Genomic DNA, 70986 nt, shown 5'->3' on the forward strand with positions numbered 1-70986 from the left:
AGAAAAATTCGTCTCTAAGGCGCGTGGTTCTCACCTCATCTTCTGCAGCTGTAAGGGTGAGACCAGATGGGGAGTTCACCTTCAATGTACCACTGGATGAGTCATCTTGGAGCTTGATCGAACTCTGGGTGACTCTTCAGGTCTAGGTAACAATACTCTCCCTCTGTCCTTGTTAAGGTTTTTGCGTTGGTACAGATTGTTTGCTAACTGTAGTGTGTAGTCTAACCAATACAGATTTATTCGGCGAATTCAGCATAAATTTGAATGCATCCCTTCTCATACATATTAATACCTAGCTGCAAAGCAAAGCAATGCCGAATTTTATTGATCTGTGCTATTACATTTCTTAAGCTCAATGTTTTCTTTTTCCATGTGCATTATATATAATCTGTCCAAACCGTTTAACTGAAAAATTATGCATCTGCACCTATTTCACTAGATTTGGTACCCTATGTCGAAAATTTTAGCTAAGAAAGCAGGATGGGATTTCTGCAAAGAAAATGGGATTGATATGGTTACTGTCCTACCCACCTTCGTGATCGGGCCTTGTTTGCCACCTGAGTTGTGTTCTACTGCATCAGATGTTCTTGGCCTGCTTAGAGGTACTACTACTACTCCTACTACAGATTTATATTCATGATTTTTTGCGCTAGTTCTTCGTTTACTTAACTTCGATTTTAAGCACATTGCATGGGTATTTGTTTGAACAATCAAGCAGGGGAAACAGAGAAATTTAAGTGGCATGGAAGGATGGGATACGTTCACATTGATGATGTTGCACTCTGTCACATCTTAGTTTATGAGCATGAAAGTGCTCATGGCAGATATGTTTGTAGCTCAACAGTTATGGACAACACTGAGTTGAGTTCCTTATTATCTACAAGATATCCTTCCTTGCCTATCCCCACAAGGTTTGATATTTTTACAAGCTACAATCAATTAAGCATAATTGATCAGTTCCTGCTATGGGCCGATCCATTTTTTATGCTCCTAATTCCCTAAAAAAAAAAAAAAAAACGAAAAAAGCTGCATACGCTATGCACCTCAGTTATATCAATGACTTTTAATCAAATTTTACATGAGAATTTTTAGGTTTGAGCAACTAGGGAGGCCACATTATTATGAGTTGAACACCTCAAAGATGGAGAGTCTAGGGTTCAAGTTCAAGAGTATCCAAGAGATGTTTGATGATTGCATTGCCTCTTTGGTGGAGCAAGGCCATCTTCCTACATTGTAGTTAATTTATGCTCTGTGATTCTTTTGCCATATTGGCAAAGGCTGAATAAATTAATTAGGAACTTAACTAAATGTACCACCTAATCAACGGTTTAGATTCACACTATAACTACGTAGAATGTTTGGGCAAAAAATACTTCCTTTTTTTTTTTTTTTTTTTTGGCGATACAAGTGATACTAAAAAAAAAAAAAAAAAGGGATTTAAACTCAAAACATTTGTGCGATACAAGCGAAACTAAGGAATACCACTCTGTCTGGTGTGTACAGATGTTTGTTAATACAGGGTCATTTTCAACCTTCAAAATAGTGCAAGCTAGGAAAAAGGCCACAAAAGGCCCAATAAAAGTTAAAGCCCAAAGAAGAATAAGAAGCCCAAGGCTCAACAAAAGTAAGGAGGGGGACCCCTCACTAGCATAGTCCGATTGACCAACATAAAGTACTTTCCGACCCCCAGGACATGTGGGATGACCGACAACTTTATGGTACAAATCTTTAGGAGCAGACCTACTTAAGCACCACTCAAAGCACATGTTAAAAGTCTACGACGAGACGTAAAGGTGGTTAGGTTGCTGCTTGGAGTGACATGGTTGACTAATCAAGACCGAGTAGGTTGCTCAACACACATTAATCTTGAAAGGCATGCAATTCCGACTGAGCAAGTGTCTTTTCACTGCTAAATATCGGCTGATGGTCAAAAAGGTTCTTAGCACGCTAGCTAATGTAGGTGTCACATTAAATGCTAGAAAAATAAGACTAGGTGTGCCCAAGGCTTTATGAGTTCATGGAGGGCCTATATAAAGGGGTCGGAATCTCTTGTAAGGGGGTCAAACAACTTAAGGGAGATAGAATTCTAGTATTTAGCCGAGTGCTATTTGTAAACTTTGAAATCAATATAATCTGAGCAACACATTGGATGTAGTCCTGTTTTGGGGTGAACCACTTAAATCCTGAGTCCATTTCATTTTAGATTCAATTCCAAGCCTACCAAGGGCTAATTATTCTACTTTTTGAGCTTTAACAGAGTGTCAAATGGACATCACGATTTCAAGTTGGAGTATGTGTGTTTGAGTCGTACTTGAGTTGGCCCACTTAGTAAACAGGTTGGGTTGACCTGTTGGGCATAATCTCGACCTAGCACTTGTTATAAGCTAGAGCCACTTTTAAATGAATTGGGCTGATGATGCCTTAATTTAATGAGTTGATGTTGGCCTATTCGTTTGACACCTTTAAATGTATATGTTCTTACACCACAATTCTGAGCATGATTGAATACATAAATATTCAACAACATAACATGCTTGAATGTTTGACATGAGAAATCAATCTCTATCTACATATTTACTAATCATGAACTCGCAATTAACTAATAAGAAGCTTCGGTACTACCCCGGTACCGAACCGTGCCCAGGCCCATAAACTCAATTACTACTGAGAGCGAGAGGGAGGGGAAATATTTCCTTGAGATTGTTTGTTGCAGGAGTTGGAATGGACCCTCCCACCCCAACCCTAGCGGGTGGTGGATGAGGCCCCTTACAGCCACCACAAAAACCATGGTAGCTCTCCCGACCGACATTACGACACGAGTCCACGTGATCCTTGGGTGCTCATACGGCTGCAAATGCTGCCACGTGTCTCGTCGCTGCCCCACGTGACATGGACCTTCCGTTCCCGGCACACTACACTACATTACATGAAGTTTTGCTGTTGTTGTTTCATCTTCGCGACGAAGCAGATTGGAAAACTTGTGGAAAGTTGGCTAAAAAAACATCAAACGTGATCGGCTCGATGATAATTTGACGTATCTATCGCGTTATGTTATTAATTAATTTATTATAATATATGGATAGTAATTTCATATTTTTATAAACAAACACGTATTTTATAGCATGGTTAAATTTATAATGCAACGTAAAAGTAGTTGTGGTCACATTAAAAATATCTCGATAAATCAAACGAAACCTTCTTCTAAATCCTGCATTCACCAATAGCCACAACATGAGTTGCTAGACTTATAGATTTCAAACAACCGAGATATCAACAATGTCAAACATGAACTCATATCAGAATCTAATTTTTATTTGGTATATACAATCATTTGAATTTCGTTGTTAATTTATAAATTTTTTAATTTAATAAAACTTGAGGAACATAAGAAGTTCACTCTAAAAAGTAATCATGCACTAATTTTTAGTATGGACACGAAGGAGTACACTAAATTAATCTAAATTGCAAATGTAAAGGAAAAAACACATTGCTCTAATCAACTTAATAAGAAACTTTATTTTTGTAATTTCTTTGACACTTGATTGGATGTGAATTCAATGTATTAATTCCTAAGCTATATATCCCTAGTCATTAGTCAATTCCTTGACAAACAATAAGTCTAGACAACACCAATTTGGATGGAAATTTGTAATCAAACTAATTAATATAGCTGCAATGACTTATTAGTTCCAAGTCACATTGAGCCGAGTTTGTGGGTAAGGATTGATATGACAGAAAAATAAATGAAATGAGAGATATTATTTCATGTAATCGACCATACTGTTATCTTTATATTTCTCATCATCAGAGCCGACTTTGAGGGGTGTAAATGGTGCCATTGCACAGGGCCCCCAAATTGGAAAGGCCTTGGATTTTTCAATTTTGCATGCATATACGTAAATATAGTAGTATGTGTCTTAGCGCAAGTGGTATTATTGCTTATTTACATCAGTCTACGGGATGGGTTCGAAACTTGTGTTCATCTTTTTTTTCAGATTATTTTTATTAAATGCATAAGCTTCCACAAAATAATATAAAAATTTCACACAATAACATGAAAATTCGAACACTGACCCTCTAGGAAAAACAATAAGCCACCTATCCACTTGTTGATTTGTTAAATTTGTTTGTGCTATTAGAATTTACAAAAGCTCAATTGAAAACTAACGTTTTTTTTTTTAACAAAAAAATTAACTTAGTACTTTGTAGGACCTCCAATTTTCGCGCATGGTCCCTGAAGTCTCAAGGCCGGCCTTGCTCATCATGTGATCCGCTCACGTTATAATACATTAAGAAAAGAGAGATATCCCATTACATCCAATATTTTTTTTCCTAAAACGGTTTTATATCCCCATGTTGTATCTCACTCTTAATATGAGATATAAATCATGTGAAGAGTTGAGATGTGCGCGTACAAAAATGTTATTCTCTTATGAAAAACAATATACTCGCTTTCTTTTTCCCTACGCTCATTTTCTTTTCTAGTAGTTAGATTTAATAAATTCAAAAAAGAAATTAAGAGACAAAACAAAGAAATAAGTGCAGAAAAAGAAAACGTCAGTGCTAAAATGATTTACTTTTTCTCCAATCCGAGTCAACGTGTGGACTCGAATACGTGTATTTGTGGGCGCGTGGAAGCTTGCAAGCCCGAATTTTATACCGTGGTCCTTGGCTAGTTGGCGTAGCAAGCATTCTACGATGCCACACATTTTGTTCACGAGCAAGCAAGACCACAAACAAATTTATAAAAATGATGGCGAAATGTGTATATCCTCGGAGTACTATCTACACATTCTTTTTTATCTTTTACACGTCTGTTTCAGTGTTCGGTTGTATGATCAAATAATTAAAAAATATCAAAAAATATAAATTAACAGAAAGCTTGTAAAAAGTAAAAAAAAAAAAAAAATGTATGGATAACACTTTCCTATCCTCAACTATATATATATAATATCTCAAAATTGGTCTTTTCTGGCCCCATATTTCTTCACCTCTCATCTAGCCTGTTCCCATCTGCATTTATCATTGAGGTCTCCGCGCATTTATAGTCTTTTACCCCACAAGGAAGGCAAATCAAATGTGACAAATCAACTTACATGTAGAAAAATGATTGGATAAATGGGAAAAAAAACCTATGGTCTCTACACAGTCGTACACATATCCAAAACTGTTCATATTGTGACAAAGTATTGTTAATCCACATGTTACGATATAACTGATATTTTATGGAAAAATTATATTATTAATAAACAAGGAAGTGATTTCTGAACGCCTTTGTTATTCTCATACACAATCATGTTTATTTTTGACATTTAAAAAAAAAAATAATGAAGGATCATAAATTTCAAAGATTAGAAACAAACAAAGGTGCATTAACGGAGAAAAATGGTTTCCCATAAAACATAAATGTGTTATGACACGACTAAATTGGTAATACTAAATAGAGCTGTGAATATTAATGATTAAATAATATGAATGAAATAATAATATCACGTGACAGTGTAAGTGTTACACAATAAAAAAACAAAAGATGTAATGAAAAGCAGCTTTCCAAGATCTCACCATATGCATGTCTGATACGGTTTGGGAAATTTGGGGGTCAGGTCATACTTATTGAGCGATAGCCTCGGGACAAGAGCTTTATCTTCCTCTGTCTCTTTTCCTATCTTTGCGGCAATGCACCAGCCCCATATCTAGAAAAAAAAACCTACCACAAGTACGAACCTTTTTAGTTTTTACACTATATCTGATACCGTACGGTAGAGACGATCGCAGAGGAACAGATCATGTAATTCATCAGGACTGGTGGTTCTTATGAAATCTGCCATTTTTGTTGATTTGTTGGAACTGGGCATGGCTGCCTTCATTGCTGTCAAAGCTCAGTGAAAACTTTATATTCTGAGACATCGAACTCGATTTTCGAGCAGGTCCTTCCATGCAAAGTTTCCTTTTTCAGTTAATTTCTTTGCCTGCTAATCTCTAGTACTTTGAATTATGGTAATTGATGAATGATGAGTGATGTTCGATTGTTTTCCAATTCATTCTTCCCTTGAAAAATAGCAAATTCTTGATGAACTTTGGTTGCGGATTACTTTGCTAAAGTTTGAACAGTTTGACGCTGTTTGTGAGAAACGAGTACATAGATTACGTTCTTAACTTGAGCAACTTATGTAATTTAACATTCTATTTGTTAACAATTTTTTTGTTGGTTTGTAAATTTTGTAAATTGTGAGTTAAGTGATATATGTTAATGATTACATTTACAAATTTGGGGTGGACCATTCTCCAACAATTTTTGAAATTTTAAATTAAATGATGACAGGCGGTGGATTTTCTGTTTCCAATGGAGGTCTTGAATCTGAAAGATGTTGGAGCAAACCCTAGCAACAAGCAAGCTGCTGATGTTGTGGAAAGCGGATCAGGAAGCACTTCTGCTCCAGCTGGTAGAAGGGATTCCATCAACAAGTGGATGGCATTCGGAACTGACCAGGCTTCGGCTGATCCTAAAAGCACTTCTGCCACTGATTCAAATGGAGGGTATGCTTCCAATTCCGGCAACAACCAGATTATCACAGAGAAGGAAACAATAGCAGCAAGAACAGCTGAGTGGGGTGTGGTTGTGAAATCATCAGCCATTGGAGAAGGAAGCTTCACGGGCATATCCGGAAGAAAAACTTCATCGGGGAGATTTGATTCATCTGCAAGGAGTTCTGAGGACTCAAATTATGGGGGTGAGATGGGAAATATTCCAAGGGTTTCTAATGAGTTGAAGGCAGCTTTGTCTACACTTCAGCAGACTTTTGTTGTTTCTGATGCCACAAAACCTGATTGCCCAATTATGTATGCTAGTAGTGGCTTCTTTGGGATGACCGGGTATTCTTCGAAGGATGTCATTGGCCGGAACTGGTAAGTTGCTAATTTTAGCACATTTTGATTTGCCCAGATGTGTTGGATAATTAAACGCTCACACAATCTAACATGTTATATTGTTAAATTGTTAATTTAAACTACTTTGATAATTATGTGGTAATATAGTCTGATATGCATGTCCGAGTATCAATTTGGGCCATTTCTTGAATATATTATTTTCGTTTCAATGTACGGTAATTTGACAACATAATATATTGGAATGAGTTACTCTATAATTAGTGGTGGTGATGATAAAAGTCCTCCTATGATTTTTTTTTTTTTTTTGGTGGTGCTACCCACACACCACTTTACCTTCCACACATCATTTGTTAGTTTGTATTTTTTGATCATGTGTAATTCATTCAATCAATGGCTGATATTGAGAGCGGTGTGAGGATAGAACCAACATTTATTTTCGGGTGACTGTCATTTATTTCTTGCACCCCGGCCATCGTTTTGGGCTAAACCAAACAGGTGCTATAAATACACAGTGAGTTGAAATTAGGACATAATTACCGCGCAACCGCACTCCTTTCAGTTCATCCCCTTCTGTAATTTTAGGGTTTCGTTCAGTTTCGGTCAAAATTTCTCGTCCGAGTTTCAATTAGCCACGATGTGTGGCTCCACCTTCGCCAAGAAGAAGAGATCGAAAAGAAAGGAAACCAATTGGCGCCCTAAAATTGTGATGTTTTGGGTGCAGCCGATTTCTTCAGGGACCGGAAACGGACCGGAACGAAGTGGCGAAAATCCGAGACGCAGTCAAGACCGGGAAAAGCTACTGCGGTAGGCTCTTCAACTACAAGAAAGATGGAACTCCCTTCTGGAATCTTCTCACGATTACCCCAATCAAAGATGAGCAGGGAAACACCATCAAATTTATTGGGTCAGTCCCCAAACTTCTGAATTTTATGATTTGTTTTGTAATTTGAATGCTACATATTGATTTTAATGCAAGTTAGTTAGTTAGTTAGTTTGTTTGTTTTGTTTTTTTTTTTTTTTTTCTTTCGAAGAATTTTGAGCATTCTGGTAAACAGTTTACTTATTGATTTTGCAGAATGCAGGTTGAGGTCAGCAAGTACACAGAAGGGGTGAATGACAAGGCACTGAGGCCGAATGGATTGCCAAAGTCGCTAATCCGCTATGATTGTAAGCAAAATTGGTCAATTTTCTGAGTTTTATATGGTTGTCTTAATTCATTTCTAATGGAATTATGTTGTTTATGGATCAGCTCGCCAGAAGGAGAAGGCGTTAGGCTCCCTTACGGAAGTTGTCCAAACAGTAAGACATCCACGTTCTCACATCCAGGATGTGAGTCATGACACTGCCAGCATTCATGAGGAGCAGGACAGCCTCAACCCTGATTATGTTCTGCCTAAATCTGCTGCAACTGCAAGTCTGAGTACACCTGGTAGACAAACTCCTCAATCGGATGTGAAAGGCGATAAATTTCGCAACATGAGCTCTCCTATTGATGCAGGCAAAATATCTCGGAAGTCAGGACGCACTTCCTCTATTGGGTGAGTACATTCTATTTTCAAATCCAAATTGTAATTGTTCACCAGTGTTTAATGCTATATTCCCCCGTATTTCAATATTTAAAAGTTACATTTAAAGTTAGTTTGACCACCATTTGATCAGGTGTTTGATGTTATCATGCAGATTTAAAACACGGTCTCTAAGCTCTGCAAGCAGGCATGAAAAAGAACCTATTATTGAACCGGAGGTTTTGATGACCACAGATATAGAGCCCTCTGACAATTGGGACAGTACTGAAAGAGAAAGGGATATACGCCAAGGAATTGACTTGGCAACCACATTGGAACGCATTGAAAAGAACTTTGTGATTAGTGATCCTAGAATTCCAGATTGCCCCATTGTAAGAATAATTATTTTTAATAAGCAACTTTCTTCCAGTCTCACTCTCATTCAAATATATTCCTATTTTCATTTTCCACCTCTCTACATTGATGTTGCACTACCACATGAATGCACTTTGCCGAGGATCCCACATTATACAACCTCATGTAACCACTTAGAGCCATAACTAATGATTTTTACTCACATAGAGTAAGTTCAGTTGTTGATTTGTTGTTTTCTAGCGCCACCTTTTTCGGAATTTGATCTACAATTTTCTTGTAGTTTCTCTATCCAACTTAAAATGCATCTTGCAAGCCAAACTCAATTTCAAGCATATAAGAGAGCATTTGAGGTGTGTAGTTCTTTTATTAAGATATCTAGCTGCAGACTGCGGATCACTGCATATGATAGGTGATAGTATAGTTACTTCATTTTACTTGCTTGCTTTCCTGTACTGGTAATGCGTGCCGGAACAAGATTGCTCACTGTCATTAATACTACTATTCCCAAGGAAGATTCAGTTCACATTTTCCTTTATTATGCACTTAAGAAGCATCATGATTTTCACTGAAAAATTACTCGAATTAAAGTGTATGGTTTATGCATGGTGCATGTTATATTTGAAAATGAGTTTAATAGTCCTTTGACTCTTTTCTGTGCAGATATTTGCATCTGATAGCTTCTTAGAACTGACAGAATATACCCGTGAAGAAATTTTGGGAAGAAATTGTCGGTAGGAAGTGTACTCTATTTATGCATTTTTCTTAACAAGGTCATTTACTTCCTGCTGTTTAACTTAAGCATGTTATATTGTATTCTTGTTATCCGTTTATAATTATCAATTAGGTAACTTAGAGTCTTAGTCCAATTTCCTCTATCTAACATGAATCGTATGAAATTAGAATTAAGACTTATTTTTCATTGTTGCTTTCTATTCCTCCTATCTAGTATATTGTTCTTGTGTATGAGAAACTATATTAGAGATGGCAATAGGAATTTAATCTTCTTTCTCTGTTTCATAGTTTTCTCCAGGGACCTGAAACAGATCAAGCAACTGTCGCAAAGATAAGAGATGCCATTAGAGAACAAAGGGAAATTACTGTACAGTTGATCAACTATACAAAGAGTGGTAAGCAGCTTTGGAATTTCTGATGCTGTACATATCTATAATGCCAGTTAATTGAATTGCTGGTTCATGCCGGCTGGAAGACAAGAATATAAATGACATTTGATTGCCAAGTGCCATGTGGTGTATAAATTCTTTTTCTGTTTAACTTGCTCCGTTTGTTTTGGAGGTTTTGCGTTACATCTTCGTTTCCTAATGGTTATCATTTCTTTAATTGCAGGAAAAAAGTTTTGGAATTTATTTCATTTGCAGCCCATGCGTGACCAGAAGGTAACTTTGTGATTCTTATTGTAGGTTCAAACTTGTTTCTGATCAAATTCTCCTTCATACCTTATTTTGGCCTTTATGTTGAGTTGATTTTAATTTTTATAGGGTGAACTTCAATATTTCATTGGTGTCCAACTGGATGGGAGTGGTCATGTGGAACCTCTGCGAAATCGCCTGTCAGAGAGCACAGAGCTAGAAGGTTCTAAATTGGTAATTATTTTCCTATTATTTGGATACTGTCAATAGAACTTAATTATTTATGTACTGTTGTAGTCATGATGCTGATGCCTTCCTAATGTGACAGTTCTAAATAGTCAGAAGAATATCTTTTCAAAGCAATGCCAATTATTTTGGAAGTTGGCTAGAAATTGAATATATATTCCAATAGCCTGATCATTCAGCATATGGCCCAATTAATTGAGGGAGATAAAAAAGGAGAAGTAGATTGCTAGGTAACAAACTTGTTTTCACCTTTCAACATACACTGCATTTTAGAAAGAAAATACTTACGGTTTTGGGCATTTGATATCATGGACAAGATGAGCAATAAATAGATGCTTTTAAAACTGATGAACCTTTTGTCCTATGCTCTCACATCATCAGATTTTCAATCCATGTTTGGCATACTCTTGTCACTGGTCTCATCAATATATATTCAATACCTTTTTCATGTACTACTGCTGATGTTTAAGTGTTTTTCTCTATATTATCAGGTCAAAGCTACAGCACACAATGTTGATGAGGCTGTCCGAGAACTTCCTGATGCCAACTTGGTAAGGTACTCTTTTTGTGCTGAGTTAAAATGTCCAATGAGTTGATTGGTTGTATTTTCTAAATTAAATAAACATTTAAATATATTCTATTGAGATATTTCAGATTCAGATTTGGTTAATAATTGGTATTGAAAATTAATGTAAAATATCTGTGATTTTAATAATTTTACACTTCATTTCATTTTTGGTTGCTACATCTTTTATGCAATCATGGGATCTAATATCTTTACGGCTATAATTTGGAACTATAGCTGATGCAACTTTTATATTATACAATTATTTAGAAACCAGAAGATTTATGGGCAATTCATTCTCAGCCTGTCTTCCCAAGGCCTCACAAAAGGGAAAATCCTTCTTGGACAGCAATACGAGAGGTATCAATCCATTTTTCAAATAATATTTTTGTGTTAAACTTCATGTACTCTAGGTTAAGAATTTTATTAGTCTACTTAAACTGGCTATCCGGATTCATATTTATAACTTCCTTTCTCTTGTAGCTGAGGTAGATAGAAATACAGGCAATTTAAAATTAATTGTCAAGTGATATTACTTGGAGTGTTTTGACTAACTTCGCTATTACTAATATTCAGCGTTCAGATGTTTTAGCTTTCTTATTTACCATTGAGTTGCATTGTGGTGGTGTTGACATCTATTTTAGTTTGTGTAGTCTCTAGGCCACTACAAGTTACAGTTACTTCTTGATTGTGTTAAGAATCAAGATATAGTGTTTATGAGCTTCACAAGTTTTTGTATAAGCTGTCTCCATCACTAATGCCTTTTTAATAATCTTATTCATTTTCTATAGATTACTGCTCGTGGTGAAAAAATTGGTCTACATCATTTTAAGCCCATAAAACCATTGGGATGCGGTGATACTGGAAGGTACTGCAATTTTTCACCTTTGATGATGTATGTAATTGAGTGGTGTTCAGCTACGGTTATTGTTGTCATTTCTTTGTCTAAAATTGTATTTATATTCAGGTTATTAGGCAATTGTTTATACAATGCATACAAAAAATATTCATTATCTGGCTTCTGGATCTCTAATTTTCAGTTACGTTACTATGGTATTTTTGCAGTGTACATTTGGTGGAACTACAAGGTACAGGTGAACTGTATGCTATGAAGGCAATGGAGAAGTCAATAATGTTGAACCGTAACAAGGTATGAACACATAAGTGAACAGCTGCATTCTTCAGCAGTGAATAAGCATACATCTCAGCGGTGTCCAGAAAAGGAGCTTTGCAATTTTGTGCGTGAATGTGTCACTTGCGCGCCTTTGCATGTCTGGCTCTTGATTGCACATGTGTGGTTTTTGCACGCATACACATATGGATGCCCATTTTCGTTTGTGCATAACCAGAATAACATCTTTATATATCTCTGAGGGTCACATATTGCTATTTTATATTACAGGTTCACCGAGCATGCATTGAGAGGGAGATAATTTCGCTACTCGACCATCCTTTTCTTCCCACACTGTACACCTCATTTGAGGTAATTCTGCATGTGAATATTTTGGATACATCCATGCATGCATATGTATGTGCACTAAGAAGCATAGACATATCTGATTGGGAGTCAGTTCAATCCTCTACATTATCTAAATCAAATATATCTTCTTGTTAGTGAATACTATCTTAACCCTGAAAAGCTAAACCTATGTTGCGGCAACATTAGAGGACAGACAGACACTGTTCCTTCTAATGATTGTACATGTTTTACAAAGGAATTATTCTTGTAGAATTCAAATAAATGAAAGAGGAAATTGGATTTCTCTTTTTAGTTGGAGGGCCAACTTATACAGTTCATTGAACTTACAAGGCCAAGTTTAATAACATATCAGTATTTCTTCAAGGGGATTTTCACACATACAACATGATTTTTCTACTATTTTCGAATTGGTGTCTGTTATACAAGAAATCCAGCCATAACCTGTCATATGCTTGGCAAGCATGACAAGTAAAAATAGATATCTGGACTCCGTGTCTCAAATTCTACAATCGTTTATGGACTGCATTTGACTTTTAACTACATTGGTGTTGGTTCAAGTATACTGATTTTTTTTTTCATCTCCTCAGACTTCCACACACGTTTGTTTGATATCAGACTTTTGCAGTGGTGGAGAGTTATTTGCTTTACTTGACAAGCAGCCGATGAAATTATTTAAGGAGGAATCTGCGAGGTACTTTTACTTTTGTACTCTTAACATCTCTTGGTACCAAATTAAAGCTACTACTTTACCCACTATTGATTGGATTTAATGATAGGAAAACATTAATCTGATTTTGCTACTTTAAACTCTTGCTTGTGTGGGATTCAACTACAGTTCAGTAATTTCTAGGGAGAGATGCTGTGCTTTGTGTTGATTGACATTCAACACGAATCCAAATGCGGTTGTGTATGCTTTCTATTTTGCTAATGATGAAAGTTAATGATAACTATTGGATTTGTTTGTGGTATAACTAAGGATCGAAGGTTAAGCTGCAGAAGATAATGATCCATGTTTTCTAGGAGATGCATTGAACTATTTGGTTGATGGAAGAGATTTATTATAATTTCAATTTCCTCTTATGAACTGGTACCAGTCATGGAACAAAATTTTCAGCAGGCTAAAACCCTACTTAGGTTTAAAATGTGACGAAACCATATGCACCCCAATTCTGTTAAGGTAGATTTCAAAAGATGGGTGGAGACAGGGCTACCTTTGGGCATAACCGTGTCCACTACTGCTGGTAGTTAACACTTTTATTCATTGTTGTGGACGGTGGACCTATGGTCATGTGAAGCAGAAATTGATGTTTGGTACATATGAATTGCAGACTTTTTACTATTAGGTTGATTGCAGACTTTCTACAGTCAATTTTTTAACCATCTATAAAGTAGATGTATTCTCAAAAGATTATTGTTTTAACTTTCATTATATGCCAGGTTCTATGCGGCAGAGGTGGTTATTGCATTGGAATATCTTCACTGTCTAGGTATTTTGATTAAATGATATGAACATTTTCTGTGCTCCACTTCTCTATTCAATATTCTTTCTAATTGTTTTCTAGTCTAATAAAAAATGTGAAGAAAACCTCGTGAAGTTATTGGTGTTCTTCGCAAATCCTGTGGTTAACATTTACTGTTTAGTTAATTTTCCTGACACAAACTATAATCAGATGTAACGTGAGTTATTCCCTGAGTATAAGGATTAGCATTTGAAGCACGGGAATCCAACCCAGGGTTGATTGATTATAACATATCGGTGTCATTTATGATGGAGGACATCTCAGTCCTCTGGCTTTTTTGCTGACTATGCCTGTGGCTTCTTACAGGAATAGTATATCGCGACCTTAAGCCTGAAAATATTTTACTCCATAAGGATGGGCATATTGTCTTAGCAGATTTTGATTTGTCATTTATGACATCATGTAAACCCCTGGTACAAAATCACAATCCTCACTTCTCTCTTTACAGACGTACTCTTCTTATTTGTTATTATATAATTTTTTCCATTGCACAGATTATAAGGCATCAATCGCCTAACAAGAGAAGAAGATCGAGGAGTCAACCACCACCAACATTTGTTGCAGAACCAGTCACACAATCAAATTCATTTGTTGGAACTGAAGAGTACATTGCTCCTGTACGGTGATCCCTTTCCATTATGGTTTTAGGTCATCCTACTTTCAATATTTTTATTAGCGTATTAGATAGAGGGGCATGCCTTGTTTTCGTATGGTTCCATAATATTGGTTAACACCTCAGAAAACATTTTCATGCATAGTCACTACATGGAACTCAGGATCAAAACACATCATGATCTTTTCATCAACGGTAAAATGTTTGCATGTGCTTCAAACCATGCTAACTGGCGCTGACATTTTGAATGTCATGTTCTGAAATACTTGTATTACTACAAATCTGGTCAGCTATATTGTTACAGACTACAGAGCCTATATATTTTCAAAGTTCCTAAGGTGCTTGATTTCAGGAAATTATTACTGGTGCAGGCCACAGCAGTGCTATTGATTGGTGGGCTCTTGGTAAGCATTAAATTTGACCGAAATTCTTACTAATGCTTATGAAGGAATCAATTTTTCAAGTACCACTACTTTGAAAATTAATTTGGTATTCAAAAGTGTGCATATAATAAAAATTTCCAATCATGTTATCATGGAGTTATTCCCGCCCTACTGGGTAGCTCCTACTTTCTTTGTAGAGCTGCAGTACATTTTATCACCAATGCTTTTGTTTATGATTGGAATTCAGGTATTTTGTTGTATGAGATGCTGTATGGCCGTACACCTTTCAGGGGTAAAAATAGGCAGAGGACATTCACCAACATCCTGCACAAAGATCTCACGTTTCCAGGCAGTATTCCGGTATATCTAAGATTGAACTGGGCATCTATTCTGTCATTTTGGACCTTGCGATCTAAAGATGGATGAAGTTTTAATATTGCGTTTGTATAGTCATTATTTGAAGCTTTGAGCTAATTATGCACCCGCTAACATTACTTGATGTTCCAGGTAAGCCTTGCAGCACGGCAGTTGATAAATGCATTGTTGCAGAGAGACCCAGACGCACGTTTAGGATCCAATACTGGTGCAAATGAAATCAAGCAACATCCTTTCTTCCGTGGAATTAATTGGCCTTTGATTCGTTGCATGGTAGGGATACATCCATCATTGTTTGATGATAAATTGAAAACACCGGTTTCTAAATACCAATAGTGATCTAGAGAGCCCATCCAGGATTTGAATTCTTAGTAATCTGATGAAGGCATTAAGTTCTAGTTTTCCTGTCAATTACGTCTTGAAATTGTGTGTTCTCTGAACGCAGAGCCCTCCGCCATTAGAAGCACCTCTTCAACCTATTGAAAAAGATCCAAAGGCCAAGGATATAACGTGGGAAGATGATGGAGTCCTTGTAAATTTAGCGGATTTGGATATTTTCTAAAGGTCAGTTTAATATCTCTTACATAGATTACGTTTTTCTTTACTTGCTGCTGATTTAGTATAATTTTTTGTTAAGCCGTCACCGCAGACCTCGCATTAAAGACATCGGATGTATGGTATCTGGTTGTTATTACACTCTCATATGTTTACTTTGAACTTTGCAGGACAAGGTCTTTTTCCCCAGTCTTCCTGTACAGCAAACCTCTCCTTCGGAGCATGAAATTCAAATCTTTCAGGCGGAAAGAAACGGATAAGAGAGTTCGTGTCTGGGATGGGTGCAGTAGAGTTGTATAAGAAACCAACAGAGAAGTAGAACTTACAACAAGCGAGCATATTTAACCGCGAATAAATGTTGTTAATTAGTTCAAAATTAATACAACTTAGATACGATGTTAATATGAATGCATGCCATAAACCCTGAAGTTCATGTTTAATTGTATATTGGACTCCATTTACATTTAAGTTTTCAACCCAAGGAAACATGTGAAACGTTGGCCGTCGTACTTCAGCCACTAGCATATCACAGTGACCCTGTCAATGCATACTATTGTCTGAGGGAGACCATAAACACAAGTATTGTGAAATTTTAGGGCCTTTGGTAAACGTTTCGTTTTTAGTTTGTCGACAAGCGATGCAAAAGAAATGTATATATTTTTCCTCTATCTCTAGTAAAAAACAATTGGGATGGATTTTGAGAAGAACGTAAGAATGTTCATCTCTACAAAGCACAAAAAATGCCTCAAACAGAAGCTATGAATAAACCATCCACACAGGACATATAATCAACGACAATTCGGAGAACATTTCATTGTACAATCCTTAAACTGCATACGTACCCAAAAACGCACATCAGTTATTACAAAAAGTTTCAAAATAACGATAACAATTTTAATACAGAAACACTTCAATGTGTATTGATACAACGGGTGACCATATGCTTGTTCCTCATTACTTGGTTGCCTGCGCGATTATATTACTTATCGAACTAGCTTGCTCTTTTGCAGTCTCCACCAAAGAATCCTAGAACCAAGAAATATGATGCAATTAGCGAGGATGGAAACATTTGACAACAAATGGCACCGATCTAAGAATAACCTATACCTGTGCAGCTATCAATCGTGCAACTGTTTTCTTGCTCGATTCTTGAAGTTCACCAGCAATCAAAATTTCATCCAGTATATAGTAGGCCTACCATGTTGAACAGTAGCAAATGATCAAGCCAGATATCAACATAAATCAGAAAAATGTCATATGAGGACTCTGCAAATTTTAGCATTGGTATGGCAAACATGTGGACAAAAACAGTAATAACCAATTTCTTTGTAATGCAATTCCGAAAAACAGAAAAGGCAACTCTTAGACAAGCACTAATCACATACCTTGTGGAAGTTAAATATCAAATCCAGTTCACAGACCTGTAAGTATAAACATATTATTAGTACACGGTACAACAACATCCTTGATCAAAATGAAATGAAGAATATAATGCAATCACTCACACTGCCAAAGTATCGGTCGAGAATCTCAACATAATGATGAATCATTTCAAGGACCTCTAATTCGTTATCTTCTTGATCAATACACATGCAGAAATACAGACTGGCATATCTGCAAAACACGTTCACAGAAATTCAGTAGCGGAAGTCTAAGACAGGCCACTCACTAATAATTCTACCCCTAGAAGAGCAAAAACAAAATCACATCTCTCTGCATCACCTTTTATAAACAACTTTGTATCCTCTCCAATCCACAAAATTACAGAGCTTGGGACCTCGTGCAAGAATTACTCCACTGAGCTCACGGAGAACCTTATCAGAATGCAAGATCATACACACATGGTGACAAACAATGTGAGAATCGAAAGCCATTCTCATAACAAGAATAAAAAGGTGTTCATGTTGCTATTCTTCTTGGAATTATAAATTCTAGCGACGATTAAACAACCCGAAATACTAGATGAGATTTACTGACAATACCTTACTTCTTTCCTTTTGGGTATAAGGAGAATACCATTTTGTCAACCTCACTTTTCCTTGTCTGCTTATTAGAAGCACAAATTGAATCTAACAACATAAACCATTATCAGATCAGTAACTAAACTAAAAACCCAAATAAAATTTAATCAATTTAACCCCAGTAATGCTGCAAAATCACAAATTTCTTACTGAAATACAAATTCCAACAAATTTTGCATCGTTTTGAGTAATGGCATGGCAAAGATGGATCACATAGTAATTTTATACAACTATAAAAACCCATAATTTTTTCATCACAAAACAAATCGAAACACGAAAAGAATCCAGATTAGTAATGATCGATTGCTAATTGGACCCAGATCTGAAAATTCTAATTTCTTGCAACCCAATCTAGGAAATTGAAATTTGAGGACGAGAAAAGGGAAAACAACTAATCGGTACATTGCGAGATTTGAAAGATGAGTTAGAATTACCATGGCTGCGTTCTCTGCGGCGATCGATTGCTTGCCCTGCTTCAAAGCTTGAAGATTTCACCAAAACCCAGCTCCAAGCTTCTACTAATCTCTCTCGCTCGTCTCAGGAAAAAGCGAGGCAAAAGTCCAGGTTGGGCTGAAAACCAATTTCTGAGGCCCAAAATGCCCATACTAAATTCTCTTGCAATTTTCCTATACTAAAAAAAAAAAAAAAAAAAAACCCCATAATATTTCAAATTGTAAATTTTGTCTTGTATAAATGTGTAACGGAAAAAATATATGTGGAAATCATTTTTCTATTGAAACCGTTTAGCCATTTGATTTCTATTGTAAAATTTTACTGCTTATCGATAATACTGTGACTGGTACCAAGTTGATAACTAAGGGTGCGTTTGTTGCACCGGACTGTCTTGGACTAGATTAACTTTAGGACTAAACTGGACTGGCTTAGACTAGACTAAGCTGGACTAGCTTAGTGAAACGTTTGGTGCAGTGTGGGACTAAGAAGCAGGATAATAACAAAATTTTATACAAATACAAAAAAATTGAACCCCAACGTCAACGTTTTTTGCAAAATCCAAATCCTAACATCCAAATTGTAGAAAAATCATAAGTAGATGATCACCACTCCAGAAAAATCAAATCTTTCACTGTATATGCATGACCAAAAAATCAATTTGAAAACCTCAAATTACATTTTACAACCCAGAATTGAATCTTTCTAATGAATCAAGAGAACCCAAATACCCCACAGAACAGAAAATTCAACCCAGCAGAAATAGAATGTAGTCAGCAGCAAATAAACCACAATCAAATATTTCCAGATCGAGAAGATATCCATTGCTGCATTACGTTACATGAACTTTGAGCATCTGGTCGTCTCATGAATATGGAATGGAAGCAAACCCATCTGAGTCTGCAACCTCGACGGCAACCACGGCCTTTGAGCAACGATTTGATATACAGTAACATATAATTCATTCAAACCCATATATAGAATACAACAAATTAAAATTGCTATCCCAATTCTCAAACATACACACACACACACACACACACACACACACACACACACACACATATATATATATATATATATATATATTATAATCTCAAGCAACACCATCAACAATCCCAAATCAATATTCACAACTTAGAATCAAGAGAAACGAACTAATAGAATTTCAGGTGATTCTTCCAAATTTTTCTCACCTTTTTATTTTCATCAAAGAATTGAAGATTCCTTTGCAAATTTGCATGTTTGAATTGAATTTGGGGATTTGAGTACTCGGTAAATTTGAATATGTCAAGCTCTTTTGCTTTGTCTAACGGCGAGGGCCCAGGCGAGCTCAGAGGAATCGGACGACAGCAAAAGCAGGACCTTCCTCCGAGGTTTGCAGCACAGAAGTCATTGTTGGAGCTCTATGCAGCTGCAATTTGGTTAAGTCGCCGAGAATATCGCCGTAGTTCTCTCGGATTCGAAACAAGGGAATGGTCTTGGTGTGGTGCTGTGATCTCGTTGGAGAGAGGACACAACGCAGACGAAGCAAGGTCTTTGCAGAGGGAGGACGCCAAGCGGCGCAAAGGAGACGAAGCAGGTCTTAGCAGTCCCATGGTTTTTGGGGGGCTTCGCTAAGACGACCTAGCGAGGGAGATAGTCCACACGAGTCCGGGCTAGTCTCACTTAAGTTAGTCCCCAAGCATACCAAACATGGAACAATAATCCTATCTAGTCCAGTCCCACTTAAGAAGGTGAAACAAACACACCCTAAATGTTTCAACTACAACGATTTTTCATAGAGATGGCCTTTCAATGATGACCAATTGAAAATACGAGAACCAAATTGACTAGAGGGTAAAACATGGGGACCATTTCAATATACCAATGGCTACATGAATGTACAAAGAAACTTAGTAAACTCATGTATATTTGTCAAAATGGACTACACATAACATTACTAATAACACAAGCGTTCATAAGAAAGTTATTGCAATGCCAATTAAGCAAATTTTTCTTCTTTCAACTAATGGAAAGCATACCAAACAAATCTTAAAATTACTTTTCCTTTGCTTACATTTTGTCGCGCAGTTAAGATAAATGTTTTTAAGTAGAGCATTTATAATTACTTGAGTCACAAGTCATGTTGTTAAAAACGTATTCTGTTGTTAGTTTCTTTTCTATTGGAACTTTCTTTTAAACCCCCAGCACCAGCTGAAGATTAAAGCAATATATCCCTTAAAAATGTTAGATAGTTTTCATCTGCATCTAATCATAGAAATATTAAACCTAACAGTATTCTTTCAATTGAAGAAAATAATAATAGTTTTATAAATTTAATTAATCCAATAATTTCAATGGATTATTTGGTTGCTGAAAGATTCTTCGATTTTTCAAAATTTAATTGAACAAATTAAGATATATGCCTCGTGTTCTCGTGGACCTCAACAATACATATAGCGTCAGATGCCTATGCATTTTCCAAACTAATTTTTATTGCCAATATTACATTTAGAAAAAAAATAATAATCAAACAAGCAACAATAAGTATATGAATTGAATTATTGAAAGTTCGAGCAATGTGCTCAAACTTTTTATTTAAGTATCCTTGCAGTTAGTTGTAGACTTGTGCTTAGTTAAGTTAGTTGAGCAGTGTGCTCAAAATTTAAATCTTTATTTATGTAGTTTAGATTAAATAAAATTATCATTTAAATAAAAACAACTCATCGGACTAAGTCAAAGTGGTAGGGAAGGAGGGCAAGGGGTTTTCCAGGTGTAATGGTTCTCACCCCTATAAGGAATGGTCGACTCCTCACACCTGACCATTGTCGATGAGCTAATCTTGCTAAATCCTTCTTTATGTTTTAAAACAACAAAAAGGTATTAGTAGTTTATCCAAGTGGTAGGAAAGATGAATCGACGAGTTAAAATTATGATAAATTTAGGGTTCATTTCCCTCTACAAACAGAAACTGCATTTGCTTGATTAATGGTTGATGTTGCTTACTGGTTTTTCATTTCTTCTGCACTGTCTTATAAATGATTAATATCTATATGTATTTTTACATGAAATTAGAAATGTATTCATATAATTAACAGCCAATTACATGATTGCCTCCCTTTACATCCCCAGATCCTCTCTCTTCAAACAAAGAACTACAAATTACTTAATTAATCAAAATCAAATAACTAATAATACCAAGAAAAACCACCATTAATGTAGGAGGAAGAGATATTAACTTCCTCATCCAGTTTTGCATGACAAGTTTTGACCTTGAAGAACAGTGACCTGCAAACTGGGCAGGTAAAGTGACTGCTCTCAATCCACCTCTCAATGCAATCCACGTGGAAAACGTGTCCACATTTTCCCAATTGGCTCACCAAATCCTCGTCCTCAAAATCCACCAAGCAAACTGAACATGTCTTCTCCAAAACTTGTCCGCACCTTTTGGTACCATGAGCCTGCAAGTCCTGGAACCTAGCCACTGGAAGACTCGTACACTCCTCCTCTTCCTGCTGCTGGAAATGAGTGAAAAATATCACGCCAAAAAATAATCTGCCCAGAAACTTCTTCATCTGGTGAAATGGGATCCAGAAACATGTGTAGAAAAATATTACTGCCATGCCCAAATGGGACTGAGAAGCCATTAGACATATCATTTCCGGCAATCTTCGAGCTCGTATCGGAAACAAAAACAAGATCTTCAAGCAAAATTCTGAAAACCCAAGTGCCAGAATTTGATATTTTGTGTTTGTGTGAGTGCAATGAGGCTGCTAAATGTGTGAGTTACATGGAAGAACCCCATATGTAGCTGTTTATATAGGAGGAAAGTTTTTGAGTGTTATTTTTCGTTGTCTTATAAAAATAAAATTTAAATGTAGTATTATTTTCTTGGTTCTGACTTTTTAATTGTGTTATTTTATTTTGATATAAACGTGTTTGATATTTATATTAGGAAATTTCATTTTAATCCTTGTCAAATATGACTTTTAGATTAAAACCATAAGTAAGATCAAAATCTAATTTTAGTCCCTTAATAAATTAATCATCTTATTTATTAATTATATTTTTGATGTTTTAATTATTTCTCTTTTCTTCATAATTTTAATGTTTTAACTTTATTTCATTATAATTATAATTTTCATTTCATTCATCGTAATATATTTTATTGTAAACATTTAGATAAATTAATTTTTATTACTTTGTCTTCTTCATTTAGGTACATTAAATTCATTATAATACATTTTGGTGCATACATTTAGGTACACATATTCCAGTACATACATTTTGATACAAACATTTAGGTACATTAATTCAATATAATACATTTCGGTACATTAGTTTAATATAACACATTTGGGTACAAACATTTCGGTACACACATTTAGGTACCTTAGTTTAATATAATATATTTCGGTGCATATATTTTGGTACGAACATTTAAATACATTAATTCAATATAATACATTTCGGTACAAATATTGAGTTTTTCAAGTTTGAAGAATGTTAAATAAAATTAATAAATTAAAAAACAAACTTTTGTTTGGTCAAAAAATATATTAAAATGTGTATATTAATAAATTTAAATATTTAATGGGAGACATTGAATAAAATACACATTAATTATTTTGAATTAAAAACATATTAGAGGACTATAATCAATATGTAATTTAACATCATGTTTATTTTAAATTTCAATCACTCTTCAAGGATTAAGGTTATAAAACCCTTTTTTATATGGTATGGCAAGTCAGTGACTTTGAAGTCGGCGGAGGAGGGGCGGTGCCGACCCCACATCGTTATAGTCTTTAATTAAACATAATTTTACTACTTAAACAAGTACAACTTGTATCTAATTATATTCAATAGTAATTAGTATATACTTAAAAATTGGATCAAAAAATAAGTAATGGTTTTGTTTTGATTTATGGGAAAGTTGTTTGAAGCGCGAATAATGGTTTTCTTGTGATTTAATTAATGTCCGGTTAAGGATGCAAATGCAGGTTCAATTCAATTGTTCTCTCCGGATTTTTTTTTGAGGGAGATCAATCAATCACAACAGTTTATTGTATATGGTGCGATCAATTCGTTAGATATTGTTTATATTTAATTTTAAATAAAAATTTTAAAATAATTTTTAACCGCATGATGTACGATGAACGGACACGATTAATTAATCCTTTGACTCCCCATAAATAGATTCGGATGGGATCCTATTCCATTGTTAATGGCATTGATTACTATTTGTCTAGCCTTCAGACCACTGCATAGACTTGTTAGAGTAATGTTAGGAAGTCTAAATTTGTAGACAAAATATTGTAAACTAAATGACATGAAAATTGATGACTAGATTATTACGTAAACATTGATAAATGTGCTCATTCTTATTGGTGACACATCATTTAGTTTGTAAATTTTTTCTACAAATTTAGTCTCCCTAGTATTACCCAACTTCTTAATATATGTTTTTAGATTCATCATTTACTTATCAAACAACACATCTGCATAAATTCCAACTCATGAGTTTTAATAAGATGATCACCACTCTATTTATTACTGTTAGATGAGTTTAAATTTCGAGATTTGTGTATTGAATATATACAAATTTCAAAATTTAAACTAATCAAATGGTGATAGATAGGGTAATGAACATTACCACTTGAGGATGGTGAGCAAAAATTCAGCCTATTGGATAGAACTAATGTGGGGTCAGGTAAAACCAAATACAGAGTCTTATGCTTTGTGAGAGTTGTATTACAAATGATATGATGAGACACCCTTATCTAATTTTTTTCCGAATATTAGAAAATTAATCAGAAACGGAATTTCAAGTATTTATAATGTTAGGGAGACTAACTTTTTAAACCAAATTCGCAAACTATATGATATGTCACAAATTGGAAATAAGCACGTTAATGAACACTTAAATAATAATCTAAGTATCAACAATCACGTCATATAATTTATAAAATTTGTTTTTTCTAACGTTACTCCTAAAGAATTTGCTGATGCACGAAGTCCTATACCTGGTATTCAAAATCGAGGCTAGTCCCTCTGTTTTAAAACCTAACAAAAGTACACACAAAACCAAAACGAAAGCTCAAATGACTCCGTAATCAGCTCCTTAACTCAGGTTGAACTTGTTTCGATGTTAGACTAGGTTAGTCAATGATTATCTGCACATGATCAAGTAGGAAGTCCTTCACAAACAATATTAAGAAAAAAGCTCATTAGTTGTAATCTTGAAAAGTATACACATAAAACAACTTAACAACTTACAAAGCAGATGTTTCTAATTTTAATTTAGTTGCATTAACCCCAAGTTGTAGCATCCCTATATCTATATCTATTGTTTTCACATGCACAAAGCAACAATCGTGGGGCCTATTAAACACCATCACCATAAAACAAAATTAAAACAACATACTCTCACTCGAGAGACTACAAACTTGCACATCAAACTTGTTGATACGAAATGAAATGCTATCACATAAGTTGAAATATGGGGTTAAACGAAACATGCTACATGTAACCCCACCCTTGATGGGACAGTTCCCTCTGGTCTTTATCCTTAGGAATGACCACATACTACCACTACCTTAAAATCTAGCATACGATATGAATAAATAAAAGCCGACCAAATCACAAAGATCTTATAGATAACAGGGATTTTTTTTTTCTTTTTTTTTTTTGTGGTTGCCGCCCCCGCAGGGGGGATGGGATTGGTGCTTGCCATTTAAATTAGAGAGTTTTAATAAAAAAACTCGCAGTATTATTCATTTTAACGAAAAATTATATTTTTACACTAAAAAGTGAAACCTGATATTATTCACTTTACCCTTTATTTTGTCCTTATCGTTAAAACTCAGAATTTTCAAGTTTTTTTCATTAGTTTTCCTTTTAAATTAATTAGGAGCTAATCCAAAAAGTGGGTTTCAAGAGGAGATGTATGATGCATCTCTTCTTCACACTTTGCAACTCTTGGAGGAATAAACAATAACCGACCAAGGGAGAACGCCAAGTCGCCAACCCCCAATTCGCCTTCGGTTTTTGCCATACGCGGTTGCATGTTTTGAGGTTGTCCAATTGGCGCATACACACACTACTGCTCCTTCCCTCCACAAAGGCTTTGCGTTGTTGGGTTGGCCACAAAATTTAATACCACCAAGAGTATAATTGAAGCAACATATAATGTGAACAATGATCTTTATATTCTACAAGCTTGGGAGCCTTTGGGGACCCAAACAACAAGACAAACTTATCTATAGCACGGTCTATTACTTATGGTCATGCTAACTTTCTCACATGACAGTACATAATTTGTAAGACGCTACGCTGACATTTTTGATACATTAAAAGTAATTTTTCTAAAGAATATTGCTTTAGCTAACATGCATGTACAATAACCAACTTACCAAAAATAGATACCAACATTTAGTTTGATATACGGCAACAAATAGATACCAACATACTATATCACTTGGAAATTATACAGAACTTGCAATGTTTACAAACCATATTATCACGGTTCACTATCGAGCTTACTGACATAAGTTTTAACTGGCTCCAAAGGAAATTGTACCTTGCACTCAGAGAAAGGGGCGATCTCAAGCCCACAAGGCTCCTGACTTTGCGACGATCACCGGGGGTGGGTGTCATCGTACGAAGCCTTACCCTTACTTTACAAAGAGGCTATTTTCACAACTTGAACCCGTGACTTTTCAGTCACAAAGGAACAATCTTTGTTTTGACAGATTGAAAAAAAATACCACACAAGTAAATCAGAGTCAATAGAACCTCGTATGTCCATCTACGATCGAGCTTCCACAAATTTAAAAAAAAAAATAAAAAAGTCGACCACCCTGTACCGTTGCAACTCTAACACAGACTAGAAAACTGCACCAATTTATTAGGATCACTTATCAAAAGCTGTAGCCTCTACAGAGGGGAACTATCCTCTAGACACCTATGCAGAACCGTGTCAATCTTCACAATGCTTCAATTAATAACGTAGCAAATTCAACGAGTCAGTTTTATGTTTCACCTATTCAGAATATGGAGATCACAGCCATTCATAAAGGTAAGTCAACTAGGAGCGCTACTAATTCCACGATCACGACCTTAGTCACACCCTTAGCTTCACTACCTCCATGGAAGCTAATCTTCAAGTCATCGATTTACATAATTCCTAACTCTTAACGTAGAAATGTGTTACTGCTATTGTTGCTCTGCTACTGATATTAATACTAACTCATTCCTACCAATTATAACCCCTCAAGCCACTGATAAACTTTACTACTGCTGTCGCAATCTTTGTCTTCTCCTCTAGGCATTACCCACATGTACTACCTCTATCACAATCTGTGAACACACAACTAACACTAGCACCGGCATCTCCCGACTCCAGCCCTATTGTTCCGTCGGAAAGAAGAACCCCATAATATCCTACTCCGCGCTGAAAGAAGTAGTGTTTAACTAATGGGAAGTGCCATGATAATTACCATGGCAAATGTAAACTGTAAGAAAATACAACAAAATAAAAAAACATTTATGCTAACAGAATCTAGAAAACCATATAAAGCCCAAGGAATCGTGATCATTATCGACAGAGTGAATTTCCAAGGGTCTCATGCCGCCCCTCATGCAATGGGGCAACACACTTATGTAAAAATTTAGCCCAATTAGCAGGCTTATACAAAAACTATTATTTTTTAAATACAAAAAAATACTATTATTTTATTGCTTATTGTCAGGGCTATTCAAGTGCAACGGTGGAGATGCAAAAAGCAGTTACTGTTCACTAGGTGGATTGAATAGTGAATAATCTGGGGGAAGGGCTCCCACGTTAGAGTTGCTCTAACGGCTTTCGTGTCTGGTTATCCACCCATTCTGATCAAGAGCATCCACAACTCTTTAGAGCCGAGAATCAGGTACTTGGTAGAGGTAATGGGAAGACAAATTGATGAAGTCGCTGATTATCCTGACTTCTTCCGCCATGGTTTGAAGAAAAGAGTGGAGCGGCGACACAAGCTTTTGAAACAGACAACAAGTGATTGTAGCTTGAGTGAAATGCTGGACCATAATCAAAACAAGTTCGTAACGAAGTTTGGTTTGGTTTGGTTTGAAGAACAGGCTCAAGGTACTTAGAGTTTCATTTTTCTATCCTTTGATATTCGTTTTCTTGTATTATAGCTTAGTTTGGCATTGCATTTTCAATATATTAGGTGAATTGAACTTAAATACGGTTCAATATATAGTTTTTCTTCTATCAAGTGCCATCTGTTAGAACTTAATATGTTGTTTCATTTCTTCGTTTAGGAACCGAAAGCTACAAAATTAGGCCATGGTTTTATTTCTGCACGATTGATGAAACCGGTCCTCAGTTAACAACTTTTTTTGCAGCTTTGGCTGAAAATTACCTAATCTCACGGGTATAGCACTATTGATGAGATTAATTGAGAGAGTTTAGGTTCTGAAGGAACAATTGATGCTGTAATTTTATTGATTTCAGGTAGAATCTTTAAAAAATTGTTAGCACAATTAGAAGGCCCGTTAAACAGAATATCATGAGGTATTCTGAACAACGGACTTATGTAAAAATCTAGCCCAATTAGCAGGCTTGTTAAAGAGAATCTTTAAAAAATTCTTAGCACAATTAGCAGGCTCGTTAAACAGAATATCACGAGGTATTCTAAACAACGGACTTATTTAAAAGTCCTCCAATCTTAATGCTATGGCTGGTTAACCCCGCCTTCCTAGGACTTAAAAACTAGTCAGGGGATGAGCTGAAGCCATTGCAATGCTGTTACATTCAATGTTCTTCCGTGATTGAGGAAGACACTGTAATGCTAGAAAGAATGATGTTAGAAAGTGTACACGCGGTCTCAGTGCTGCTGTAGGCAGTAGCCATGGAAGACCACGTGAAAGCGGGCTTGAATGGAGGTACACTAGGGGCCGGCATGGTTCCAGATATGATCTGGCAAACCGCCTGTGTTTGAGGCCTCTCACTGGCAATCGGATGTGAACATGCCAACCCGAGAAGTAGAAGCTTAATTGCTTCATCAAACACATAATCGTTTTTGAGCAGCTCATCTACTGCTTCTTCAATACGCCCTTCTCGATGCAACATCCACACCCAATCGACCAGCGAATACTGCTGGTGTTCATGAAGAATCTTAATCCCAGGACTTCTACCACATACAATTTCAAGCACCACTGCCCCAAAGCCGAACACATCAGATTCTGGAGTAGCCTTCCCTGTGTGGAAGCACTCTGGAGCAACATAGCCCATGGTGCCCGGGACTCCAGCTAGTTCTAGTTCAGCATATGAGTTCCTCTCTTGATCCAAGGCTCGGGCAAGGCCAAAGTCTCCCAGGCGGGCATTGAAGTCTGAGTCAAGCATGATGTTGCTGGCTTTGAGGTCACGGTGCACCACTTTTTGGTCGTACTCATTTTGCAGGTAATGCAATGCTGATGCCACACCAGCTAGGATCTTGCATCGGTGTTTCCAATTCAGTGTATTCTGGCTGGAAGCTTCGTAGAGGTGTTTATCGACGCTGCCATTTGGCATGAAATCGTAGACTAAAAGAAGTTTCCCTTTCTCATAGCACCATCCTGTACGGTAATACTTTTATTAGAACATTGTTTTCATTCATATTGATTGAGCTGCATATGCAACAAAAAATTTAGGAAAGGCAGTTAAACTTGAAAATTACATACCTACTAATCGGACAAGATGTTTGTGGCGAAGGCGGTGAATTATGGTGAGCTCAGCCATGAAATCGTCTTTGCCCTTGATGTTGTCCCGAGAGAATTTCTTGACAGCAATTTCTACAGAGGTGTTGGTATTTGCTTGATCTTTATCATGCAGAGATCCTCTGTAAACAATGCCGAATCCGCCTTGCCCCAGTCTCATGCTCTCGTGGAAATTATTGGTAGCCTCCTTGAGCTCCTTGTACTTGAACTCCCTAGGCATCCCTGGCAACCTCTTCAGTTTCCCGAGAACATTGGACTCCTCCATCCTGGTTCTTTTCCTTTTGTTTGAATATCCGACTCCCAGCCAAACTGCAGAGACTAGTAGCAAACTCGTTACTGGGACACCAAACCCTACAGCAATCTTCAACCAAGTCAAATCTTTTGTAGGGTGAAATTCCTCCACCTTCAGATCCCATTTCAAAACGCAGTTTAGCTGAACTGCTGAGGTGCCCGTGGAACCAGCAAATCCGAAGTAGGACTCCTTTTTGAGATACTCCCTCAAGTTTATTGTCTCCCTTAGAAGTGGTGTCAGAGGCTTGGCTGCTGGGTTTGTCAGAGACTCATTAGCCATGTAGACTTCGAGGACTTTGGAACTACCATTGTAATCCACCCAAACGTTGTAGTAGGTGGGTGTCTCCGGCGATATCTCAATGCCCAAAGGCTTGAGAGAAACAGTCTTGTTTGATTTTACAGAGTTGATGTTGAGTCCAATGTGGTTGTCATCAGGATCGAAATCTTGCTTCTCCGTGTCGAATTCAACAGCAACGAAGTGGTTTGTGGCTTTACCATCGGTGCTGGAATTCGTGAGGCCTAGCCACTGCCCTTGACTTTGTTCAGGTACCTGAATATCCGAAGCTATAAGAAAAGCTAACCCCTCACCAGCGTCCCACTCTTTCTTGCGGTAGATGTTGATGAGGAAAGTTGAGTTGAAGGAGGCAACAACATCATCGTCGTTGTAGATGTCAGAAAGCCATAGTCTGTAAGGTCTCTTGTACATAATCCGACCAGACTTGTTTTCTTTGGGGTCTTGCGGGTTCTCGCTGTCTGGGGTTAACTGAAGCGCCCCCTTATCAATGGAAGAATGCTGGGTAAAGTGGAAGGCAGTTGAGTCAGTTTTTTCATCAAATTTAAGAAACGGGAAATCTTTCAGCTTGGCTCCTTCTGCTGCTGCGGCGCCTATGGCAGCATAATGCAGCTTTATGGCAAAAGAGGCAACTAGGAAGGTGATTAACATTCTTTTCGAACACCTCATTTTCTCGTCGATTTTGATTTACAAATCGGGCGCGGTAACAGGAAGATTGAACTAACGAAAGCCGAGAGGAAACGGATGCACATTAAATGCTTTTTTCTTTGCTTTCTACTTCCGTACATCGTAGCATGTATGTACTTATATACATACATTTGTTGACCCAGGAATCTGATAGGAAATTACCAAAATTAAAGAAAAGGGAATTTCAATTTTCCATCTAAACTGGAGTTTAACCTTATCTTCATCGTACAATGTTTCTATTTGTGTGGGTCGTATTTATCAATGTTCTTCCTTCTTTTTTTTTTTTTCTTTTTTTTTTTTGTTTTACAAGGAATTAAATGGAATGGGTTTGGATTTGGTGGCTGAACATAAACGGGTTAGAACGGAGACTTTTCAAAGTCAAAATTCTAGAAATTATTATGTCTTACAAAAGTCAATCTTTTCTGCAAGAACTATCAATCAATCAAATCCCTAAAAGCCCAAAACTTTTTTGGTCTTCTTTTGTATTTGCGGGAAACTTCTCAGCACCATGAGTACCGTTTCATCTCAAAATAGAACCAGAAGAAGTCACTGCAGAAGGCGTCAAGGATTTTCACAAGGAAACTAACGAGGTTTAAAATTCTGAAGTAAGGAAATATTTGGTATTCAACATGGGCCGAACGAGCGAGTTTTTCTAGATTTAACAATGTTAAACAACCAAGATCAAATGTCTAGTTTAAAGCAAGGTTCTAAAAGATCCCAGGCGCTAGTCGGACGGCGAGCTAGGACCTAGCACCTAGACGTGGACTAGACGGATTTAAATAAATCCATTGTATTTCGTGTAAATAAGTGTATGTTTATATTTAAAATATATATAATTTTATCATAAACTAGAAAATAGAATGACATATACCTGAAAGCCCAAAACGTTTTTGGTCTTCTTTTGTATTTGTAGGAAACTTTTGGAGAACATGAGTACCGTTTCCTCTCGAATTAGAACCAAAAGAAGTCACTGCATAAGGCGTCAAGGAATTTCACAAGGAAACTAATAAGGTTTAAAATTCTGAAGCAATGAAAAATTTGGCATTCAACATGGTCCAAACGAGCGAGTTTTTCTAGATTTAACAATGTTAAACAACCAAGATCAGACGTGTAGTTTAAAGCAAGGTTCTAAAAGACGTTAGGTGCTAGTCGGGCGGTGAGCTGGGACCTAGCGCCTAGGCTCGACTAGACGGATTTAAGTAAATTTATTGTATTTCGTGTAAATAAGTGTCTGTTTATACTTAAAATATATATAATTTTATCATAAACTAGAAAATATAATGACATATACCTAAAAGCCCAAAACATTTTTGGTCTTCTTTTGTATCTGTAGGAAACTTTTGAGCAACATGAGTACTGTTTCCTCTCGAATTAGAACCAGAAGAAGTCACTGTAGAAGACATCAAGGAATTTCACAATGAAACTAACGAGGTTTAAAATTCTGAAGTAAAGAAAAATTTGGCATTCAACATGGTCCGAATGAGCGCGTTTTTCTAGATTTAACAATGTTAAACAACCAAGATCAGACGTGTAGTTTAAAGCAAGGTTCTAAAAGATGTTAGACGCTAGTCAGGCGGCGAGCTGAGATCTAGTGCCTAGGCGCGGACTAGACGGATTTAAGTAAATTTATTGTATTTCGTGTAAATAAGTATCTGTTTATACTAAAAATATATTTTCATCATAAACTAGAAAATAGAATGACATATACCTAAAAGCCCAAAACATTTTTGGTCTTCTTTTGTATTTGTAGGAAACTTCTGAGCAACATGAGTACCGTTTCCTCTCGAATTAGAACCAAAAGAAGTCACTGCATAAGGCGTCAAAGAATTTCACAAGGAAACTAACGAGCTTTAAAATTCCAAAGCAAGGAAAAATTTGGCATTCAATATGGTCCGAACAAGCAAGTTTTTTCTAGATTTAACAATGTTAAACAACCAAGATCAGATGTGTAATTTAAAGCAAGGTTCTAAAAGACGTTTAGCGCTAGTTGGGCAGCGAGCTGGGACCTAGCGCCTAGGCCTGACTAGACGGATTTAAGTAAATCTATTGTATTTCATGTAAATAAGTGTCTATTTATACTTAAAATATATATAATTATTATGAAAATAGAATGACATATATATTATGAAGTATTGGAACATAATGAAAACATGGGGAGCAAACATATAATGTGTGTTTATTTAAGTGTTCAATAAGTCTCTTACAATTTATTGGAAACAATAAAATGCAAAAGGAAAGTTATCTATTTTCTATCTAAGTGATTCGCAATATAGGCAGATGCCTAGGCAAGTCTGGGCGGATGCCTAAGCAGTCTAGGCGCCCTTTCTTAGTTTTCAAATGCCTATGCATTAATCGGGGCGGTGCTCATCCACCTCGTGCTTAGGCAACGCTAGACGGGGATTTTTAGAACAGTGGTTTAAAGTGATTAAGAATATTCATCCCTCAATCGAACTTCTATGTTTAATTCATGCTCCTCTAATATCACTATTGTCACTTGAATGTAGGAGTCCTTTCAAACTTTTCAAGCTCCCTTTTTTAGTTCCCGACGTTAATATATTGGACTAAGAAAAGATAATTCGCAGACCTGAAATTAATCAAGTTGGCTAGAGCGATATGCTCTCTCTTCTGCACCTATGTTTAATCTCTATCTTGATTTAGACGAATTTAGTATAAAACTAGAAATCAATGCCGCGCGTTGCTGCGGGATTAAAAATTGTATGTAAGATTGTATTCCAAACATATGAAAGATTGTAAGATAGAAGATTAATACTATTTACATTCAAATTGTTAGAAAAAATTTATATACAAAATATTTAACAAATACAATCCACATACAACAAATCGTAGATTTTTTTAATATATTTCATGCATTATGTTTGATATATAGACAATACCTAACCTAAGTTCCAGATATAAGATGTGTATATCGAATCTAAATGGATCTTAATCTGTTAATCCTTATAATAATTGGGGTTACTAATATAGTGTCAAGAAATGATTGGATAGAAGAACATGGGTAAACCTGTGACAAAAGACATACTTACAATAATTCAGCCATCAATCTTAAGGTCTTTCGGATCGGAGAGCTGAATCTTAATGCAAGCTTTCTGCAATTTTCCAGAAATACAAATAAAAAGTTAAAATCCAAGTCTAAAAATTAACCGATATCCCAACTTTCTAATAAATTGTGATGACAAAATCAACAAAATAGAATGAAAACATGACTTAAACATTAAAGGCATGCTTGAATCTTGATCTAAAGTTGGTGATGAGTCGATTGGTTGTCACCAACTCTAAATGAGAATTCATCAGAACATAGAAATTTAAATAAAGAATTTTACAAAATCAATATTTACTAAAACCCCAATTATTTTGTTTATGATGTATTATGGCTTGCCAAAGACTGAAAAATAAAAATAAAATAAAATAAAAATAAAAGCACAACAAAGAGTCAAAACTCAAAGTCAAAAATCCATCTTCAAAGTACTATTAAATGCCAGCATTTACCCAATTTTAAGAAATTGAATTGTTAAAATTTAAATACCATGATCATTTCACCTTCCTTAATATTTTCTAAAGTTTCCTCGCCCCCTTCTTTAACCGCTGCACAAAAAAAAAAAAAAAAAAAAAAAAACCATATTACTCTTTAAATACTAAAATTGAATCTTAAATTCATAAATTATCCAAGACTTAATAAGCTCGTCAAAATAAGCATCCATCATAACAATAGCACTCAAATCGTGCTCCTTTGTTTCCCAACATTTTCTCATCAACCAAGCAGAGGAAAATTGTGTTCAACTAAATAGGTAGCAGTTGTGAGTTGGGTTTCACCTCTTTAAATTCATAATATTTTTAACATGCATGTCCATCATTATTTCTTTAATTTGCTTTCGAAATGGGGCAAGATCATGTTAGTTTAAAACTACTGTTAACATGTTATCATTCAATATAGTATAACATGGATCAAACAATTAACGTTCATAAACCCAAAAAAAAAAAAAAAAAAAAGATGAGAAATTAATGGAAAAATTATTAGTCTGACATGATAAGTTGCAAAACCTACATCACCAAATCGTTTTCGCTCAATGCTAATAAAAGCCTAACATGACTAAGTTGTAGTGCAAAGAATTTTAAGTCTCGACTCCCCTGAATGATGAAAATGCTTATAATCACAAAGTTCTCTGAATTTGCAGAAGATATATACCACATAATTAGACTGAAAAAAACTGATTTTCAAATACATACCAAAGTTGAACTCTTTCTCCAACCAGTATCCGATGACTAAAAGGCTCAACATATTAGCCAATAAATAATAAATAGAAAACACCCCATGTAACCAATTGCAAATGATGAGAAGCCACCCCTTGTGCCTGTCACCACCTTCTTTAAATCCAAAGCCCCCATCTTCTGCAACCTAAACCAACCAAAATCCAACACAACACCATGTTATACTTGTAATCTCTGTCAACTAACAAACTTCAGAGCAAAAAGAGTCTTCTCCAATTAGGACTAAAAACATCCACCAAATGATTTCAGATCAGTCCCCAAACTTGTAAAACATGTTTTTATGCAAATAGGACAACGAAAAGTACGAAAAACTTAAAACCAACCAAGTGGTTTTCTTAAAGCAAGAAATTGGAGCTACCACAAACAGAATGTATCAAATTAACAATATGCAATCAATGAACTATTTCATAACAAAAATAGCTAAAGGCTTAGACCCAAATGAGATTAAATGTTAGGAATTCAAAAAACAAATTGAAAAATCTAATTCCAAAATTCCAAACACCCACCAAATGGTTTCGGATAAAGTTCTAAAGTTGAATACATGTTACCCATACATCAGGGTACAAAAGAATGAGAAGTAAAGTATGAAAATTTTAAAACAAAGGGCCAATCGTGCTCTTTGGCAAATTACATTTTGAGTTTGGCTGTTTTTCAGTTTCACTCTACCCTTAGATTTGTTCTTCTTTATGAGTAGACCTTCCAACCCAACATCTATTCACATATATAAAAGCCCCTAGCTACACCAACACGAATCCAAAATCACATATATTCTCTAATGTAAACTAATTCATAGCTAATTAACATGTTCAAATCCTAATTTTCTCATATGATTATGTACCAATAGGATTAGGCGAATATGAAGAAACCCAAAATTTCCAGTCAAAGGAAAATTAATACAACCTCTGGAAAAAATAATCAGGGGATAAAAACTCAAATACCAAAAAATAGAATCAGCAAAATAATCATATAAATTGTGATTTAGATGAAAATATAGGAGGGTAAAGATTGGAAACGCACAGAGAGGGAGGCCTTGTATTTCTGCCAATCTGAAATGCAATCCTCCTTGTCCCATTGGCCCTTGACAAACTTCTTCGATTACCACCTACACAAAGAAACAATATCTCTTGAACCCTTTTCAGAAAATGAAAAATGGATTTGAGAGAGAGAGAGAGGAGAGAGAAATTAGGGTTTAAGAGCTAATTAAAGAAGATTGCATTGTGTTCATTTTTTCTTTTGTTTTTCTTTTAAAACTCACTCTTAATCAGGATTTCCTCTTTATCGTGTTTATAGTCTTTATTGTATATTATGCCTACATTATATCCCCATTTCAGTAAGAAATTGAAATCGGAATCAATATGCTTTTTGAGTAAACATGGTGTTTTCATTACATCTTTTTCATTAAATCTTCCATAGATTAATACACCCATGATCAAAATGGTCTACACGAATAGCCAAAGATTGACACAATTCACGTCCTCTCTCTAGCTAAAGAAAAACCTCTATATTTTTCTTTTAAAAGCTCCAATCACATTATCCAAAACAATACGTAAAAAAAATTAGAAAGAAAAAAATTCCAAAATGAATACAGGTGAACCACAAAAATAAAAACTGAAATTCAAATACTTAGAAACAATGAACTACATCCCCCATTCATGCACATAATCCACTTCTCTCTTTATCTCCCCGTCAGACTAAACCAAAACCCTCAAATCTCTTTTCAATACTGCAATAACATAACTCAACATAACATGGAATGAAAATCATTTACAACTTAGAACAAAAGAGACTAACTTATGCAACACCACCTAAAACACATAGAAAAAGGAAACAACATTCTCCAAATACACAAAAAAAAATTAAGAACAAATGGATTTGCACAGATTCAACGTTCACAATATACAAAATTCAACCTCCACAATATACAAAAAGTAAAAACTTTGTTACACAAAATCCTCAAAGGAAGATACTAAATTATTTACGTTGTGGACAAAGGGCTTCGAAGTCTATACACCAAAGCCCAAAAACAAACAGCAAGGTCTCCTGATCATACACCCAAGCTGGACCTGACAATATAAACAAACTCTCAAAATCACAGAATCAAAATTGAAACAGAAAAGCCATCTGTAAATTCAAAACAACATGCAAAATCACAAATACAAAATTCAAACAAAAAACCCATGTGAACATTGAAAACCACATAAACAAAATTCGAAACAGCCACACGGAGAAGTCACGAAACTCACCAGAACATGCTAGATTTCGTGGGTAAAAAACCGATCCTGATCGAATCGAAAAATTGATGAAATAGTCGATGAAATCTGTAGCCACCGAGAGGTTTTAAAATCACAAAAATTTGAACAAATAAAAGAAAACTCAAAAACAATAAGCTGGAGAACTCACCAGGAAACCCAAGGTTTCTGCAGGATTGACGATTTCCTCAAAACCATGCTTTTCTAGGTTTAAACTTTCTTCCCGAAGGCAACGGACCTAACATTATTTGGAAAGAAAATTCGATCACGAATTGAAAAAAAAAATTGAGAGAGAGAGAGAGACGAACCTGAGCTCGAGAGAGATCGAGAAATCCGTGGAAGCAAATGGAAGATCCCTGATTTTCCATCTTTCTTCCGTTCTTGGATGAGCAACACGTGTATAGCAGGAAGAAAATCCAACGAAAAGGCACACGGATGAGGACGCGTGGGCAACGCTGTGCACAGAGAAACAAAAAGCAGAAAAGCGAACGAAGAAGGCGGAGCAATGAGGGACGCATAGGCAAATGAGGGCAAAACCGCTTTTTTACTGTGAAAAAAAGCATAAAAAATGGCACAGAAAGAAGCATTTGGAGGGCGTTTTCGTCTGCACACTGTCCGTGAACAGTGCACTGGCGTTTGGGTTGTTCTTGGATGAGCAACACGTGTATAGCAGGAAGAAAATCCAACGAAAAGGCACACGGATGAGGACGCGCGGGCAACGCTGTGCACAGAGAAACAAAAAGCAGAAAAGCGAACGAAGAAGGCGGAGCAATGAGGGACGCATAGGCAAATGAGGGCAAAACCGCCTTTTTACTGTGAAAAAAAACATAAAAAATGGCATAGAAAGAAGCATTTGGAGGGCGTTTTCGTCTGCACACTGTCCGTGAACAGTGCACTGGCGTTTGGGTTTTAGTATAAGAAACTAGAAAGTTCTACCCGCGCGTTGCTGCGGGATTAATAAAAATTATAATAAAGCTTATGTTTCAAATATGTAAGGTCTATGCCATAAAAGATTTATACTATTTACATATGAAAATCTATCCAACAGACACCAAAAATTGTAGAAGTTTTATTACTTAATCTAGAATGACAAAATACAACAAATGTTGTTTACTGCAACGCTCAAAGTTTTTCTCCAATACTGTTGATTGATAAGAAAGCACCCTAGGTAAGGAAAGAAAATATTGTAACACATGAAATAAATTTATATGACAATGGAATTATACTGTAAAGAAAATAAGAATATAGTATGGCTACCTTTTTCAGCAATTTTATAGCACCTCATCAACTTTTGTGCGTTTGCCTCTGATTAGTTTTGTCTCACTATAACAAAGATTGAAAATGACAAATGTATATTAGATAAAAGCTGGATGAAAAGTAGGAGAACACACTGTTTGGTAGGGTGTAAACAGAAGGTTATACACCCGTCGATCAATTGGGGTGGCAAAAGTTGTATAGCTGAAGTTGCAATGTAAGCATTCTATATCATTGCGAATGTGCATCATTCATTTCTTAGGTTCTTTTAGTTCAAACCTAAACCAAAGAAAACAAACAAAATATTAATTACAGAATCATGTCTTTGCAATTTAACTTCTAACATGACTAAATATAATCTGAAGGCAATAAAGCTTGAACCTAATTCTATCAACCAAAAGGAAGGAACACTAAATTTTACACACGAAGTCCCAAGGGGTTTGATAAAGAAATCCCAAAATAGAAACTATAATTTGAAAACTGTGCATAGATGGTCAACTGTGTTCAAATGTGTTAATAATGTACATCCACCAAATTGGAAATATCAAGTTGTGAAAAATGAAGCTACTTCCTTTATAATAACAAAATGTTGGTCAAAATACCACTATGTGAACAAATATATCATAAGGAACAAATAGAAAAATGATACTTACCAATATCGACATATGGATTTCTTCGAAAGAATGTTACATGCAGTGTTATTATCTCAATGGTTTGGTCTGCGATAAGAACAGTAACTATTTAGAAAGCAGTATCATTGCTACTTGCTAGTCTTCCTACATGATTTAAGAATATAATTAATTAAATAGATATTGGATCACATTGACCATAAAATATTACATGCAACTAAAAAAAAAATGAGAATAGTAGTCGGAAAAATAGAAAACCCTTGCCGGAAAAAGTAACTATTACGCAATTACATCTCTGTTAATAATTGCACATTTAAATCTTTTTCTTGATCGGTAAGATGTCATAAATACAATGTTCCACAGTTCATTACATTCTGATTTCTAGCCATCAGAACCTGAAACACATAACTAATAGAAACTTACCACAACATTGTCAAAAGAGAATATAAGACCATAAACTTCATCCAGTTTGACGACATATCGTATTCGTTTAAGAAAATCTTATTGCAACTTGTCTTCCAAAAAATCCTACTCACAGTAAAAACTAACAGTAGCAAGTCATAGCATAATCAGTAAAATAATTTCGACAGAGCACATAAAACAATCACTACCATACATATAACTCCATAAATTACACCACATCAACCTTGAGAGGTCCAACATGTCCAAAACTCTCAAAACCTTTTCGATATTCAGCTCCAATCGCCTGAAAACAATGAGAAGTGGAGGAAAAAAAACATAAATTCATCAAAATTTCCTACCCAATGATAAGTTAAAAATGGAAAGTATTTTCACTGACGAATATATGCATAGTATTAGTTACTATGTTGAACTGTTGGTAACACGGAAAATACTCTTCCATTCTCTTACCCACCAAAAAAAGAAAGCACTATAAAAACCTCAGAGAAATTCTTTGCAAGATTATTCAAATTACAAAAGTGGTAAACCAGCAAGTCATGTTTTGGATCAATGTGGACCACATTTGTTTCACTTTAACTATCATAATTACAACCTCAAGATTAAATTCTAAATTCCACAATTAGATGAGCACTGCTTCCTGATTCTGCATAATTAGACATTTGCAATTCACACAACCTTCAATTTTAAAAGAACATTCAAAAGAAACAGAACTTAAAAGTATCGCTCTTTTTTTACCTTCTCAAAATCATGTCTCAGGGAAGCTGTTGTCAGATGCTTAGCTTTCTAGTGTTTACAATCCATGAAATAAAAAATAAATAAAAAAGAGCCTCTATAACCAAAATATGCATGATGATATTTTTCATTAGACAAATTATTTATTGATTAAAAATTGGGTAGTTTAATTATAATTACCTCTTAAGTCCTAGTTTTAGATTTCCTTATTTAATGACTTTTAGAGCTGAAAGTTTGAGAGCGACTGCAAATAATAGATCAAAAGAAATTTAAATTCATAAAAATTAATAAAACCCCAAAAGAGAAAACTGAGTTTGAAGTTTTTGCTGAACTTACAACACATAACAGATCTGTTTTTGTAACACATTTAGTTTCTTGGGTTCAAATTTTGGAAAAATAATCATTGATACATGAGAAAAATGTCGGAAAAATATGTTGAAAAGAAGATGAGTTGTTCATATTATTTAATTTGATATAGCTTGGTAATACTTACTGGTCCACTTTGATGCTAGAGAGTGGTTGGCCATATGGCTTGAACAGCAGAACATATGCGCTTCTTGTAAATACAATACCAAAACAAAAAATGAACAAAAAATCTATGAAAATTAACATCTCTTATTCCATACAATATATACAGTATATATGAGTAAATTGCTTACGGGTTGGACTTCAATATAACCCCACTCCTCTTCATCCATCTAGAATCCCAGCAGCTGCTACTGCTCTATTGAAATTGACTACCTTAGATAGTTTATTTCACATTCTTACACACATGACAAACCAAAAAACATTCAAAACATATCAATAATCTAAAAAAAGGCCAATTTAATACCTTTTCTCAAACAGGTGGTAAACACTGATAACAGAAAAAACAGATGAACAACCACTGTGAAAAATACACCCAAAGAGTTAGTGAAATTAGATATAGAACATGCAATCATTCATAAAACATCATGAATAAATAAAGGAAAACTTAACAACTCACCCTCACCGAAATCAATCAAACACTGTAAATCTGCAATTAACAAAACAAACAGTAAAAATTCATAAAATCAAACATGCAAAAAAAATAATAAAAAAATAAATAAATAAAATCAAACATGCAACGATATAAATCTATTAAACAGTTGTTAAGATAACATTAATGAATTTGACCTACTATTTTACTATATTCGACTTTTGGAATTTTGAGTGAATGAATGGCAAAAGAACATATAACAAAATAACAGAACCGTACCCCATTGGAGGAAGCCTGCCCGGCCAACCGGCCACAGACATCACCAAAGGTACAGAGCCCGGTTGAACTGAAGAATCAGAAGACCAAATCACTATATGAGCAACCCAAATGAGAGGTAGAGGGGAAATTCCAATATTACTAATTTATCGTAATTTATCCTTTATAAAGGGAAAAATATGACGGAAAAAAAATGAATTTGATGAAGCTCACCATCAATTCTATCTGGAACTTTTCTTCTCGGTGGTTTTCAACCTCTAGGATTGTTGAATTCCTGGAAGAAAAAAAAACCCATGAACAGAAAATTAGAAAAAAATTAAAAAATCGAAAAAATTGAAATTTTTTTTTACTACTGAAGAACAAAAAAAGAATCAATCTTTGATGCTCACGGTTTGGTCAGCATGATTCCTTCACGTTTATCATCCAATCTGAGCCTAGTAGGTTCCTTCTTGGTAGATTGTGTTTTCATCCCCTTCGATAGAATCCCAACACAAAAACAGAACTCAGTATTTTATAACTCTCGCCCCCACAAAATCCAGAGGAAACAATAAACTCTAAACCCTCAAAATCACCTAAACCCAAATTAAAAAAAAAAAAAAACCTAATTCTAAACACAAAAATAACCACAAATGCAGCAAAAACTGATACACGAAAAAACCCATAAGGGTCAGAACTAACCACAAAACGGCAAGACTTCAGACGTGAAGAAATCGGTGTGCGAAGCGCAGGAGCAAAGGTGAGAAGATGAACACAGCAAACTGAAAACGAAAGAGAAAAGCGAGAAAGAGAGAAGCGGAAAAACAAAAGGAAAAAGTGAGGAGAGAATGCGATGAAAACGAAAGAAAAAGCATTAAGGCCTCTGAATAGAATAGTTCCCGATGATCAACACGTGGAAGACAGAGTCTGAAAAATCAAAGCAAAACCAAAAAATAAAACAACCAGCCTCTGAACAGAACCCCCCACGATGATCAACACGTGGAAGATAGAGGCCCAAAAAGTAGAGTATAACCAAAAATTTAAACAATCAGAGGCCAGGCAACAACATTTGTGGGACAGAGAGAGAAAAAATAATAATTAAAAAATTAATGGCGGGACAAACAAATTATTTAAAAAATGGGAGTTAAATTAGGTCACATGGTTTGTGGCACATCAAACACTAAAATATTATAAAAAACCAAGGGAAAAGCACAGAAACAGAGAGGAAGAAAATGGAAGAGCCTTCGAGCACCTTCCACACCAAAAACGACGCACATGGGGAGAGCGAGTGTGAAAAACCCCAAAACGCGTGTGGCATGGGCAAAATTGCCAATTCATGTAGCATCTTGAAGAAGCCGAAAAACTGTGCGTTAGATTAGGGGCATAACCGGTAGGGAACTGTTAATGAACAGTGTTTTTCCACCGGCTTTTAGTATATATAAAATGTCGCTTGTGTAAAGATAAAAACAATTCAAATCTAAATATACGTTTTTATTTTATACAGATAATGAAATATGCAGATTTGGAGGACACAGTCCTAATCATTCACACAGTACGTAAACTTAACATGTAACAAAGTAAAAGTAAAACAGAACAACGTGACGAACAGATATAACATGTTAGGTGACATACTAAACATGTACTTGTTTTCCATTTTCTGCACTTTTCTATTTGGATATGAAACCGCCAACAGCGGCGCCTATTAGGGCAGTAGGATCTCCGAGTATGGCAGAGATAATGACGCGAACAGCGCCACCAGCTATCTCGCAACACTTTCTTACCTTCCCTCCTCTCCCTCCGCTGTCGTGGCTTTTCAGCGTCCCCTTCAGGCTGGGGATCCTCGTCTGCATTTCCCTAACCTTGTTCTTGTCCACGTTGAGATACTTGGCTTGCCAGCTCTCCACAAGCAGCTCCTTCACACATGACACATGAAGATTATACGTCTTGCATTCTGACCTATAACACCAACCATGCCCCTTGCCTCCACACTGGTGACAAGCGCTCGATAACTTGAGGTACAGGTAAAAGTTGCGCTCCCCGTCATCCAGGACTTGTGGGAGGTTTGCGCAACAAGGGTGCAGATCAAAACCACACCTCCTGCAGTGGTACACAAACCCTACAACATCCTTCCTACACGCATCACACACTCTCCTTGCAGCGCCCGGCGGGCTGTAAAGAAACTGAAACTCACATTTGTTGTAGAAGGGATGGGTGATGGTTGGAGAAGCCACAGCGCATGCCTTGTGCAAATCAAATTCACATTGCTTGCAGTTGTATTTGAGGCCAATTCCGGCTTCTTTGCACCCGTCGCAGTAGAACGGGATTTCGGTGTATTCGATCTTGAGCTTGTGTTTCGGGTGGATGGGGTGAGAGATTTCCTTGTCAATCTTCATGGTCTTCCCCCCAAAATTTTCTTGGTAAATCTCAAGTTTCTATGTTGGGATGCTTATATGGAGAATAAAAAAGGGGGGGGGGTTTTCAACAGTCTTGTGGCTAAGGTAAAGATTCTTTGCTTAAATTTCACAAGTGGAGAATAACAAATTGGTCACCTTGATCAAATAATTAGGGTGAGTTGGGACTTAGAGGGAGGGATCAAAGAAAGCATTCCCTTTGGAATCTGGTTCTATGGAAGGATGCTGTTTTGGCTATTGCCTAAATTATTGGATTACGATTAGCATTCCTAGTAATGGAGTTTATTGACTTAAAACCCTAACAATATTATTATAAGAACACTCATCCACTCCTTACATGTAAAGAATCATTTCTCCTTATCATTAAATCACAGTCTGACACATATATAAAGTAGTTCGTTAAAACGGTTAAAAGACAAAATATGCACACACGTCAAACTGTGATTTATCTTCAACTTAAAGATTTAAAAATTGGTGCCTGAGAATAGGAAACTTGTAAGTGGTTTTTCACTTGGGGGATAATAATTCTAGAGTATCAAGGAATGCTCTTTCTTTCAGAAACTTCAAAAGAAGCAGAAGCATGGATTTCTATGGAAGCTTCTTTATTTTTATCTTTATAAAGACAAAGCAAAAAGAAGCAGAAGAAATGTGGACAAGTAGAACAACTGTCACAGGTGACGTGGCCACTGTGATTTACATAGTTACGGGTCTTGTGAACATTTGTAAAAGTTGAAGCTGAGCTCGTATTTTTGATATTCTAAATCTAAAACTTCTTACTTACAATTAAGTAAGCACTTATAAAAGTTATCAAACTCAAATTTCATTTTCAATGTTCAAAATCCAATCTAATATGCCTCGCAGCACCTAGTTTTAGAATATTTATAGGTATTATTAACATGAAGTGTTTAAAATATTGGTAGAAATATTGATATGCATATTTGTAAAAATATCGATGGATATATTAATATAATCGATATTGGTTGCTTTCCATTGAAATGACGAAAATTTAACATGAAACTTTAGGTAATGTCAAACATTGGTTTAGACGAAAATTTCTACAATATTTAACCTATCTATCGAAAATAACGACGAAATCTACCGATTTTAGTTGAAATTCAAGAGTTTCTTCAATATGAAGTGAAGTTTAGACTTCACCCTCCTTTTCATATCTTTCTCTGATTTTTTCAGTTTTTAACATGGAAATATCAACATGTAAATATTGATCGTGTCGAAGAAATTTCAAACACTAATGATATAAGACTAACATACTTTTTTTTATATATAATTGTTAATAAACGCAAAGTCAAAAATCAGAATGATTCAACACTCGAATAAAATGGTTAACTAGGAAGCAATCAACTCAAACTCAAACATCGCCACTTGCTAACTAAAGGCAGCAGTGCACGGAAATTCTTGTTGTGTTATGTAAGCCTTGCTTCTAGCTTTCCACCCTTCACTTCCATTTTTTTTTTATTCCAAATTCTCTTTATTCGTTTTTCAACTTTATTTTCTCCATTTGTTTGTTCGTCCCTCTACTATCGTGGAAGGTTTAAATTGAAAACAGTACAAAAAGAAAAAGGGTTTCAAATTTCAATTTAAAGTGGATGATTAATTATCCAAAATCAAAATAAAGCAAGACTTTAAGAACTGTCACAAATGACTAAAGACAGTTAAGACCTAATGTTACAGCTTCCTGGCATTGACATTAGAGGATGCTTACCCGTGGCTAAGATGTTAATGAATGATCTTTTCCCGCAGCTAATGGCAGATCTTCGGTGCACGGTCCATCCAACGAAATCTCAACAATACTCAAAAAATTCTAGGGTGCAAGAGTAAGAGAAAGTTTCGGATACAACTACTGCCCACATCCGAGGGCAACCGGCCTCTAAACCCATCTTCCCGCTCTCTCCAAGTGACTCCTGGCAGGCCGGATGGATAAAAAGATGACAGTGGCTGAAACAGCAGGGTCTTGAGAAGGGAAGACAGAATGGCAGGGCTTCACCTGCAAATAGCAGTCACTCCTTCATACTTAGCCTTGCACTTTGAACCTTCACTGAAAGCTTCATCTTCTGCTCTTCCATATCTCGTAGAACAGCAAGCAGATTTGCTCGATAAACTTCACAGCGTTGGTTGGTGTTCTCCAACTCAGCAGACAATTCACGGATTTTCTTTTCCTTCTCATCCTGATGAAAATAACGAGTAAAGGATGAAAATAACAAGTAAACAGAAATAATGGCGTAGTATATCACTGTCATACTGAAAACACAAGCAGCATATATGTCATGATCAGATTCTAAGTATCATAATTCAAATCTGGGCCTCTCTGGCTACAGACATGAATCAACATGATGAATTGCCACGTTTGGAAGTTTGTAACCAGGGAACATGCAAAGATGCATTATTTCTTGATTTGTAGAGTTCAAAACCTACATGCACCTAAGCTACTGAATAAGCAAATAATTCAGAAAATATATCCACAATTTCCAGAATCCTGAGTGGCAATACAAGATTTTGCACTTCTCATTATTCTATTCCATGTTCAGAAACTTCCCAACCCCGGTGTGTGTGAGAGGGAGGAAGATATTCTCGTAAAAAACAATAATTATAACCAAAACAACACCAACAACAACAATCAGACCAGATTTTGAAGTGCAAGATTTACCGTTGGTTGATACCCTGCCATTTCATTTGCTTCAGTCGCATGAATTTCTTGGCTACCTCCATTGGCCAGCGAACTACCCTGTGTAGCTCCAGAACCTTTATTCTTTGTAGCAGCAACTTTCTTAGCAGCTTCCTGTAGAGCATTCATTGCTACATTGTATATGTGGATAGATTTTGCTCCCTCTTCTACATATTTGATTGCTTCCTGACGTAAATTGTTATACCCAACTGTTATCAATTCTCGAGAATTCCTTGGTGATTCAGAAGCACGTTCATCCAGCATAGCTCCTCCAGCTCCACTCTTAGCATTTCTTGTCCATCGCTTCAATACATATTGAGGAGGAAGTGTTAGAACATTCTCTGCTCTAAAAACTGCTAGTATGTGCCTACAGATTATCCCCGAATATTCAAACATTTGACAACTACAACTAGCTTTCATCTCAACGGAATTGAAGCTAACAGCATGTGCCTTGTGGTCTTCCCCAAATTTGGCCACTCGATAGGTGGCAACAGTTCCTGAGTCATTAATTTTGGTTGCAGGATTTGCCATGGTCTCAACCAACTCCTCCTGGAAGTTCTTAAATACTCTCCTCGTATAGAGGTTTGCAGCTTGTTTTTCCATAGGAGACGGTGTCTTCAGAACTGGCATGGTATTAGTAGTGTCATAATCTGCTTTTAGTTCCATCTCATGCCAACTAACTAAAGCTTTCTCATACTGCTTAAGCAAAACCTGCACGGTAGTGGCTGCATTCACAAACCCATCAAAAAACAAGGCTAACCTTTCACTTCCCTCATTTACAGCAAACTCTCCAAAAAAGGTGTCCTTCATGTAAACTGGGACCCACTGTTGCCTGGCATTGTACATGGACTGAAGCCACTCATTATCCATGGTGTAGTATTTTCCAAGCAATAATTGCCAATGTGACTCAAACTCATCAATTGTCTCGCTCTCATTGATGCACTTCTTAAATTCAGTTTCGAAAGTAGGATGAGAATGATACGACTGATCCAGCTTCTCTTGCGTTTCTTTAGATATGGCCCACTTACAGAAGCGATGGCGGGTTTGAGGAAGAACTTGCGCAACTGCAACTTGCATGTGCCTATCTGGATCAGTGGTGAAAGAGACAGGGAGGCGTCCAGCCATTGCATGAAGCCAAGTTTGAAATAGCCATACGAAGGAAGACTCAGACTCATTGAGAATTAACGCACAGCCAAACAACACTGGCTGGCCATGATGATTAAATCCAGAGAATGAGGCAAATGGTACCCTATAGCGGTTTGTCCTGTATGAAGTGTCAAATATAACGGCATCTCCAAAATATGTATAGTTCAACCTAGCTGTTGCGTCCACCCAAAATATATTACCACTAGAGTGATCACTATCACCCTGAACTGCATAAAAGAAAGTAGGATTGTCTGCCTGCATTCGTTTTAGATAGTCCAGAACATGCTGACCCCCACCCCCAAGGGTCCTTTGTCTGATGCCACTCATGTAACTTCTAAATTGATCTGTAATCAAGAAGGAAGAAAAAGAGTCAGAAATGGTTCCAGCAAAGTCTATGGTTAAACACAGAAGGTAACTCACACAAAGCAAGGTTCAAAACTTCAAACTAAAACTAAAGCACTGTATTCTGCAACGATCAGTGCAGTTTCACTAAAATTAAATGATAATCCTCACTGCCATCATCATCACCAGACTCATCCGGACATTGCAAAAGTTTTCCATCCCTAATAAAATTCTTACAAGAAAGTCTTTAGCTTTATTCAGTAGAAAAATGCCACGATTGCATAGTAAAATTTATATTGGCTGTAAAAAGGCCCCACTGGCCTGAATTTACAATGTTAATGTATTTAGAAGTTGGGTATTGTTATTAGCACTCCTCCCTAGCTCACTCTATTATTTTCTTTCACTAGGTGGGAGTGCATTGTGAAATTTTTAGTGTCAATAACAACTCCAATTAGAATTCAAGCTAGTTTTCAACTGTCAGTGCACGGATGCGGTATTAAAGCTGGATATATACACACACAAACATGTAAAATTATAAAATCAACCATTTTTTGTCAGAAATTAATCAATTTACCTTAAGCATGGTTTTTTTTTTTTTCCCCAGCAATCAGGAAACTTCAAAACACTCTATAAACAGTCCCAATCTTTGGAATTGCTTTCAACCAACATCATTAACATTACAGTTACTAAAACAGGAAAAGTAAAATCTTTACCAGTTAACACCAACCCGCAAACTATTTCACAGCACAGAGAAGAAACTGTAAATTTGGTGAAAATAAGCAGTTGGGTGGTTAAAAGAAAGATGCTTTAGCCTTTACGAAGCGGAAACTGCAATTAATTGGGTGTCCACACCCACACTGATCAATTTACACATAAATTTTATTTTTAAATCATTGGGCTTCAAAAAAATGCAGAGAAATCTGGAAGAAGATGAACAAATTGAAGCAAAATTATATGTAGTGGGCAACTGAGACTTACCCGAAACTGCTATCGAGCTCTGCTACTTGGTAGGAGTAGTGGGCCTTCGTCAAAATCAAAGGCAAGTCCCGATCGCCGTCGTCCTCCGGCGATTGTGTTTCTTGAGAGTTGAGAGTTGAGAGTTGAGAGTGATGGAAAGGCCCGGGTAGACGCTCTCCCCCTTGTTTTTATTTGGATGAATTGAAACGACTTTCGAAGCAAAACCCGATCCTAGTGAATAGTGATATGATGTACTGTGAATTTAATCTTTAAATTATCAACTTTGTAAAAAATTAGATTCCTAAACTATTTTTATTTTCCAGAAAAAGCAGGCATTAAATTATAAAAATCTGTTAATTACATGCATGATATTTTATTTGAAGCTACTATATTCAATTTTCTGTCAATTTAAATCACGTTACTTGCATGTGATACACATTAAATGGTAGATTGGTAGTTTTTTATAAAGAAATAATGTATGAAGTTAATTTTGGAGGATAAATTAGTGGTTTTCATAAGAAATAGTGTAAGTTAACTTCGGAGAGTAAATTAAACGTTAGATTTGCAACCTATATGAAATGTTAAAGGTTTATAGCCGAGAAAATGCCGGTATTACACTCTAAAGTGTGTCAAGTGACTTAAGTTGACGAAAAATTGGATAGCTTTGAATATAATAGTACGGATGAACTTAGCAACTTTTAATGAATTTAGGGGACTTATTTTATCAAAAAAATAATTCATAAACCTAATTTTCACTAACGTGATAGTTCAGAGACTAAATCAGCACTTCACTCTAGTGCTATAACCTTTTTTTTTTTTTTTTTTTTTTTTTTACATGGATTCATGAGTAGGGTTTTTCAAAATGCTATTTTAAAATTACATAAAAAGTCGTTTAATATTACGGTCTAGTGGCTTTTCTTCACCTATATAAAAAGTTCTCGACTATCATGTACATATATTGAACTTATAATCTATAACACTTGTATTCTTTACCAAATCTCATTTTACCGCCTTCATGAAGAAGTTGAGGTTCCACCATAAAATCAGTTGACAATATTAGAAGTAGCCCAACTATTTATAAGTACATGCAAGGTCCCTCCTCTCATTAATGTGGAATTCATTCACAACACGCCCCCTCACGTGTGGCGAATTTTCAAGCCTAACACGTGGACAACATAACTCGGGTGACGTGGAGCATGCATGGCAATTGAGCTTCACACGTGGGACAACCCGCTCTGATACCATGAAGAAGTTGAGGTTCCACCATAAAACCGGTTGGCAATATGAAGACTAGCCTAACTATTTATAAGCACATGCAATGTCTCTCCTCTCATCAATGTGAGATTGATTCTCAACACTTTATTCTACATTGTCTCACTTTACCATATGCACTATTCATTCGTGAGATTGATTCTCAACACTTTATTCTACATTGTCTCACTTTACCATATGCACTATTCATTCATGTTCCACTTTACCATATACACTCTTCCTAAACACCGTATGTGTGCGCAAGCCCTAGGCGACCTTTTCTTGGGCTTGCCGCACCTCCCTTTGCCACTAAGCTTTAGCCCGCTTCGCTCAGATTTTATTTATTTAATTAATTTGGTAATTTTTTTTAGAATGATTCCTTATTTTATTTTAGTTCAAACAACTAATATAAATAGAAGCTCCAACCAATTAATCAAATATAAAATAAAACATTTAATATAAACAAATTATATTAAATTCAGTATCCACCAATTTTATCTTTCAATATCATGATATTGTATGTGACCAATGGATAATTTGGTTAATCTAATAATCTAATTTTACATAATTAGAAATCATTCTAATTCAACCTTGTAGGAATATCCACAAACCGAATAGTAACATCTAGCGGTGATTATCGACTACCTATGTGATATCTCGTCCCCAAAATTATTATTTTATTTTATTCTTGATGTATTTCGAAAATTTGATTGGAACTAGTTCTTTATTTCTCCAAATTTAAGAAAACGAAGTGAGGGGCACTTTAGTCATTTCTAATTTTCTTGACCTTTTCGGTCAACTCTTGAATTGGTTAGGTAGAGTTCGATTCCATGAGTGTGTAGGCGTAAACAGATCTTATTTTCGAGTCTGAACGGAGAAGTTAGAGTCGTTTGAAGTTGGTGGCATTTTGGTAATATTACCAAAATGCTATAAATGGGAGGGAAACCTCCAAAAAAAAAATTTTTTAGGGGGGGGGGGAGGGGGGGGTGGTTTCATTTATGAGTGCTGCCTAACCCGTTTTAGGGAGAATTTGATCCATAAACTCACCAAACTTGACCCGCTTGTATCTTTTTCATCTGAGCTCCGTTTTGGATGATCTTGGTGTCCATGGAAAACTCTTGACGAGCTCTACATCTCTGTCATTTTAGATTTTCCCATTTCTTTTCCCATCTTTGCAGTTCGAGGTTGCATAGTCCACGACCTTGCCGGTAGATTTATCATTTTTCCGGCGATTCCGGCAACGATTTCCTTCGAGTGAGGTATGAAACTTCATCTACTCTTCATAATCTTCAAGTGGGTATGCTTAGTTTGTGCTTTCGCATTCATTTTAGAGTTGGGTGTTTAGAACCTTAGAAATCCGGTTTTCTCCGGTGAAATTGGACGGTTCCCGGTTAGAATTTATCGTCGGCCTAGTTGTGAAAAGTGTTTCCCTTGTTGAGCTCTACCTACCACGTAAATTTGAGCTCATCTAGTTAATGTTGAAATTCGGGGTTTGTAAACCCTCCACCTTGACTTCCACCGCGTGTGGCGGTGCGTGGGATCGTTCACGAGTGTTGTCTAGGTTTCAAATACCTTCTAGTGATCATGTGAACCTATGTCTAGCTTGGTTGCCAAAGATTCAATTGTTGGGTGTGGTGATCAATTTGGACCGCCACTTGTTTGTGTGATTGACGACAATTCGACCATTGGATCATAATAAAACTTTAGTATGTTATCCTCGAAGCATAATGTGGACTTTGGGAAGTTATGGATTATAAATCTGATTTGCGGATTGTTGTGGACCCCATCGTTGACCGAGAGTTGATTTATGGTCAACATGTCTCGGAATGTTCTAAATAATAAAATTAGTACCATGGGAGACTTAAGTGAAGTCTAATGGGCCTACATTGGTTAGAGAGTGACTTGAACATGTGTGATATGGTTATTACCTTGATTTCTTATATTGGCATCATCTGTGAATTTGACTTGGTCTTATAATGTGATTCTATTGAAATGTGATTATATATATATATATATATATATATATATTTAGCCATAGACCTATGTTTATCAAACATGATTTGGCTTGTGTACTGATGATGAAATGTGAGTGACTTTAATTTATGTGAATATGAAATGGTTTTATAATCTTTTTTCCTATAAATTGTTAAGTTTCATATTTAGCCAATGATATAGTTATATGAAGTGGGATTTGACGTGCATATTGGAAATATGGTTTGTTTTGTATGATTGGCTTGATTTGATGAGGGAAGGCTAGTGGTGGACCGTTAACCCATTGTCATGGGATTTGTTGCTTTGAAACATGTGTCAATGCTCATTTCATTATTTCATTTCTTGTTTCGTTGAGCCTTTATAACTTAAGTAACTTGATTCATGTGTTGTTTTATTGATTGGTGGTTATGCAATGTACTTCGCGATTCCGTTGAGTGACGGTCCGGAATCGTATCCTGGTTTGGATTCCGTTGAGTGATGGTCCGGAATCCTTCCTACTCCACTCTGCGATTCCGTTGAGTGATGGTCAGGAATTGTATCTTGGTTTGGGTTCCGTTGAGTGATGGTACGAAATCCCTCTTACTCCGCGATCCCGTTGAGTGATGGTCTGGGATTGTGTCCACCTTAGTTCATGGAGTTTAGTTTGAGATGGTTGCAAAGTGTAGGCTTTGGATGAACAGTGTCGCCCTAATTTTACTTTCATTGTGTGTATGTGAATATGGGTGTGAGATGATATGGTCGTTTGAAATGAACTTTTGGATGTCTGAGTGCCTCCCTCGGAGTTTTCAAAAGTTTGGTATTGATTTCCTATGAAAGATTTATATTCAAGGTTTATAAATTATGATTGATGGCTGGGTTTATTATTGTATCACATGCTTATTTTATTGTCCCTCACCCAAGCCTCTCAGCTTATCTGAGTGCCTGAATTGCCAGTGCACCAATTCCATAATATTGGCATTGACTTTACATATAACAGGTCTGGGTAGATTATGAGAAACCGCTTGATATTTTGGTTCCGTTGAGTGGTCCAGAACCCAATGTTGTTGGATTCCGTTGAGTGGTCCGGAATCCTTGCTCTAGTTCATTCCGTAAGGTGATTTAGAATCCTAAATTTGAGTAGATGGGAATTACCCACAATAGATATTGTGAAAATAAATTAGAATTACCATGTTATTATTCTTAACCCAAATTGGGAATTATGTAGAGTTCCTTAATTAAATTCGTGAAATGATATGTTATCTCACTGATTGATTAACGTAATTAAATGTTAATATTGTACTTCGTGATTCCTTAACATGTTACAAGCTATTTATTGAAATATAATGTTGGAAGTATAGTGATTAGTATGATGAAGTGAAATGTGATTTGACTTGTGTATTGGAAATGGTTGTGACATGTGATTGAAACGTATATTGAATTGCTTGGGAGATGTGAGGTCTAGTAAATGACCGATGACCCATTGTGATATGGATTTTGCTCAATATTGCTTCGTTTCGTTGAGTTTCGTGAATTGGGTAACTTGAATCATGTCTTGTTCCTTCGAGCCGTTGTTCTGTTTCTTGGACTTCCGTTCAATTCGGTTGGGTGGATTGGAACTGAGTTCTGTTTGGATTCCGTTGAGTGATGGTCCGGAATCCCCTTTGGAGCCTTGGTCCGTTGGGTGGTCCCAAAATCCCCTTTTCCAAAGATGTAGTCTTCAATTGAATTGTGTTGCTCTAGTCTTGCGTTTCGACTTGTTGTATGTGTTATTGATGATGTGATGGTTGACATTATTGATTGATGTGATTATGGAATGACGTTGGATATGAGTGGGGTTATGAGTATTTTAGTTGATTAATATTTCTAGAGAATAATATGTTCTTTGTTAATTCTTAAATATGTTACACGCTATGAAACGCGAATTTATGTGGGAAACGTGATGATTTATGTGATGGATGAAGTGGAAATGTTAATCGTCATGTGGGATTGTTATGTTGGATATCATTGTTATTGTTATGATTAGACTTCTTGATAAATGTGGCTCGAGAATGGTATTATACATCGTTGGTTCTTTGAAATGATATATGTTGTAAATTGCGGTATCATGTTGTGACATAATGGCCTATATATTGATGGAGGGGAAATCATGATTTTTAAATGGGTTGTTATGTAACCCTGAGTCTAGTATTTTCATGCTTGTCAAGTTCTATTGATTGATTGAGAAATGTTATACCTTTCGACTTAATCGGACTGTATTAGATGTCAATTATTGTGCATGACGAACTACGAATGGCTTGATCCCTGTTTAGGGTACGTAGGCAGTCTAACAGGGAGGTTAGATGCAGCCATAAAGCATACGAAAAATAACTATGTGATTTGTTTTTTGAGTTGTGCTTGCCCATATCCCGGAGGTGAGATATGATAGATACGGATTTTTGGAGACGTCACATGTCAATTCTGGACGTATGTTGGGATTGGGGCGTGACAACCTAGATTAGTTAGAATATGTTTGAATTTATACAACAAATATTTAGAACCTTAGTTATGTTACAACGCAATTATGTTCCATAGTCTACTATATTCCGATCATATATTATAAAGTATGGAACTATTTTCAAACTCTACATAGAATCATGTACGTTGTTTTGACCAAAGATTTCTGGAGATAGATTGTTGAGAGGCTTCAACAATATCTTCCTTCATGATTACATAGGAGGTGGCAAATTCCTTGTTGTGCATTCACATATTCCATATTAATGCATATGATCCTGATTCTCACACTAAAGGGTCCGTTATCGTTTGAGAGCTTCAAGATGAGGCCAAATATCACATTTACTAACATGAGATAACTAGTGATACCCAAGGTATAAGAACTAGTTGCATCCACAACTTAGAATTGTGATACAATTGACAAGTAGATAACCTTCCAATTATACAATTCTATGGTTGGTCAATGTTCAGTGAACACAATCTTATAGTCGCCTTTATGTCTATTCCATGTCACTACATGCTTAGTCTAAGACTTACTACTAAATACGACACAAACCGGCATTTGGGAACGTTCAATAGTCTTTTCAATCATCCGATGGCTAGGAACATAGTTTAAGACTTAAGATCTGTAGGGTACGTATCTTAGGATTGGAACTTATTTGCAATACTATTCCTACAATTCAAGGTATTCCTTGGTCTCATCCTAATCAACAAGGAACTTTCCTAATCCGCTATTAGGTCACGTGCTCGATTGACGAATTTGCTCATTTGCCTTTTTCATTGATGACTAGACATTGGGTTGCCATGAATAACCAATTACGTGTTGCCACGTCAATTGCTTTTTGGGTATACTCCAACAAATGAGAGATGGGTTAAACTCAAACTAAGCTTGATTTCTCCAGATTAAAATAATAAAACATCAGAAGAGAAGGCTGAAGTATAAGAAGAGAAGGTTGCATTTCAAGATTTGCGAATCAATTTCAATGTTTTCGGATCCTTTTGCAAAGATTCTTAGGGAGAATATCTACCTCTATTGCTTTCCTCTTATTTCTTTTTCTTAATCTGAAGACATCAAACCCTAGTTTGAGTTTAACCCACATCCGTGCACTCATTGTTCGCACTAACATTGTTGAAAAGGCTAAATTGTCCATGCCATGTTAGCACAATTAACGGCTATTTTTAACTTATTTGTGAAAATAGGGTAAAGTAGGACATTAGGAAAGAATGCATGTGTTAAAATAAGACAATATAAAATATTAGGATAAAGTGAGATACGGAAGAAAAATGAATGTGACAAAGTGAATCAATATATAAGTGTGAACACGAAAGATTCCTTGAAACAAGAAACCAGAATAACGTGTACAAAATAATATTTTTGTGTTTATGATTTTGGGGTTACGATCTCTCTCAAATTTGGTCCTCTGATTCTATCTTCGTAGGGTGTAGGTTTGTGGATGAGTTGTTGATCCAAAGGGCCGTCGGGGCTTGATCTAAGGATGAACAGTTGATGAACGGATGAACACTTTCTTCAAGGGCCGTCGGGGCTTGATCTTGAATAATGGTTGTGTGGATTTCTTCAAGGGCTTTTGGGCTTGATCTTGAAGGTTGATGGATGAGCGGATCTTCAAGGGCTTTTGGGCTTAATCTTGAAGAACGATTGGAGGTGTGGATTTGTTGAGGTTGTTGATCCAAAGGGCCGTTGGGGCTTGATCTTAGGATGAACGATGAACACTTTCTTCAAGGGCCGTCGGGGCTTGATCTTGAGTTGGTGGAAGTTCTTCAAGGGTATTTCTTCTTATTTTGTTGAGTCACACGCCATGTGTACAATTTGTACAACACGTGGCGATGCCATGTATGCCTTGACACGTCAAAACTTTAATGCATTGGTGAACATTTGTTTTTACTGAAATTTCGATGTCTACAAATGCCCCCACTTCAAGGCGCGTCGTAGACATGTGTTTGTCACGTGTAGAAGATGCGTTTTGAAGTCCCTTAATGTAGATGTCAACCCAAGGGCCGTCGAGGCTTGATCTTGAATTGGGCTGCAAAATTTCTTCAAGGGCCATTGAGGCTTGATCTTGAGTTCGACTGGAAGATTTTCTGGTTTCCTCCAATCGTTGATTTTCCACAGGCTTAGTCTTGAACTAGGCTGGAGGATTCTTTTGGTCTCCCCCGAAGGTCTGAACTTACTCCTTTTATCTGGAGTTGAATTTGATTCAAGGGTGGTGAACACTTGATTTTGAATCGGACTTGTGATTTCTTCAAGGGCCATTGAGGCTTGATCTTGAACTGGGCTGGAGGATTCTTCTAGTCTCCTCCGTTCGTTGATTTTCCTTTGTGCTACTCTTGAACTGGGCAGCAGGATTCTTTTGGTCTCCCCCGAAGGTCTGAGCTTTACTCTTTTTTTCTGTTTCTTTGTTCAATCTCTCCAATTCGTATTGAAGAGGGTTAGAGGATAGCTCAGCATATGCAGTTGTTGCTTGTCTCCACATGCTTTAATGTATCATTTTCACTTGCCTTACTTGCTCCCCTTTGCAGAAGTGGTCCCTTCTCTGGAAGTGTATCAACCGTTGAAGATGACTACTCGAGAGCAACGCTAGGTAAGCAACCAGGGAATAGATTCCAGGCAGTCGGTTCCAGATCGGAAGACTGACTCCAAGTGCCGGCTGATTGCTTCTTTCACTTTGCCATGCGAGTAAGAACAAGGACAAAGGAAAAGACAAGGAAAAAGCATGATATGAGATACCTTTGCTTTTGAAGAAGCGGCGAATGGATCAGCACATGTATTTGTTGTGCTTGTCTCCACATACTTCAATCTACCGTTTCCTCCTGGGTCATCTGTACTCCAGGCATCCGGTATCTTCTTTGGGGAAGAAGAAAAAATTGAGTATTTCGAAAGGCTTTGCTGGGAGTGCGCCCTCAGAGGTGAGGAAGAGTTGGGCATTTTTTTTTTCAGGTCTGCCTTGCCATAAAAGATGAAGGTCGACATATATAGGGATTTCCCAATAGCAAGTGGTGGTTATGTTCTTTTACCCTTGTCGACAAACGTCTCTTCGATTTTTTAACAAGCGTCTCTTCGATTTCTGAGCGAGCGCCTCTTCGAAAAAGTAGTCACGGGTGCGGCTCTGTCACCACGCTTGTTGGCAAATGCGCGTAGTTGGGATGATAACCTTCACGTGTTTTCAACTTTGTCAGAGATCTTTTGACAAAGTTGAACGCGTTATCTGAAAAGCCTCGAAAGCGTCGCCGAACTTCACGCAGGAAAATCCGATTTTTTGAATCGGTGGTCGTGTCGCCTTGGCTTTTTATAGAGGTATCGATTACCTCCAACATGCACACTTTGAAGATTGCCCGTTTGTGAAAATCGTCTTCGGCCCTTTCTGATTTTACTCCATCCACCTTTCTCTTTTAACCTTTTGACAATGGCTAACCCGTCTAACATTTGCTTAGATTTGAGTCTCAGCAGTGATCCGAGTGCGCCGCGTCAGGTAAATGTATGGTGCCCTTCTTTCTTATCTTCTAATGGCCCTTTGACAGGTGAAGATTCTGTGATGAAGGACGCAACAACAGCTACGATAGTAGCTAGGAACTTCCTCACTCCAAAAGATAGTAGGCTGCTTTCAGAACGGTCCGATGAGTTGGCCGTTCAAGAGTCCCTAACTCTCAGTGTTCAGTGCGCAGGCTCTGTGTCCAACATGGGCCAACGCCTACTTGCTCGATCCCGCCAAGTGGAATCATTGATGGCGGAGGTGGAAACTCTTAAGCAAGAGATCAAACAGCTTAAGCACGAGAATAGAAGTTTGCATGTGCTTGCAAATAACTATTCGACGGGCATGAAGAGGAAGCTTGATGAGCTGCAAGAATCCAGTGGTCGAATTCAAAGTGACCGTCAAAGGCTTGCTGCTTTCTTCCAGAGGCACCTTTTTCCTGGCTCATCTAGCGTTCCACCAAGTATTGAGGCCTCTTCTTTGATGCCTCCCGCTTCTGTAGTTTTCCCAAGTAGTGGGGCTTCACGTGAACAACCTTTATGAAAGCTCCATCTCTTTTTTTTTTTTTTTTTTTTTTTTTTTTTTTGTACGCACTTGTAATTTCTCAGAGATCAATGAACATGCTTTACTTATTTAGTGTATTGTGCTAAATACAGATAAAACATATACATCACCAAGATGTGTTATTTCCTCTTTTTTTTTTTTTTTTTTTTTTTTTTGATGATGTGACTGTACTTGAAGTTTTGAAGTTTCAAGTTGCCTACGTACCCTTGGTTGAGGAGGGATCAAGTCATGGCGTAGTTCAAATGAGTGATGATTTTTTTTTTTTTTTTTTTTTTTTGATGATTTTGCCGTACACAGTTTATGCTCTTGCGGGCCAGGAGCGTTTGGTGCCGTTTGCAGTTTCAGCTCGTGCAGGCAATGAGCGTTTTGGTGCCGTTTGCAGTTTCAGCTCGTGCAGGCAAGGAGCGTTTGGTGTCACCTTTTAGGCTCGTGCGAACGAGGAGTTTGTGGTGTCGTTTGCAGTTTCAACTCGTGCAGACAAGGAGCTTTTGGTTGTCGCCTTTTAGGCTCGTGCGAACGAGGAGTTTTGGTTGTTGCCTTTTATGCTCATGCGGACCAGGAGCGTTGGTTGTCGCCTTTTAGGCTCGTGCGAACGAGGAGCGTTGGTTGTCGCCTTTTAGGCTCGTGCGAACGAGGAGCGTTGGTTGTCGCCTTTTATGCTTATGCGGACCAGGAGCTTTTGGTTGTCGCCTTTTAGGCTCGTGCGAACGAGGAGCTTTTGGTTGTCGCCTTTTAGGCTCTTGCGAACGAGGAGCTTTTGGTGTCGTTTGCAGTTTCAACTCGTGCAGACAAGGAGCTTTTGGTTGTCGCCTTTTAGGCTCGTACGAACGAGGAGCTTGTGGTTGTTGCCTTTTATGCTCATGCGGACCAGGAGCGTTGGTTGTCGCCTTTTAGGCTCGTGCGAACGAGGAGCGTTGGTTGTCGCCTTTTAGGCTCGTGCGAACGAGGAGCGTTGGTTGTCGCCTTTTAGGCTCGTGCGAACGAGGAGCGTTTTTTTGAATTTGTCAAACGATCTTAGAGAGGCATTCCTTGCAATCTTCATAGCAAGGAGTCTTGACTGAGTGATTGAAGAAGTCTTTTGGGAAGAAATCGCGCATCGTGATGGCAACGGACGATCTTTGTGTCATAATTTCATCATCCTCAACATTTTCATGTAGCTTTGAAGGTTGGCGGTAGCTGCTTTGCCCCCTTTCCGATTGGTGAACTTGTGGAGGAGACCTATGTTTCTTGTGCATTTTCTTTGGAGTGACATAAGTCCATCCTTCAACTTCACTTGACGTGACTGACATGGTTTTGGAGCATGCCCCCAGCGGTTGAGGTGAAGATTTTGAGTTCAAAGAGCCAGAAGTGACGGTGGTATAGTTTGACTTCACCACATCATTAAGATCTAGCTCGATGATCCCTTTCTGAGCCAACTTCATGATGAGATCTTTTAGCACAAAGCACTTTTCCGTCGGATGACCAATGAAGCGGTGGAATCCACAGTACCTTGGACTGTCAGTACGGTTCATCTCTTCCGGCCGTTTGCACTCAGGTAGGTTGATCACCTTTTTGTCAAGCAAGTCTTTCAACATGGCAACCACGTCAGAGTCGGGGAATGGATAAGTCTTCTCCTCAAGCTCCTTCAAAGTGCGTCTACGTATCTCTTGATCACGAAAAGCTTCGGTTTGAATCGCCTTGCCTCGTGTATGGGTTTTGACTGGAGTTGTGTTGACCGTCATTGCTTCCTTGGTGGGTTTCCACGCAGCCTTATCCACCTTGGGCCCCAAAACTTTGTCATTCTTGTAGTCGGCGATCTGTTCTTTCTTCTCATGACGGGTGATGCTTAACTCCATATCATGGGCGCGGGTGGCTAACTCCTCAAATGTTCGTGGTTTAATGCCTTGAAGGATGTAGTGTAGTCCCCACTGCATGCCTTGAACGCACATCTCAATGGCAGAGATTTCAGAAAGCCGATCTTTACAATCCAGACTTAAGGAGCGCCATCTATTTATGTAGTTGATGACAGGTTCATCTCTCCACTGTTTCGTACTGGTCAGCTCTAGCATGCTTACAGTACGACGAGTGCTGTAGAAACGGTTGAGGAATTCCCTTTCTAGCTGGTCCCAACTGTTGATAGACTCGGGTTCGAGGTCGGTGTACCAGTCAAAAGCGTTACTTTTCAGCGAACGTACGAACTGTTTGACAAGGTAGTCTCCCTCTGTCCCAGCATTGTTGCAAGTTTCAATGAAATGGGCGACATGTTGCTTCGGGTTGCCTTTTCCATCGAACTGCATGAATTTTGGGGGCTGATAACCCCTTGGCATCTTCAAAGCATCAATCTTCTTGGAGTAAGGCTTTGAGTACAGTACGGAGTCATGCGAGCTTCCTTCGTACTGTGTCTTGACAGTGCTTGCGATCATCTCCTGTAGCTGCTGGATAGAGAGAGATTCCATGAACGCCGTTGCTTGGTCTAGCTTCAGCTTCTCTTCGACTTTCTCCACTGGAGGCTCCTCTTCTTCGTCGACTTCTTTCTTTAATAGGCCAACATTTGGGTCGACTTTCACGTCGGGCAGCGCATCTAGTTGGTTGACAAGTGCGGCAATCTGCAAGTCCTTCTCTTCCACAGTCTGTGTAAGCTTTGCAATTGCTTCGCTCATTTGAGCCAGTTGTTCTTCAACAGAGGTGACGCCGATGGTCATGACTTGTGCAACCAATAGACATGACTTTCCTTCAGACATCCATAGTGCTGATGAAGAACCCCATTGGCCATTTTGGGGTGTCATCTTGTGTGCCTCAATAGCATGCTTTGGTGCCCCCATCAAGGTCAGGTGGATGACCGACTCGCGCCTTTGATGCTGCTCTTGCTTGCTTAGCAGTACCAACTTTGCAGCGGCATGTTGAGAAGTGGTTGTGGCACCAATGGATGCTCCATTTGCGGCGGAAGTGCTTATGCTTCTTCCCTTGGTGGTTGCAAGAACGGCTTGTCCCTTGCTTGATGCCATTGATTTTGGAGGTGTGCTTTGGTTGTTGTCAACTCCGTAATCATGCTCCTTCAACTTCTTTTGAGTTTTGGTGAGGTCACGATCTTTGTCGTTGACGGTGTTTGAAACCTTCTTTCCAAGATTTGAAGAGGAAGCAAAGTCATGCCTAGCCTTTGACATGAGTTCGTAGGCATTTGGGTTAAAGCCTTCTTCGGTCTTCTTAGTTGGAAGAGAGCTTGGTTTCACTTTGACGCCATGTTGCGCCTCCAGACGGTTGATGAGTCCGGCGGTTTGCAAGTTTTTCTCCTCTGCAGTCTTTAGCAGCCTTGCAATTGTTTCCTTCATCTGAACCAACTGTTTTTCAATAGAGGTAGTGCCGATAGTCATGACTTGTTCTTTGTTTGAAGCCATGGACTGTGCTTAAATATCTCGAACGGAGACAGAGATGAGAGGTAGAGATGGTCCCACTGGGCGTGCCAAATTTGTGAACACGAAAGATTCCTTGAAACAAGAAACCAGAATAACGTGTACAAAATAATATTTTTGTGTTTATGATTTTGGGGTTACGATCTCTCTCAAATTTGGTCCTCTGATTCTATCTTCGTAGGGTGTAGGTTTGTGGATGAGTTGTTGATCCAAAGGGCCGTCGGGGCTTGATCTAAGGATGAACAGTTGATGAACGGATGAACACTTTCTTCAAGGGCCGTCGGGGCTTGATCTTGAATAATGGTTGTGTGGATTTCTTCAAGGGCTTTTGGGCTTGATCTTGAAGGTTGATGGATGAGCGGATCTTCAAGGGCTTTTGGGCTTAATCTTGAAGAACGATTGGAGGTGTGGATTTGTTGAGGTTGTTGATCCAAAGGGCCGTTGGGGCTTGATCTTAGGATGAACGATGAACACTTTCTTCAAGGGCCGTCGGGGCTTGATCTTGAGTTGGTGGAAGTTCTTCAAGGGTATTTCTTCTTATTTTGTTGAGTCACACGCCATGTGTACAATTTGTACAACACGTGGCGTATGCCATGTATGCCTTGACACGTCAAAACTTTAATGCATTGGTGAACATTTGTTTTTACTGAAATTTCGATGTCTACAATAAGATAGGGGCTAAAGTAAAAATTAATGAAGAGTACAGGTATCATAACTAAAAATAAATCTTTTCTCATTTTAAACCCCATGTAGCCTACATGAGCACCCATTAGTTGGTGGTTATGTGTTACTTGAGGTGGTGATGGATATGGTGGACTATTCATGGGTATCCATTGCCAATCTTGAGGGTGAACTCTTCCACGCGGCACAACCTAAACGGCACCACCACAAGCGGATCACATGTGGGCCTTGGGGACGCACTCCCACCTAGATTTGTTATTTTCATGCAGGGGAAAAGACGGTAATTTGAATAAAACAGGAGAAGTTTTGTTGAATTTTCGATAGAATTAACCTGTAATATTTTGTCCCTCGTGACATCAAGCATAAAATGGTTGCGTCACGTTTAGGTGTCTACTAGTACGAAGTTGGGGCATGTCAACACTAGGAGTCCTTAGTTTTGTGTTTGTGGTCGCATGAACAAGGTCGGATGACGACTATAGGGGATCCATAGGTTTCTCCTTCTCAAACAAAAGAAAAACTTCACCATGGAAGTGGGTCAGTGGGTCCCTATCTTGGGACCTTTCTCTCTCAAACCTTGCTCCACTCGTGTCAACATGATAATTTTTTAGTGACTTACCCTAAATGCTCGGCCAAATAACGCCTTTATCCAAATTCATCTCTCGAAATTCTTCGAACCCTGTCGAGATTCCTCCAACAACACCCTGTCGAGATTCCTCCAACAACACTTGAACAGTCGAACTCCCTTCGAGTGGCTAAAACTCTTCAACATGTCCAAACTTGGTTGTTTTTCAAAATTTCTCTTTCACATAGTGGTCTTTTTATAGAGTTCGTTTTTTCTCACTTCAACATTTTTAGAGAGGGAAAAATCCTCATCCTTAAATTTTGATTTCTTGAAACTTGAAAGCATCTCAACTCCAACAAGGTCGATTCTTTCCATTTCTTCAATTTGTTTTTTCAGTTTCAGTTATGTTGTGTGTATGGAAAAGCAACTCACATAACTAGACTTAAATTTGCAAGTCATATGTTAGGTGCTCAAATCACACAAGAATCTAAAACACTTGGGGTCAGAAAAGTATCTATCGCTCGTGTGAAGGATTGTTAGTCGTTGATTGGATGGTCCCACATAAATTCACAATTAACTACCATTGATGATTACGACTGACGATCACCCAAATCGTAGATTGAACTCTACTTAGGAAAATCATATCCTACAAAGTGTATACACAACATAAGAATATCACATTACATATCTCGCTCCAACAAAGGCTCGGAAGAACATGACATTCCATCCCCCCTTTCCCAGTCACCCGAACTCAAGCTTTCAGTTTCGGTGTCATACTACACAGTATTGCTTTCAATGCCAATAAAATGGGACTCAGCAAACTCCAATAAGCTTAACCAGCGAAATTGTTTACACATGTCATCAATACCGAAGAAACGGGGCAATGAAAGCCTAAAGATCGAAGCACGAAAAGTAAACAAAGTGTTGGTGCAGATACACTCCAGTGAAACTGTATTAACCTTCCTAACAGAAACCGCAGTTAATAGGTTCTGTACAGCCAATTTGCAAGGATGAGTGGAAGATGACTTGTCAAATCAAGGATGAATTTACCTACAAGCTTATACGAAAACTTAAAAGTGAAGATATTATTCGACAGGCACAGAAAATAACATCTGATTATTACCTTCGACAGCAAACAATCACCAAACGAAAATATATAAATACACACACAATGAGAAACGAGCTACCGAACGATTTCAATTGCTAAACATCCATACCCCGATAAACCCTTCGGCTCTCATGCCTGTCTTCTTGTGCAACCATTCATACAATGATGTCTCCTCCCAAAAAGTTACTGTTGCAGACTAGAAGATCACAAGATTCACAACCCATAAAATGTCAGAAAAATATAAATCGTTTTAAAATAACATAACTATTAACTAATGACAAAAAGAAAACAAGTCTAACGAATCTGCCAATACAAGATTTACACATGAGGTATCAAGCCTGTAACGAGTCAAATCCGCAGCCAAGATCCATGATTTACAACATGGACCCTGCCAATTTCCCACATAAGTGGAGGTTATTTTCCAATTGATGTCAGACACAAGGCCAACTATCAAGTATCTGCATAGATTTTGGATCGTACAACTATAAATGCATAGCATTATACATCTACATAAATTCTATTTCCACATAGAACAACATTCACAGATTTCCAATTTCTACACCAATCATAAGTGAAGGAACAGCCTTATCCAAAGGGCATTGCGAAAGTACACCGACTAAAAAGTAGTCAAAAATAAAAGATAAGTACATGAGACTGTAGTGCACCTTTATAGGCCGTCTTTCATGCCAATTTTAATGTTTTGTACTTTAATTGACAATTGTGACTTATGATCCTCTATATCTTTCAAAACTGAAAGCAGGTTAGCCCGATAAACTTCACATTTCCGATTTGCGCACTCCAGCTCATTCGTAAGTTCTCGAATTTTTTTGTCCATATCATCCTACACAATAACACCCATAACAACAAAGTTACAACAGGCTTGAACAAATCGTATATGCAAACAGTCAAACACCATTTCATTAGTCAAACTATTTGACAAACATCAGCAAAGAAAGATTGTGTCAACATGGAACGCACCATCAAAGGTAACAAAAAAAGGCTAAGGCCTTAAGACAAGTAATCAAATAAATAAAAAATCGGAAAAATGACTCTAACCTCAGACAAATGTTGGCCAGAACTTCCTTCATGATCCCCACTAGCACAACGTGCTGCCTGACTTGCCCCACCAGCCAAGTTCCCCCTGACATGCCCATTCACCATGGATTTCCCCTCATGCTTTGTGGCATGAGCTACTTTCTTTCCAGCTTCTTTCAAAGCTTCCACTGCAATGTCATAAGTTTCTGAAGACCTTGCTCCATCTACAAATTTAAAGGCCTCGTGACGTAGGGTATTGTACCGAACAGTATGAGATTCTAGATAATTGGTATATACATCACTAGAACGTTCTTCTAACATGACACTGCTCTTGGCATTTCTAGTCCATCGTTTCAATATGTAATGGGATGGGAGAGTCAGCACATTGGTCACTCTAAAGACTGCCAATACATGTCTGCAAAGAAGACCTGAGAACTCAAACATCTGGCAACTACAAGTTGCCATCATCTCCAAAACATTAAACTTAACATAGTATGCTTTATGGTCCTCCCCAAACTTAGCTACTTGATAGGTGATGATCTCCCCATCATCATCACCCTTAGATGCTGTGAGAGTTAGCGTTCCAACTAACTCCTCTTGAAACCTCATAAATATCTTTTTTGTATAAAGCTCGGATGCTTGCTTTTCCATTGGAGATGGGGTTTTCAAAACTGGGGCAGTGTTCATAGTTTCAAAATCTGCTTTCACTTCCTTCTCATTTCGACTCTCTAGAGCTTTCTCATAAAGCTTAAAGAACTGACTCAAATTTGTTGAAGCATTCACATATCCATCAAAATATGAGTTCATACTGTCACTTCTCTGAGTAATGGACATTTCTGCAAAAAAAGTGTCCCGCAGATATACAGGGACCCACTGCCTGCGAGCGGAGTATACCATTTGAATCCATTCATGATCTCTGAGATTGTATCTATCAACAAGAGACAACCAGTAAGACTCAAATTCTTCTATGGACTCAGTCAAATTAACACACTTGTGAAAGTCTGCTTCAAAGGTCGGATGCTTAAGAAACACATGGGATAGCTTCTCCTGACATTTCTTAAAGATGTGCCATTTGCAGAAACGGAGCCGGGTCTGCGGGAAAACCTGCGTGATGGCTGACTGTATCACAGGATCCTGATCAGTTGTAATTGACACTGGGGGCCGGCCTGACATTGCCATAAGCCATGTTTTGAACAGCCAAACGAATGATGCTTCAGATTCATTTATCAGAAAGGCACAACCAAACAAAACAGGCTGACCGTGATGGTTCACCCCTGTGAAAGGTGCAAAGGGCAAACGGTACCTGTTAGACCTGTAGGTAGTGTCAAAAGTAACAGTATCACCAAAATAACTATAGTTCATCCTTGCCTTTGGATCAGCCCAAATGACATTTCCCATGGACTGATCGTCATCGCCCTGCACAGCATAGAAAAAGTTGTGATTATCAGCTTGCATTTGTCTCAAGTAATCCAAAAGCATCTGAATGTCCCCATCTAAGCTCTTATGGCGATTATTCCTCATGTAATTCCTACAATCCACCTCTGTAAATCCGACTTTGCTTATCCCACCATATTCCTTAATCAGCGCTGACATAATCCTCCTGGGACCCATTCCAGCAGCCTGCAAGGTATCAATCAAAGTCTTAGCAGGACCAGATATTTGCCTGTGAGAACGAAGACAATGCACCTGATCTGGCGGAACCAACTCATGATTATGATCCTTAACAAAACCAGACACCACCCATTTCCCCGAATCTTGCATCTTTACAGACAAGGATGCTTTGCACCCTACTCTAGTGATAGTCCGAGGGCGCTTAATCTCCCTATCCTTGGTGCGCTTCTCATTCAAATTCCGGAAACCCTCTTTAGCACAAACAAACTGTCTCTGTATGATTGCTCCATCGCGCCTGGAACGACGTGAGGAGCTGACACGAGTACTGAACCCAACCCGCCGTGCATACGAATTGTAAAAGGCCTTGGCAGCCTCTTCAGACTCAAATTCCATGCCGTCATATGGCTCAAGGTCCAAGAGATCCCCCTCAGGAAAGTAAATTTCACCACCACCGAAAACAATACCACCGCCACTGCCACTCCGCAGAAAAGGACTATCAACCATTTCCTCATCATCAACAGGATGCTCAATGTCTACAAAATCATCATCCCCATCCCGGCCTCCCCCTCCTCCCAACCCAATATCAAACTCAATCACCTCGTTATCCATGTCAAAATTTTGAAACGGTTTCAGATCAATTCCAATTGAATTATCTCAAGCCCCAAACCTCACACTGTTATAATCTGTATAAATATAAAATGAGTATTATGTCTGTATGTATGTGTATATATATATATATATACACACCCATATACAGAATCACTGATACATAAATAAGTTCATCTACAATCTTAGCGGGAAAAAAAAATTGAAATTTCAAAGTAAATTCTAACAAATATGTAAAAATTCTATAAAAAAGAAAGACTGACCCAGAAAGATATAGACTTTCACAAAGACTCGCATAGTCTTATTCCGCTGAGAAAGTGAACTCTTGTGAATCTTCAGCAATACTCAACCTTTAGCTTTAGCCAGTGGAGTGAGAGAAAAAAAATGGCAAGTTTTAATTAGGGTTTTCGGAATAGCAGAGAAACCCTAGAACCTTGGTCCAATTTTTAGTGGGATTAGGAATTCAGATTTAGGGTGTTGGATTCAAATTGATCAAATTGAAGGAAATAATTGGGAAAAATACGAATAAAAAATTGGGAGTACAAGGAAAGTGATGATGAAGGTAAAAGAGGGACGGGAGCTTCAGGAGGGTTGGGTAGGCTGTTCGTATTCTATTCTGACCCGGTTCCTGAGGCTCTGATCAACTACGTCACTTCGTCACTTTCACGAGCGCTCCTTCACCGTTGGATGTAAATGATTGTCATCATGCAATATGAACCGTTGATTGCAAGGAAATTGAATATTAATATCAATTTATCTGAATTCCAACTTTCTGCAGTAGACTTTTTGTTTTTGTCAAACTTTCTGCAGTAGACTTGACAGTTTAGATGATTTTAATTTTACAGGAAGGGATCCTTCCATCTAAGTCTCATGATCCATAAATTCGGATTTTTGAAATTTAATCCAACGGTTACAAATATAGAATTTCATTAAAAGTTAAAATAATTTTAACCGTTAGATCAAATTTCAAATATCCAAATTTGTAGCTCATGAAAATTCGGTGGAAGGGATTAAAGAGGATCCCTTTCCATTGTATAGTGTTTGTCCATCCACTCGGAGTCGGAGCCATTCAATTATTTCTCATCCAATGTCATTCGATTTGTTTTCTTTCATTAATCTAGTTTTCTTGTTTGGACTAATTATGTCTATTCAAATACGATTGTGGCCCTTTGCAAAATCAGTTCCAAACATACTCTTATGCAGATTATAAGGTACGTTACATACAGTCGAAAACAAAAGTGTATATTATATACAATGGATTAGTGGATATAAAATGGCATCTGTCTTCCTTTATGTTTTGGTCCTATAAATTACAAAGCCTCAGTAGCGTGTAGACTGAATAAATATGATCTAACTACGTTCTTCTTGTGAAAGTGAGCGTGACAACTTGCAACTGAGCTCGGTACAAGTATAATGGAGGTGATGGTTGTGTCGGATGCACTACTTACTCTATATCGAAACAATTATGGTCGAGGAAGGAAAACGTCTTGACCTTCTGCTTTAGAACTTGAAGACAAGGTTACTGGATTACTGTAAAGTTCACTAATAAGTTCGGCTTTCGTTGTGCCAAACACAGGATAACTGGAGAACACCTCACTTCGCCGAAGCTAATGAGATGACCTTTTGAAACAAAAGAATGAAGAATTCCATCCGTCAAGACTGTAGATGGATAACCAACAAAGCTAACCCTGAGGGTGTGCAAAAGGTGCCACCGCACAGGCCCCCAATTTTCTTTACATGTAAATAGATATACCTTATATATATAAATGTGCAAGTTGATAATAATTTTAGTGCCAGTGCTAGTGGTGTAAGGCTTCAATCTTCTTGTACATGCCTGGGTTCAAGTCCACTATTTTAAAGTTCTGCAAATTTATTAACTTAAAAAGTTACAGGAAACACTTGTGTCCACTCAAATAATACTTATATTTTGTTGTTCAAATTTGTAGTATTTAAATTTTATAAATACAAATTGAAAAACAAAAAAAAACAAATAAAATACAGTATTAAAAAGGGTAAAGTACAAAAAACTACCTCAACTATTGGGGTCACGACAGTTTCATACCTCATCTTTTAAAATTGATAATGTCATACCGCATCTTGCGAATTTGTGACAATGTCATACCTCTGTCAATTTTTCTGTTAGTTTTTTTGTTAAGTGTTGACGTGGCAAGAGACTAAGACCACTTTCACCCCCCCAGGAGAAGGAGGAAGAACTGAAGAAGAAGAAGGAGGAAGAAGAGGAGGAGGAAAAAAAAATGGAAACTGCAACCCAGAAAACCAAAAAAAAAAAAAAAAAAAAAAAAAATCAGAAGAAGGATAGGGGAAAGGGTCCCCGCACCCTTAGGAAATTTTTTTGTTTTGTTTTTTTATTCTTAATTTTTTTAATATTTAATTATTAAAAATATATTTAATTATTTTTTAATCCAGCTGGATTAGTGAGTGGTCCTGTCTTTTGCCACGTCAGCACTTAACAGAAAAATTGACGAAGGTATAACATTGTCACAAATTCGTAAGATGCGGTATGACACTGTCAATTTTAAAAGATGAGGTATGAAACTGTCGTGACCCCAATAATTGAGGTAGTTTTTTGTACTTTACCCTATTAAAAAAGATGAAGGGCCTCCATCTAAATTTTGCACAGGGCACCTAAATTCTCAAAGCTAGCCCTGATAACCAACTAAGTGTTGTCATAGATCCAAACTGAATGTTCTTCTGAATTGTTTGGTTCTACCCCTCCAGTGTTGTTAATCCAAATTGAAGATGTTACAGGTTGTTAGTCCAAAGTGAAGATGTCGCAAGTTGTCAACACATTGTTGTTTACTTGTCCAAACTAAAGTTGTGTTGAATGAAGATGTTGCAAGTTGTTAGTCTAAACTGAAGATGTTGCAGGGTGTCAACATAATATTGTTTACTTGTATGAACTGATGATGTGTTGACGGAAAATGTTAGGATAGTTAGTGTGATTTTCGCTTAAAAAGCATTTTCGTGTAGATAATTTTGAATTGTTTATTGAGTTAAAGGGCTCATTCACGTTGTAGATCCTCATGCTAAACAAGCCTTGGATAATCAGTTGTCCACGCATCTTTGATTGCACCACGTCTCTGAAACTCTTATCTCATTTTCTGCATGTGAAGTATCCCAGGCTAATAAGGGACGACGTGCAAACCTCTTGATGTAATCCTATCCTTACTTTACGAACAAAAAAAAAAAAGAAAAAAAAAAAAAAAAAAGAAAAAAATTCTTTATCCAAAAGATTGAAAAGAATCCTCATTTGAATAACCAACAACAGAATGTTGGCATTCAATCCCAATTAGGCTTCCAATTAGGTGTATTTTATTTTGTTCCAACCGACAGCCTACCATTCCGAATCAATCGTAACTTATTAGTATTATAATTTAGTAATATTTTTCTTCATTTGTAAGTGAAAGATTTTAGTTTAATTCTTACCAAGGCGAATTTGATCCATATTTTTGCTAGCCCATTGTGAGGCTTAGTACTAATTTGATATTAAGGTGTTTTTATAAAAAGTGGGTATCAAAAAAATCTGAGCTGAAAAAGGTGTT

General features: G+C 37.1%; 6 protein-coding genes, 1 long non-coding RNA gene and 1 pseudogene across 10 annotated transcripts; 2 read left to right on the forward strand and 6 right to left on the reverse strand.

Annotated features, from left to right (window-relative positions):
* Positions 1-1237, forward strand: part of LOC137724377 (tetraketide alpha-pyrone reductase 1-like) — a 1883-nt pseudogene extending 646 nt beyond the window's left edge.
* Positions 1238-5596: 4359 nt separating this feature from the next.
* On the forward strand, positions 5597-16358 carry LOC137724574 (phototropin-2-like). Of its 3 annotated transcripts, none has more exons than XR_011067459.1 (24): positions 5597-5927; positions 6323-6906; positions 7610-7792; positions 7964-8055; positions 8138-8426; positions 8569-8785; positions 9429-9499; positions 9789-9895; positions 10113-10162; positions 10265-10369; positions 10873-10932; positions 11217-11306; positions 11738-11814; positions 12012-12096; positions 12349-12429; positions 13014-13117; positions 13864-13913; positions 14253-14359; positions 14441-14563; positions 14850-14963; positions 15190-15302; positions 15450-15590; positions 15763-15881; positions 16043-16358. XR_011067459.1 is itself a non-coding variant. In XM_068463340.1 (24 exons), the coding sequence occupies exons 2-23, from the start codon at positions 6344-6346 to the stop codon at positions 15877-15879; spliced, it is 2877 nt and encodes a 958-aa protein (XP_068319441.1). In that variant the 5' UTR covers positions 5599-5955; positions 6323-6343; the 3' UTR covers positions 15880-15881; positions 16043-16358. The 3 variants fall into 3 exon arrangements, 2 of the variants coding, with proteins under 2 accessions (XP_068319441.1, XP_068319440.1); XM_068463340.1 differs by having other exon boundaries at positions 5599-5955; positions 14912-14963; XM_068463339.1 differs by having other exon boundaries at positions 5599-5927; positions 14912-14963.
* A 273-nt stretch (positions 16359-16631) lies between these two features.
* Positions 16632-18457, reverse strand: LOC137724575 (AP-1 complex subunit sigma-1). The gene is made up of 7 exons (XM_068463341.1): positions 18328-18457; positions 17855-17941; positions 17595-17686; positions 17378-17486; positions 17258-17293; positions 16980-17066; positions 16632-16898 (listed from the first exon to the last, which is right to left on the reverse strand). Exons 1-7 carry the CDS (start codon positions 18328-18330, stop codon positions 16827-16829), a joined length of 486 nt encoding a protein of 161 aa, XP_068319442.1. The 5' UTR covers positions 18331-18457; the 3' UTR covers positions 16632-16826.
* An 8772-nt stretch (positions 18458-27229) lies between these two features.
* LOC137724576 (probable L-type lectin-domain containing receptor kinase S.5) lies at positions 27230-30452 on the reverse strand. Its single transcript, XM_068463342.1, has 2 exons — positions 29045-30452; positions 27230-28939 (listed from the first exon to the last, which is right to left on the reverse strand). Exons 1-2 carry the CDS (start codon positions 30330-30332, stop codon positions 28137-28139), a joined length of 2091 nt encoding a protein of 696 aa, XP_068319443.1. The 5' UTR covers positions 30333-30452; the 3' UTR covers positions 27230-28136.
* A 6162-nt stretch (positions 30453-36614) lies between these two features.
* Positions 36615-37793, reverse strand: LOC137724577 (uncharacterized). Its single transcript, XR_011067460.1, has 4 exons — positions 37195-37793; positions 37038-37124; positions 36881-36955; positions 36615-36700 (listed from the first exon to the last, which is right to left on the reverse strand). It is a non-coding gene; the product is annotated as an uncharacterized lncRNA (long non-coding RNA).
* Positions 37794-42637: 4844 nt separating this feature from the next.
* LOC137721107 (uncharacterized) lies at positions 42638-43550 on the reverse strand. Its single transcript, XM_068460223.1, has one exon. It carries the CDS (start codon positions 43522-43524, stop codon positions 42799-42801), a length of 726 nt encoding a protein of 241 aa, XP_068316324.1. The 5' UTR covers positions 43525-43550; the 3' UTR covers positions 42638-42798.
* Positions 43551-45129: 1579 nt separating this feature from the next.
* Positions 45130-48830, reverse strand: LOC137726256 (protein FAR1-RELATED SEQUENCE 9-like). The gene is made up of 3 exons (XM_068465153.1): positions 48689-48830; positions 46205-47712; positions 45130-45725 (listed from the first exon to the last, which is right to left on the reverse strand). The coding sequence occupies exons 2-3, from the start codon at positions 47693-47695 to the stop codon at positions 45558-45560; spliced, it is 1659 nt and encodes a 552-aa protein (XP_068321254.1). The 5' UTR covers positions 47696-47712; positions 48689-48830; the 3' UTR covers positions 45130-45557.
* Positions 48831-63681: 14851 nt separating this feature from the next.
* On the reverse strand, positions 63682-68012 carry LOC137725646 (protein FAR1-RELATED SEQUENCE 5-like). 2 transcript variants are annotated; one of them, XM_068464404.1, is made up of 4 exons: positions 67687-68012; positions 65228-67500; positions 64837-65012; positions 63682-64367 (listed from the first exon to the last, which is right to left on the reverse strand). In XM_068464404.1, the coding sequence occupies exons 2-3, from the start codon at positions 67424-67426 to the stop codon at positions 64839-64841; spliced, it is 2373 nt and encodes a 790-aa protein (XP_068320505.1). In that variant the 5' UTR covers positions 67427-67500; positions 67687-68012; the 3' UTR covers positions 63682-64367; positions 64837-64838. The 2 variants fall into 2 exon arrangements, with proteins under 2 accessions (XP_068320505.1, XP_068320504.1); XM_068464403.1 differs by lacking the exon at positions 63682-64367 and having other exon boundaries at positions 64403-65012.
* Between the last annotated feature and the right edge of the window lie 2974 nt (positions 68013-70986).

This window comes from Pyrus communis, chromosome 2 (genome assembly GCF_963583255.1).
Source record: "Pyrus communis chromosome 2, drPyrComm1.1, whole genome shotgun sequence".
Classification (NCBI taxonomy): domain Eukaryota; kingdom Viridiplantae; phylum Streptophyta; class Magnoliopsida; order Rosales; family Rosaceae; genus Pyrus; species Pyrus communis.

Excerpts from the sequence above, each read along its gene's own strand:
- LOC137724574 (XM_068463340.1), top strand. The coding sequence starts at position 6,344 with ATGGAGGTCTTGAATCTGAAAGATGTTGGAGCAAACCCTAGCAACAAG. Across the intron at positions 11,307-11,737 it reads CTTGGACAGCAATACGAGAG|ATTACTGCTCGTGGTGAAAA; the intron begins GTATCAATCCAT and ends CATTTTCTATAG. Across the intron at positions 11,815-12,011 it reads GGATGCGGTGATACTGGAAG|TGTACATTTGGTGGAACTAC; the intron begins GTACTGCAATTT and ends GTATTTTTGCAG.
- LOC137724575 (XM_068463341.1), bottom strand. Across the intron at positions 17,687-17,854 it reads CCCAAAAGGAAAGAAGTAAG|GTTCTCCGTGAGCTCAGTGG; the intron begins GTATTGTCAGTA and ends CATTCTGATAAG. Across the intron at positions 17,487-17,594 it reads TACAAAGTTGTTTATAAAAG|ATATGCCAGTCTGTATTTCT; the intron begins GTGATGCAGAGA and ends CGTGTTTTGCAG.
- LOC137724576 (XM_068463342.1), bottom strand. The coding sequence starts at position 30,332 with ATGAGGTGTTCGAAAAGAATGTTAATCACCTTCCTAGTTGCCTCTTTT. Across the intron at positions 28,940-29,044 it reads ACATCTTGTCCGATTAGTAG|GATGGTGCTATGAGAAAGGG; the intron begins GTATGTAATTTT and ends ATTACCGTACAG.
- LOC137721107 (XM_068460223.1), bottom strand. The coding sequence starts at position 43,524 with ATGAAGATTGACAAGGAAATCTCTCACCCCATCCACCCGAAACACAAG.
- LOC137726256 (XM_068465153.1), bottom strand. The coding sequence starts at position 47,695 with ATGAGTGGCATCAGACAAAGGACCCTTGGGGGTGGGGGTCAGCATGTT. Across the intron at positions 45,726-46,204 it reads TGGCAGGGTATCAACCAACG|GATGAGAAGGAAAAGAAAAT; the intron begins GTAAATCTTGCA and ends TATTTTCATCAG.
- LOC137725646 (XM_068464404.1), bottom strand. The coding sequence starts at position 67,426 with ATGGATAACGAGGTGATTGAGTTTGATATTGGGTTGGGAGGAGGGGGA. Across the intron at positions 65,013-65,227 it reads CTGGCCAACATTTGTCTGAG|GATGATATGGACAAAAAAAT; the intron begins GTTAGAGTCATT and ends GTTATTGTGTAG.